At 36.4% G+C, this 72,089-nt stretch overlaps 2 protein-coding genes across 2 annotated transcripts; both read left to right on the top strand.

The window, feature by feature from the left end:
- Window positions 1-27,512: 27,512 nt before the first annotated feature.
- On the top strand, window positions 27,513-29,366 carry LOC110693713. Its single transcript, XM_021870889.1, has 4 exons — window positions 27,513-27,813; window positions 27,922-28,482; window positions 28,603-28,672; window positions 29,033-29,366. The coding sequence occupies exons 1-4, from the start codon at window positions 27,513-27,515 to the stop codon at window positions 29,364-29,366; spliced, it is 1,266 nt and encodes a 421-aa protein (XP_021726581.1).
- A 66-nt stretch (window positions 29,367-29,432) lies between these two features.
- Window positions 29,433-29,861, top strand: LOC110693723. Its single transcript, XM_021870899.1, has one exon. It carries the CDS (start codon window positions 29,433-29,435, stop codon window positions 29,859-29,861), a length of 429 nt encoding a protein of 142 aa, XP_021726591.1.
- The last annotated feature ends 42,228 nt before the right edge of the window (window positions 29,862-72,089 follow it).

The following is a 72,089-nucleotide window of genomic DNA, read 5'->3' on the forward strand; positions in this document are numbered from 1 at the left end:
AGCGCCTGGCGACAGCTCTGTCGTTTGGCGCTACATTACACAGTGCGACGCCAGTCCTGTCGTTTTGCCGACAGTTCGGATTATTGGTCGAGTCATCACCTAGTGTCTAATTAATTAGTTTACTAATTAATTCGGTTAAATTTCGCTGTCAATAACACTTTCTTAAGTCATTAATTGAGTCTAGTCACATAGTCTAGCCACATAGTCATGACACGAGTCTTAACATGTCACTTACACTCACTAGTCTTAGCACACACTTTGAGTATATGTCACCATGACCATGTCTTAGGTTCATGCATGAGTCGCCTTTTTCCGTCATTTAAGTTGGGGGTGCATTCCGTTCCTAATTCTTCATATCCCTCCATTTACATCATTTTTCTTCACATTCTATTACAATCTTTCTTCACTTCCTCCATCCATTGCATGTTGAATAAAGTTTGAGCCAAATAATTAACAATAAATATCACCAAATTCCTTTTCCACAGTATTTGGTCGAGGAGAGAAGGGCGATTAATCAAGGACAACCTCTTTATTCAAGTTTCACTTATTGATAAACCAATTCGTCAAAAGAGGAAGACTAAAAAGATACTGGCAAGTCAAGAAGAGGTCAATGAACTTAGGAATCAATTGAATGATGTAACTGAGGTGTTAAAGGATTTAACCCTCAAAATTGACGACCTTGTGAAGCAACAACAAATGAACCTCATGCAAGAAAGCTTGAGAAAGCTATCTAGTGACTATAAGTTTCAGGGCATGAATTCACAAGGGGTTTCGCTGGACAAGGAACTTCTTTCGCATAAGTTCAACGCCACTGACATCCCAAAATTCAAGGCAACAGATAACCCTTACTTCCATCTAAGATCTTTCGAAACTATAATGAGCATTAAGGGTATCGATAAGAAGGTTTTCCCCTCTCTGTTCCCACTATCTCTCGAAATAGTTTGTCAACAATGGTTCTTTTCTCTTGAGAAAGAAAAAACCTCTTCTTGGGAGTCGATAACAAACGCTTTCATAGATAGATATAAGTGCAACATCCAAGACGAAACAAACCACAGACGACTTGAGATGTTAAAACAAAAAGGAAACAAAGGGTTCACGTCTTTCTTCAATAAATGGAGGGAAACTTCCGCTAATATGGTCAAGGCTCCTACCGAAAAAGAATCTGTGAGGATGTTTATTAAGAATCTCCAAGGGAAGTATTCAAGGAACTTAAAATACCAACACAATTTAAATACTTTCAAGGCTGTCTATAATATAGGCATTGACATTGAAGATGACCTGATAGATAATAGTGCGAGAGGAAAGAAGAACGACCATCCTTCTTCTTCCTCTCCCATTAATGAGGTGCATTCCACGAACACCTCTAAACCACAAATCCAAAGATCAAAAAGGGTGTTCACTCCACTTAATATGAGTTATGAAACAGCTTTCGAGAAGTTACACCACAAAGGACTAATCATGCCCATAGGGCCCATCAAAGATCCAGTTCCAGAAGCCAGGCCACCTAATTGGGACCCTAATAAGCACAACAAATATCACCAAGGAAAGGGTCAGGACACTGAGGAGTGTTGGAAACTCAAATAAGCTATTCAAGATCATATCGATCACAATGAAACTTCCGAGATTCTAGCCATCGAAGATGACCAAGCATCCTTTGATCCATCACTTCTTATCACACCTGTAGGAGAGCCCATGATCGAGACAACTTATATGACCTCTCTCGATGAAGTGGCTATGATTGGGGAGGATGAAAGTGTTTTCTTAGATAATACCAGGGAAGTCTCGTCAAGTCTTAAAGAGGACATTCGAAAACTGCAAGATGTCATTGCCATGCTCTTGAATGTGGTAGAAGGATTAGCAAATCGGGTAATGGCCATCGAACAAAATTCTAGCCAAGGGTTTAATGAAGAACTCAATGCTCCTAAGCCACGGGCAAATCGGACCATTGAAGAATACACACCAATAGGAACAACTTACAATGAAGCTTTTGACTGTCTTCATGATCAAGGTCATATTCACTCCGTTGGCCCCACTCAAGACCCTCCATCTGAAAAACGTTTTCCCAGTTGGGATCCAAATTCCTATTGTCGATACCATAAAGGTCGCGGTCACACTACCAAAAAGTGTCTCGCCCTCAAGGATCGTGTTCAACACTTCATTGATTCAAATCTCCTTCATGTTCCTCCGCGCGACAAGAAGGCCAAGATTAGTAACAAAAAAAACAGTGGCTGTAAAGGAAAGAAGAACGATTATCCTTCTTCTTCCGAAAACACCTACTCTAGTAACAGTGTTGGTACTTTCGACCTTACTAAGATCTTAGCCATGGATAATCGAGGATTTAGAAAGCAACTAAGAAATGATTTCACCCCTATTGGAATTAGCTATGATGATGCTTTCGATCGACTCCATGCAAAGGGACTCATTACTCCTATTGGACCCATTCAAGATCCCCCATTTGAGAAGAGATTGCCTAGTTGGAACCCAAATATACGCTGCAAGTACCATCAAGGTAGGGGTCATACTACTGAGAGCTGTTGGAATCTAAAGGAAGTAATCCAATATTTGATCGACAATAACGGGCTTTCAATACCTCCAGTTGGCAAGAACACCAAATGATGATAAGCCAAGGGACAAGAGGCGAGCTTCAACGACAAGATTTCATGACCTCCTTTTCTATTTCTTTTTCATTTTTTCCTTTCCCCAATAAGTCTAGCATAGGCACCTTACTTTTCCCTTAGATTAATTTTGTAGGATCATTATTTCTTTTCCTTTAATAAAAATGAGCATTTATTTTCTTGCATATGATCATTTCATTACATTAAAAAAATAAAGAAAATAAAAAATCATTGTCAAGCTAAGCACAAGGTATACCAATGATTTGAGGCACCCCTTGTAGCCACATCATATCGCCTTTCACCTTTCTAATTTACAATCCTTTCTTCATAAACCACTTTGAGCCTCGTCTAACGATAGACCTTTCATTTTTGAACATACATCTACCTAACTTTGGGATGGGGTGGTGTGCAACTTATGCAATTTTCAATATCATAAAAAGCTTGAGTGATTTCAAAAGATCAAAATAAAAAAAAAAGAAATAGAAAATAATAAAAGTGTTCAAATGGGTAAGTGTTCCAATGTCATTGACATAAACATGTCTTTGATATGAACACGTCTCAGATTGCGTCTATTATCGAGTGCTCGGTACCGTGCCTGAGAAACATGAATGCCAAGTCAGTGATAGACCGCATGGTCGGGATTGCCCACACTTATAAAAATAAAATAGATGCTGAAGCAAAAAAAAAAAAAAAAAAAAAAATTAAATAAAAAAAAAGAGTAGAAACTCAAGCATAAAAATATAAAGATTCAAAAGCGAGGTTGCACACCTTGGGGGCTTATCTATGGTCTTGAGCCTTTATCCCCTTCTTCTATAACCTTTAGCCTAACCACGTTACGACCCTTAAAAAGACCTTTTTGAGGTATACATACTTGTGCGAGGTTCGGCTAGAGCTACGTTCGGCCTGATTCCTAACGGATATGTAGGCAACCTCACATCGAGGTGCGGCCGTAATAAACACGCATCATATTCACATTCACACACTTACACCATGATCATATCAAGGGATTCCCTATGCTTAACCCTATTCAATTAGAGCTAGACTTGGGGGCTTGATCCCTACATCATTAGCTTACCTAGCCTAAGAGTCACCACCATTTGACTCTTTTAAAAAAAATAATATCTTTCCACACACTTAGCCCTTACGGCCTAACTTTAGTATCATTTTAACACACCTCACAGATACATGACCAAATATACCTTCCCTTAGGAACCCTTTGTAATGGAATCTTAACACAACGTTGAAGCATGCCTTGTCGTATCAACATCACTCATCAATCATAATTGTCATTGCATCACGAAGTATGAAGTGCTTAGCCTCCATGCCTAAGTTACCCAAATAATTTCATCATTGAGTCAACCATTGAGATAGCCTAGGATGAGTAAATCCTTGCACCTTGAGAGATGGTATCAAACAATATTTGACTAAGTTCATTCAACATGCATTTGAAAACTTCGATTCCTTTTCGCATCTTTCTTTTTCGAGAGAACGTCGGTACCCTCCACAAAAATGACGGAAATTTTTGTTTTTCTGCATTTTGAGTCATGTACATACCGAGTTTCATGAGTCAACACTACGTACACACGGGTCACGAGTCACATGTGTCAAAAACACTTTGAGTCGAGTCAACCTCGAGTCAATCACAGTGAGTCAAGTTTATACCTTGAGTTGTGTCGATTCAATAAGTCAAGCGATGCTAAACCTTAGGTCAACCCTAAAATATTTAAAGAGATTGGCAAAGATCTATAGTCAAAAATAAATACAGGTGCAGCAGAACAGGGAAACCCCTACTCCAGCGTCAGACGAAAATATTTAGCGTCTGGCAATAGCTTTCAGCGCCTGGTGCTAGATCCCAGCGTCTGGCGACAAAGTCAATTCTTGGGGCCGAAGAAATTTCAGCAGCGACAGAGCTCGAAGCCTCTCAGAAAGGTGATTTCGACCTCATACGACAATTTCGAGTTCCTTGGTACACCAGTTTGATTACAATCACAATAAGTGGTCGACCTGATGAAAGATCGTCTCACTTAGCTTAAAGCGCCTAAAAATTGGCTCATCACGGAAACACCGACATACTGGTTTTAGCGGAAGCAAAGTTCAGGCGAGCTTTAGAGATCGACAAACTTTGGTCTTCGGAAATTTTTCTTCAGAATATTATCGAAACAAACGCTTAAGTACCAAAGCTCTATTGTTCAGACACGCGTGAACATCTCCATCAAAGCTCTTTGCTCCAGAGACGCGTGGGCATATCAACAAAGCTCTTTTGTTCAGAGAAGCGTGGACATTTCATCAAAGCTCTTTGCTCCAGAGACGCGTGGGCATATCATTCAAGCTCCTTTGTTTAGTGACGCGTGGACATTTCATTCAAGCTCTATTGTCCAGAGACGCGTGGGCATATCAATCAAGCTCTTTTGTTCAGAGACGCGTGGACAATCCTTTTCAAGCTCTTTTGTTCAGAGACGCGTGGACATGTCCTACAAGCAGTCTTCTATATTGGAAGCAGTTACAGGTGTAGCAATTTTCAAGCGGGATGGCATTCTCTAGCTTGCAGGAGGTCATCAAAACGAATCGGTTACTTTTAGAGATGTGTGCTCGACGGTGCAAGATACACGTTTATTAACTCTTTTATCTATTTAACTAATGCTAGTTTTGTAGGTGTCGGCGTTACCAGAATGATTTAGGATCGCAGATTGTTCTGAATCATTCTCTGTCCCTATCGATACTTTGACTTTTCTTTTCAAAACATGCGTTTCTCCAAACTCAGTCAAAGTGGGGGCTTCTGTAGACACCCATTTGTGTCTCCCCAAAACCAAACCCGGTGATGAGAACCTTTCACGTCCAATAATAATCGAATGAAGTGAAAGTGTGGAAAGTCTAGTGTTGCGGATAGTTTTAATTTGTTTTCTCTTCTCTCTGTTTTTGAAAATTTTTAAGAAAATAGCCAATCAAGTTTAGTTTGTCCATGATATGGGTCCAATAGTAGTGTAGTTGGATGGGGCTTAACAAGAGCTTTCGAACGATATATTATAAGCCCAATTCTTATGAAGATTGAGGAAGTTATGGCTAATTTACTGAACTGGGTCCGTTTTGAGCCTTATATGCGGCCCAATGATCTAGGGGAGGGCCTAATATGATTTATCATTCCTAATGCAATTAGGAATGGTTTTAGTCTTCTAGATTCTTCTAGAAGGTTCTTTTCATTCATAATTTAATTAGCATTGATAAATTGACTTTTGTTGACTTTTCAGAGTTTAAATTAAAATCAAAGAGCGTTTTTGAGGGAAATACGATTTTATCCTCCTAAACGGCAATTTTTATCTGATTTTAAGAAAACACATCATTTTCTGAAATCAGCGCCAAACGCCAGCTGTAGCGCCTGGCGCTATGCTTGGCGTCTAGCGCTAACATTGGCGCCTAGCGCCAACAGCCAGCGTTGGCGTTGATTCAGTTTTTGTTGCGCCAGACTCAGTTTTGATATTTTATCTTTTTTGGCTGATTTTTCTATAAATAACGTCGTAAAAACTTCGTTTTAATTCCTCAGTTTTCACCTACAACTAGTTTTCATCTACAATCGCCAATTCTCTCTGTTTTCAATTCACCAACTCTCATCAAGATTCTCTTGATTATTCTCTCTCTCTCTCTTTTCTAAACTAGCCTTTTCTCAACTACAAAATTCCGCATTCGCAAGATTTAGATACACCTAGCCATATTCGAAGTTGTCTTCGCCCTATACGTGAAAGGTTTAATTTCTGAGGGTTTGGTCCCAAATCTCTCATTCAATTATTTAATTTAATTGTTTTGTTTATTATTTTCCTTGAAGTTACTAACGTGTGTATTTTGTTATTAGAAAGAGGTACGAGGCATCCAAGTAAGTGCTTTAATTGTTTAATTGTTATTATGATTCCTAGTATCACGTTAGGATGTTTTTCTTAATTTGATGTTTAGGGTGACAATAATAAATTCCTAGTATCATGTTTAGGGTAAAGAATATAATGTCAATTATGATTCCTATGATGCCTTTTATTATGATTCCTAATGTCATGTTAGGGCTATATATTTGATTTTTAATACTTAGTGATATGTTAGGGTTTGTTATTAATCTTGTTAGTATCATGCCTAGGATCTTGCTATTATTATGCTTTAACATGATTATTTTAATTATAATTTGTTATTATGATTTGGAAAATTTTTAAATTACCACCCAAAAATGTAACCATTTTCGAACTAACCACCCGTTTAATTTTTTATTTTAAATTACCACCCCTTAAATTAAATAAATGCTCATATTACCACCCATTTAAAAAATCTGGTGGATTTTCTGTCTGTGGACCTAAATCTAACGTTTATTTGACCCTTTTGACTGATTTTTTCCCCCGATTTTTCTCTTTAAAAACGCTCTCTTAACTTCAATTCACATTTTTCTCTTTGAAATTTGTTAGAATTTGGTGAAGGAAATGTGAATTAAAGTTTAGAGAGCATTTTTAAAGTCAAAAATCGGGGAAAAAATCAGGCAAAAGGGTCAAACTTAGTGTTAGGTGGAGCCTACAGACAGAAAATCCACCGGATTTTTTAAATGGGTGGTAATATGAGCATTTATTTAATTTAAGGGGTGGTAATTTAAAATAAAAAATTAAATGGGTGGTTAGTTCGAAAATAGGTACATTTTTTGGTGGTAATTTAAAAATTAATCTTATGATTTTGATTATTATGATTATTATTATGTTGCTTGATTTTTATTGTTATTGCTTGATCACGCCTTTTATGCATGTTTAAAGGGAATTTGTACTTGTAATCACGATTAATAATATAATTAATAATCTTGTTTAGGGTTAATATGATTATAATTCAAGTGATCGCCAATAATAGATTTATTTGTGCATTAATATTCAACCAACATAGATAAACAGGTTTAGGGTTAAACCTATTGATTCCATGTCAGTCAGAAAGCGCACATGAATATGACCAGAATAAAGTAGAGGCCTATTATTTGGGAAGATTCAATCCCTTTTAGGTTGGATTTGTACCTTCATCCCCTTACCCTGATTTGGTTCAAGACCTTATGGAGTTGACGATCTCTTGGATCTTTAAGGGGTGTAACCTTCACCCTGTGAACGGTTTACAAGTTCCTAAAACTTGTTGGCGACTCTTTTGCTCTATCTTCTTCCCTTTTGGACGCCACCAAACTTTAGTGTATGATCACAGTGGGGTTCAAGCTGGGGATTAACGCTTGAAATATTCCCTACACAGAACGTTCTGAATCATTCTCTGTCCCCATTGATACTTTGACTTTTGTTTTCGAAACTTGCATTTTTCCAAACTCAGTCAAAGTTGGGGCTTCTATAGACAACCATTTGTGTCTCCACAAAACCAAACCCAGTGATGAGTACCTTTCACGTCGAGTCATAATCGAATGAAGTGAAAGTGTGGAAACTCTAGTGTTGCGGATAGTTTATATTTCTTTTCTTTCTCTCTGTTTTTGAAAACCTATTTTTAGAAAAATGGCCAATACAGTTTGGTTTGGTCCATGGAAAGGGTCCAATAATGTTGTAGTTTTATGGGTTTTGAAAAGAGCTTTCGAACGATATATTATAAGCCCAATTCTGATGAATAATGATGAAGTTATGGACAAATTACTGAACTAGGCCTGATTTGATATTTATATGCGGCCCAATGATCTAGAGGAGGGCCTAATAATGATTTATCATTCCTAATGCAATTAGGATTGATTATAGTTTTCTAAATTCTTCTAGAAGATTCTTTTCATTCCTAATTTAATAAGCATTAATAAATTGACATTCGTTAGTGACATTCTAGGTTAGTATCATGCCTAGGAACTTGATATTATTATGCTTTAACATGATTATGATTATCCAGATTATGATTATTATGATTATTATTATGTTGCTTGAAATATATTTATTGTTATTGCTTGATCATGCCTTTTATGCATGTTTAAAGGGATCTGGTACTTGTAATCATGCTTAATAAGATAATTAATTATCTTGTTTAGGGTTAATTTGATTATAATTCAAGTGATCGCCAATAATAGTTTTATTTGTGCATAATATTCAACCAACATAGATTAAACAGGTTTTGGGTTAAACCTATTGATTGCATGTTAGTCAGAAAACGCACATTAATACGATCACAATAAAGTAGAGGCCTATTATTAGGGAAAATCCAATATGTTTTATATTGGATTTGTATCTTCATCCCCGAACTTCCAGTCATGGTTCCAGACCTATTGGAGTTAACGATCTCCTGGATCGTTAAGGGGTGTAACCTTCACCTTGTTAACTGTTTACAAGTTCCTAAAACTTGTTGGCGACTCTTTGGCTCTAGCTTCTTTCCATATGGACGCCACCGTACATTAGTGTATGATCACAGTGGGGTTCAAGTTTGGGGTAATGCTTGAAATATTCCCTACAGACGTCAATACATGACAACGAATTTCCTGATAAAGACTTGATGGTCACAGAAGATGATAGTTTGACTTTATACTTCGACAAACCCTCAAACCAAAATGGATGTGGCGTTGGAGTGCTATTAGTATCGCCTAAAGAAGTGCATGTTCTAATCTCCATAAAGTTAGATTTTGACGTTACCAACAACGTTGTTGAATACGAAGCATGCGTGGTAAGCCTCAAAATAGCTTTGGCATTGGGAGTGAAAAAATTGCGAATATTCGGAGACTCTTCTTTAATCATATGGAAAGTATGAAGTGAAAGTCTAGCCCCTTACCAAACTTATATGGAGACTCTCACAAACCAATTAGAAAAGGTAGAATACACAAATATACCTAGAGAGGAAAACTAATTTGTTGATGCCTTGGAAAGACTATCCTCAATGGTTAGGATTCCTACAGAAATTGAGAAAATGCCTTTAACCATAGAAAAAAGGCATAATCTGGATAACATTCAAGCCATAGAAGAGGATGAAGTGGTCCAAGATGAAGAAGAAGAAGAACCATGGTATACAAATATACTCAACTATGTCACCAAAGGAGAATATCCTCTTCATGCTGACAAAAGAGCAAAACAAGCATTAAGACTCTTGGCTTCCCAATGTTTGCTCATAAACGAGTTACACAAAAGGGTACCTAAGGGTCGAGCTAGTGATAGCAATATTAAGTGGATATCCGCTAACCCGCTCCACCCGCTTAAAATAAATGGACAAAAACCCGAATTAAATGGATGAGAAGCGGGTGACGGATGAAGCGGATGATGGATCGGATCGGATGTGGATGATATTTTTTTCACCCGCTAACCATCCACCCATCCGTTTAACATATATTAAATTTTTAATCAAAGATTTTTATTAATAAAATATAGAATGTGCAAGAAAATTACTTGTCTTTTTTTTGTTGCAAATTAATTTTTCAAACAATATGTTGTTATTGTTTCTTTTTTACTAATAAATTAAAAAAATTATTATATAAATAACCAAAAATTAAAGTTTATCTGAGTTTTTTTTTTTTTATTTTAGTACTCATCCATTTATCATCCGCTCCACCCATTTCATCCGCGTATGATGGACGAACGGATATGGATGATGGGTGAAGCGGATGACGGATGGATGTGGATGGAGCAATTAGGATAATGGATGGATGCGGGTGAAGCTCCACCCGATCCAAATCCGATCCATTGCCATCTGTAGGTCGAGCTCTCTTATGTGTAGAGAAAAAGGAAGCCCAAAGAGTTATGAGAATAGTCCACGAAGGCGTTTGTGGAACTCATGTAAATGGTAAAATGCTAGTCCAAAAGATAATGCGAGAAGGATATTATTAGACTACCATGAATAGGGACTGTCATCAATAAGTAAAAAGATGCCCTAAATGCCAAAAATACGCTAACTTGAAACATGTTCCTCCATCTCTACTCTACACCTACACTTCACCATGGCCATTTTCAACATGGGGAATTGATATTATTGGTAAAATTACCCCTCATGGGACAAGAGGTCATGAATACATTTTAGTAGAAATTGATTACTTCACGAAGTAGGTCGAAGCGAAGTCATATGCTAAACTCACTGCAAAACATGTAGCTATGTTTATCAAAAGGAACATTATTTGTCGTTATGGATTCCCACATGAGATGATAAGTGACAATGGAACTCACTTTCTAGTAGAATGCGAAGAATTGCTACATAAAGATGGTATTCAACTTCATCACTCTTCTCCTTATAGACCTCAAGAAAATGGAGCAGTTGAGGCAGCTAACAAAAACTTAAATACTATTATCGAGAAAATGACAGAAAATTATAAGGATTAGCCTGACAAAATCCATTTCGCACTTTGGGGTTATCGTACGTCAATTCGTACATCAACAGGAAATACGCCATTCTTCTTAGTCTATGGAATGGATGTCGTACAACCTGTAGAGCTAGAGATACCTTCTCTACGCATTGCATTGGAAAGTAAACTCGATGAAGTCGAATGGACTAGGGCAAGATATGTCGATGAGAAACGACTAGAAGATCTACATCATACTAAATGCTATCAAACCCATATGTCTATACACTTTAATAAGAAGGTCAAGATAAGAAACGTCAAAGTGGGAGACTTGGTTTTAAAAGAATTAAGGAAAAATGCTTTGGATCCAAGAGGCAAATTTAGGCCTGATTGGTCCGGACCATATATCGTCAAAACCATCCTGTCAAGAGGTGCAACAAAATTAACTGATATGGATGGCAATGAATTTTCAAACATAAAGAACCTTGACCAACTTAAAAAGTACTACCCATAATTACTTGAGTAGGACACTCAAGAGAGCTACGTTTGTCCTGATTCCTTCGGAATGGATACGTAAACAACCCTTTATAGGGTGCTGCCACTTAATTTTTCGCAAACCTCGCAACCCAGCATCAACAAAAAGTCGACGAAACTTAAGCGCAACAGAAAAAATTTTATCGCCAGACGACAGATTGCAGCGCAAGGCGACAAAACTTGTGGCCTGGTGATAGAAAACAGCGTCTGGAGATAGACTTAAATTCACGGTGCCGATTTTCTACGAACTTCTGGGCAAATTTCAGTGTATTTTGGAAAACGTTCGACTTTCGTACTCGAGAAATTTTCAAGAAAATAATTGAAGTTGTTTTCATTTCTTTAATAAACTAAATGTACTGTTAATTTAATTAAAAAGCTGAAATTGCATTAATAAAATAAAGTAAAAATTACATTGTTGATGGAATTTAAATAAAAGGCTTCATAAAATAAATTGGCTTCCTTTTCTTTCTTTTCTCTTTTTCAATTTTTGTCTGTGTCTTCTTCATCATCCATAACTTTAGATAGTAGCCATCAATTGGAGGACCTACATTCAATTTTAGAGTAAATGGTTTCTCCCTTAGCAAGGACACCATGTTTCTTTTCTATCCTAACATTCTTTTTCTGAAGTGTTAGCCTTTCTTTTCTCTTTGTCCTTAATACTGTCTTTCTTCTTAGGCATCATAGGTGTTTTGATTTCAACATTTTCACCTAAGTGTTCCTTAACAGGAACTACCTTGTCACCTAGACAGTTCTTCACATTGGTTCTACTCTGATCTTTCTGCTTGTCCCTTATAGGCTTATTAAGAAGCCAATTCTTCACATTATTGGGCAAGGAAGGAGGAACCTTTTGGGTAATCACTTCCCATAAAGGCCTAGCACTCCAATATGTGTCAAAATTTTGTACTTCTTGTGAAACAGGGAATTCATAGGGACAACGGAGATCCACAGAAGGAATTGTTTGAAGCAGACCATACTGCCTTTTTACCCTGCAGGAATAATAAAAAGTCATCTTGGTTAAGCTTGGAAGACGACAGAAGGGTTTTTTGTTGACACCAACCATCTTCTCAATTTTCCACCATCGGACGACCCACTTAATAGCAAAGTTACAAGAGGAAAATATTTTGCTCCACTCATGGCGACCCATTTTAGAAAAATGCTTCTATCGCATTACAAAACAATTTGGAGTGTATTTTTCAATATTGTCAGGAGGACTAATTAATTCTAGTCTCTCCATTAGCCACATCTGCAAAACATTCAATGCAAATAATTAGAATATACTATACAATATGTTTTTGATTTCTGTAATTAAAAATATTATTTTTCTACCCGTAATAAAATTGGCCTGGAGAGCCTCGAAAAGGTGCTTTTAGATTTTTCATTAATTCATCTAGATTAAGCATAGTCTCTCCAACAATTAACGTCATTGGATTCCTTCCATATTCAATTTGTTCCAAGACAGAAATTTTAATAGCTTGACCTTCATTATTTCTACCACTAGTGAGAAAATATTGGTTAAGCATGCAAAAGAGAAAAGCCCTTCTTCTATAAACATGAAAAGACTCAGAATACGGTCTATCAAAGTAGTGGCTTGCAAATTCTTTTAGATTAAATACGCTACCATCTACAATATTTGTTAGATCCCTGTCTTTCAAATTAAAGAAGCGCTCAAAATCTTTATAATAATACTCATTCACTCTAGGAATTACCGCAAGATCTAATAAAAGAAAGCCTAGGATGGCACCAAATTCTTCCAGTAAAGGGCTAATTTTATCACAGCCTAGTCAAAAGCAATGTGTGTCTGTATGAATAAAATCTATGTCAAGATCCACCCCCTTTAATCCGTAAATACCTCCCATGTGAAAAAGTCGAGTTCTTTTCTCTCTTTAGTAGTTAAAGACCGATACCATTCACGAGTGAATGATGAGCATCATTTATGGCGCTCAAAAGAATAAGATTTAGGTCCTATTTCTATTTTTTCTTTCTTTATTTTCCTATAATTTTCTTAGTTTTTCTTGTTTTTCCATTTTAATAACTCATTTTTAGTTTTGATTAGTTTTTATCAGTTTTTCATGATTTTAGTCCTTAATTCATAGATTTAGTTTTATTTCTTTTAATTTTTTTTTCATTTATTTCCATTTTATTTTTTTATTTTATTTGTCTTCTATTTCTCCCTCATGTGCGGTTGTTCGTGTAGGTGATTTCTCGGGACAAGACTCGATTCAAATTGTCATATTCGGAGTTTCGATATTCAAGCTTGATGTTTCGAAGTCTTAAGTTCAAAATCAATTCAGTGTTGCAATGATAACAAGCCAACAAGTCTCACCCCATCTCGCATCACCCTTTCGCTGCCAACATATCCTTCACCCCACTATTCTTATCCTTCACCACACCAAGCTTCCCTGCTCCTCAAGACAATAGCAGCACCAAGTAGCAGCTCACCACTCACACACCTCCTTTCAACTCTAACAACACACAGCAGCAACAACCCCAACAATAGCTCCAATTTCACACTCCCATCACCACGCATCTGCCTCCCACATCAAGTAGCAGTTCCTTCGCCTTCACCACCTAACAACTGCTATCAAAACCACCGACCTGCCACTCTCTAATTCTGCCACAGTCAGCCGCAATACCCACCGATTTCATCAATATCGCAACTCCTTTGTTTCCCCGATTCATCAACAGCAAAGCCACCTTTTACCTCCGCAAGCATCAGCCACCGCAACTCTCTATTCCGCTACAACCGCAACCAATTGCACCTCCTTCCCCTATTCCCGTAACAGCCACCTGTCCGCAATATCATCTCCAATCGGTAGCCACCCTTCTCCACCGCACTAAAAAAGCTCCGACTCAATGAAGCGCCACTACAATCGAAGCCCACCTTAAGCTTCCACCAATCGAACTCAATCAAGCCCCAATTCAATTGGGATTCCCCGAGGGCGCGGGTGTGAGAGGAGCGGACGCGGGGCTCGATGCACCAAATTTGCCAATTTGTGACAGTAAGCAGCCGCAAATGTGCCGCGGCCTCTTAGTGGGCGTGGCGGCTCTAGAGAGGGCACGGCCTAGACCACCGCGGGCGCGGTCTTCTGGGTGTGAAAAAAAACCCATATCACGAGCTTCTCACGTGATAATTAATAATATTGAGCGGTCAAGATTATTTGCTTAAAATTGCTAATGGTGCTGATTTGATGATGGAAGATTTGCGGGTGATGATGGTGGTGTGATGAAGTTCAGAGCAGCCACGAAAGGAGAAGAAGGAGATTAGAGGGTCTGACTTTATTTTTGGGGGATTCTTTCTTTTATTTATTTTATTTCCTTTTCCTTTTAATTTATTTCTCTTTTCTTAATTTATTTTTCCTTTCTTATTTTTATTTTCCTTTTCTTAGTTTATTTATTTTATTTTCCTTCTTTTATTATATTTCTTAGCTTAGTTTAAAAACCCATTTTTGGGGGATAATTAGAATCCATCTATTATTCTATTTTAAGAATTAGCTTAGATTAGGAGGTTCTCTCTCTAGATTAGGAGTAGATTTAGAGAGAGAAAATGAAGGATTTCAATGGTTATTGAGAGATTGAAGATACAAGTGTGACAATTGTGTTCAAGATCTTCTCTATTATCAATGAGCATTCTTAACTCTATCTCACCTTATTGCTTTATTCAATTTCTTGTTTGTTTGAATTTATTTTGATGTTTGATGCTTGTTTAGTGTAATTGTTCTTGATATTTTGTGAATTCTAGATTTCTTTAGTTGATTAGATGATGATGTTAGAGTAGTTTTTGGCTACGAATTGGGTGAAACTTGTATGATTGATTAATTGTGATTAATTTGGGAGTTGTGTTGATTGATTGTCGAGATTAACGTGATTAATGAACGTTTGTATGTGTGTAATTCGATTAGGCCTCGAGAATTATGCTAGGTTGCATTATAATTGCTAATGACATGAACAATTGATTTAGTAATTGCAATTATTGAGTGGTTTTGATTGTGATTCTCTTAGTTTGTTATTCATAGTGAACCCTAGCTTAACAATTAGGAGATAGCTCTTTGATTCCAATTGATTGCTCTGATCATTAGTCTTCACAACCTTTGATTGACTTGATCTTTCCAAGTTGTTGCGATTGACATGATTACTTGTTGATCCTCATTCCAAGTGTTTTATTTCCTTGGTTACTTGTTTTGTTAGTTGTTAGTATTCTCTCTTACCTTCGTCTTTGACCAAGCTTAGGCGTATAATTGAAAGTGCTTGAACATTTCTGTTCCTTTGGGTTCGACCCTTGACTTGCCTCTATACTCGTATTAGGGTTTGTTAAGTGTTTATAAATTTAATTTGACCGAGGAAAGATTACATAACGACCTAGTTTTCCATTCGTCAGTAAAATCGCTAAAAATTTTAGTGACTAAAGACATGATTATTTGTTAAGAGGCTAACAATATAATTAATGACTAATCTATTCGAATTATACAGAAAATCGTAAGATTAAAGGGCTATTGATGCGCAAAACTGATGTAGTTTAACTCTTGAAAGGATTCGGAGGCAACGCACTGCAGCGCCAGACGACAAATCTATCGCCTGGCGGCAGAAGCAGCGCCTAGAGACAGCATGAAGCCCGTGGCGACAAATGACGCTGCAATGCAAGCTCAGCGTGCTATGCAAACAACGTTTTTCTGACTATAATTCAAATTCGTACAATGACTTTACAATTTTATCCTTTTGTTCCATCACCTTATATACAAAATTCAATATATTTTTTCCTTTTTTAGATTTTTTTCGAGCTTAATTAAATTTAGGCTCATTTTTAGTCCGATTTATTTTTAATTTTTTCTTTTTGGGGGAGAAAGTCGGATGCCCTCCATTAATAATAAAAATAACGGAAATTTTTTGCGCAAAATTAATCACAAATTTTTTTGCATACACACATATGCACATACAATGAAAAATAAAATGCAAAGATAATAGTAGTCATAATAGATAATAGTTCGTATGTACAAATATGTCTAATAAACGAGTCATATAATACAGTCGGCAAAGTCCTACGAAAGTCAAAATAAAAATGAAACATAGGTACAACTACGGTGCTGGAGGGCGCAGATGATGAGAAATTTTCATCATATCGAAGAACATTGCAGACCGAGGAGTATGCTCCTCACCAGCTCCAGACTCGCCAGGAATGGGGAACCTCAACTCAGGGCAAGTCCACCAAGGCTCATCCTGGTGCTAAATCATTAAAGGCTGAGGTTGCGAAGGCTGCTGCGACGTCGAGCCAAACTCAAAAGTCCCACCACCAACTAGAGGAGCCAATGTCGCCATCCCTTGCCCATCGGCCAAGTCTGTGCACCATTAGTAGAAGAACCCGATCCCTCCACTTCCTCGGTTCGAGCAGCGTCAGATCGGCAACCTCGACCACCAGAAATAATGTGGTGACGCCTCGAGCCAGTCCTTGACGGCTCCTTCCTTGCCTCGGGTCTCGTCTGAGTACGTGAAGGAATAGGCTGTCGCTGCAAAAATTAAATAAAGTCAGATGCAAAGAAAACAGGAAGATAACCAATACAAAAGAGGAAAAAAGATACCTCCATAGCAACGTCGTCACGGCGACAGGAAGCTACGTTCCTCATCCTCCCCAACTGACTCCGAAAGGCGTCTATGCACCTCGCCATCGCTGTCACTACCTCGAGCAAGAACTCTAAAAAACAAAGTCATTAACCATACAAGACAAGTATAAATAAATAACAAGCAAATAACTCACCCGAATCTAGTGACGAGATATAGATCGCTCGGCGAAGCACTGATCCTCAGGAGCCGGAGGAATAATCTCCTCGACGGGGTCGTATGTCCCCTAATAGCTGATGGACATCCGAGGAGGAACGAACTCAGCTGGCCAAGCCTAGCAAAAAGAAAATCTAAGTGATTAAGGTCTAATTGGGGGATACCTAGCAAAGAACTAAAAGATAAAAAGAATACCGCCGCCTCCTCGGATAAAATAGGGGCCGGAGCTAGTAGTGGCAGAAAGTCCTCCTCGTAGATTCGCCCTGAGCTAGCACGAGATCGCTGAGGGGTACCAGCAGGCAACCTCTCCGCCAAGTTTATTAGCATCGCATCATGGAACATGTGTCGAGGAGGAGGTGCAGGGACGACGAAAATCTCCGAAGAGTGTTGAATAGCCACTCTCTCACCGAGGTGCACCACCGCCTCATACGTCGCCTGAAAGTAACGACGCTAGATAGTGTACTATGCGGCCAGCGCAGGAATAGCTAGATCGGCCCATGGCCAATACACTACATCAGGCACCTGCAAAATATATCTCTAAGGAAAAATTCTATTAAAAGGCAATACAAAGACGACAACTATTCAAAACAACATACCGTGAGGATCAACTCTCGGACATGGGCAGTAGTCACCTGATCACCAATGCGACCTCCCGAACAGGCGCCAATAGGGAGCTCGCGAGGAGATGGTCTCGCCGACGCTAGCGACGGAAAGTACTCGTAGGTCCAAATCTACAAAGACAAAAGAAAATTAGCGAATGATAGTAAGAATCTAGAGCTATCTTTTAAAAACAGATGAAGTATACCTCTACGATTCTCCAAAAGATGGAGAGTGTGATATTTCCTGTGAAAGCTATGTGATGACAAGAGCCTCGCAAGTCCCACAATAAATCAGCATAGGCCAAGGTGGCTCAGTCATAGGTCTCGACCAGCTGGAGGTCGCGGAGAGCAGGAAGGTAGTAGAGAATCACCCGGCTACCTTTGTTAGGAGAGAAATTTCTTAACATCATGATAAGAACAAAGATGCGCACCCGCTGCTCACTGGTGGTCGCATTATCCTCGAAAGCCATTGCTAGTGTAGACTGGCGGATACACCAAGCGCTAAGTCGTAACGGCTTAACCTCGGCACGGGCCCGAACAGTAATCAGACCCAATAGCACCTCGACTATCGAAGAACGGACAGAAATTGTACAGTCAAATGGCAATGCAGTCGAGCAGAACTCTAGTCCCGAGATAAGACTAAAGTCGGTAGGGGTGACAGTCATCTCGCTCTAGGGAAAGTGAAAGGTGTTGGTGGTGTCCCAGAAGAACTCCACCAAAGCTCGAACCACGTGGTGGCTCGCGTCAAAAGAGTATATGGCTTGAGCGGCCCGAAACATGGCAATCAACCCAGCAGACTCCCAAAGTCCTCCCGCTATCAATCTGCAACACACACGCTAAAAAATGTGGTGCTCGGGAGCTAAAAACAAGGTCCGCTCATCCCACTCAGAGAAGGGACCAAGAGAGGTGGATGGCTCCTAGCCTTCATCCACGAGCTCGTGCCATCGTCAAGTTTCTCTAGACCAGGAACCAGAACCGTGTTGTCTAGCCATACTACATTACGCACATTAACAAATTAAGGCTCTATAGTGTCTAAGGTTCGCCTAGCCGCATGATAATATGTTCGCAAAAAGTAGAGAAGTAACGTAGTACTAAAACAGAGCACGATTTCAATTAAAGCATATATAGTATTTTCTGAAAGGAATGGTGTCCTTTGAACAAGTGTACTATTCAGTTAGTGGGTTCAGAATTATTAGAAAGCTAATATATTAAGTAAGGTCAAATGATCGGAATTCCTAGATGGAGGTCGCTTCCGATCCGTAACATTAATGCATAATTAATATTACAGCTTAATCTTGACTGAACCCTTCAGATCACACCCTTAGCAATAAAACGAATCGACTTGATAAATTAAATCGGAAGAAATTAATTCGTCGCCCGAGTATTAAATATTTAGACGTCAGAAATTCGAGCTTACAGCGTCGGAAGTCGAGTCAAAAATAATAAATGACGAGACTCGCAAATAATAATAAATCGCCCAAATTTCCCAAAATACCCCTAGCATCGGAGTGCCCTGAGCATCCGAGTGCTAGGGCAATAATGTCCTAGCATAGGTGGCTAGCAAGCGCACCAAGCCGAGCCACGCATGGCCAGTTGGTGCGTGCTAGCGCACCACGGCTAGCAGCTTGCTAGCACCCGCAAGCAATGCATGCTAGCAGCATCTAGCAGCCGCAAGCATGCGTGCTAGTAGCAGCTAGCTGCCGCAAGCCGTGCGTGCTAGCAGCACCTAGCAGCGCACGCACGGGGCTGGGCTCTCGTCCGGGCTTTGGCTGTGGCTGGGCAATAGGGCCGTGTACTTGGGGAGCAAGTGGGAGCATATGGAAGCAAGTTGGGTGAGTGACATGTGGCACAAGGAGAGTATTGAGTGGGGAGCAAGTATGGTCCCTTACTCTCCATGTGGTCCTCACCACCCTTTACATATGATAGTGCCACTTGTAGATTTATTATTATTTTGCTTGTTTATTTTAATTTAGCATTAAATAAATTGTGGAATTTCATGACTCCCACATTAATGGGATAGAAATTCGCACTCTCCTTCTTGCATGTAAATGCCCATCTTGGGGTTTTGGGAAGAGTGCTTGAGTAGGAGTTCAATAGAGCATTGCATTAGCAAAAACTCTTAAACTCACATAATACTCGGGTTTGGCCGGACCTCCCTAACCTCGAGGTAAAGGACCTAAAAGTCTCTATTAGTTTTTGCGAGTGGACTTCCGTTTGAGGCTCGCGTATTTTCAGAGCTTAAAGCTTTGAAGTAAGAGCCCGACTTTGAGGGCGAAGCACGCTTTAAAGGTAAATTCCGACTTTATTGTTTTATGTTTATTTTTTATGCTTTATGGTTTTATTAATTGTGAGTGGTTCTCTGGGTCGGGGTTGTTTCCGCAGTAAGTTGGACTTACCAAACCCCAACATTTTCAAGCAATCAAACAATTTCTTTTAATACTATGAAAATTATTGTGACAAATTGTACAAGAATAGCTAGCAAAAACGCGAAGAACAAGCCATATCGTTCTCACCACCTCAAGGGGTTCAACAATGGTGAGTTGTTCATTTCTCCACCAAATTGAGTCAAACAAGTCTAAAAATATTCCCAAGGCAATATACAAACATAATCAAGCAATTTCATGGCATAAAATTCAGCAAACAAAGCAAATTAAGCAAAATGAATTTTGAATTTTTAAAAAATTCGTGAATAAACATGCAAAAATAAAAGAAAAATTCGAGTGATTTTAAAGAAAACTTACATAGATCAGCAAACTAGATGAACTAAGCTTTGATTTGCGAAACGTTTGAGCGAATTTGGTTGAGAAATGAGCGAGAACGAGTAATTTGAAGCAAGGAGCAATTCGCGAGCAAATAACAGCAGCAGCGGCAAAATGAAGAAGAAAGGGGATTTATTCAAAAATATCGAGTGCAGGAAATCTGTCGCTTGACGACAGAGTCTGTCATTTGGCGACAAGAAGAATTTGCGGCTACAACACCTTCCAGCAGTCGCTGGTGCGACGACAGAATGTGAGACCTTGTAAAATGGACCTCGTGCAGCAGTTTGGGTTCCTTGGTACGCCAGTTAGCCCCTCTAAGAAGCTTGACATGATTTAGTAATCGGCTCGATTACAATCACATTAAGTGATCGACCTGATAAATGATCATCTCACTTATCTTAAAGCGCCTAAACGTTGACTCATTGCAAAGGCACCGACATAATGGTTCAAAAACAGCAAAGGCACCGACATAATGGTTCATAAACAGTAGAAGCACCAACATAATAATTCACAAACAGCAAAGGCGCTGACGTACTGGCATAGCAGAAGAAAAGTTCAAGCGAGGGTTTGAAGGATCGACAAGCGTTGGTCTTCGGTGATATTATTCGGAGTATTATCTCAAAAAATGAGGATGACTTCAAGCGAAGATGTCTTTGGCAGTGTTCCCTACCTTGTGGAGGGTTGTCACAAACAAATGGAGGTGATTTCAAGCAAAGTTATCTTCGATTATGTTCCTTGGCTTGCGGAAGATGGTCACAAGGCGGTAGAAGATCGTTTCAAGCAAAGCAATCTTTGATAGGATTATCTAGCTTGACGAAGATCGTCAAAGCAATGGGATGGCATTCCCTAGCTTGTGAAAAGTTGTCACAAAAGAAAATACAACAAGTCGGTTACCAACAAAAACGTGTGCTCGACGGTGCAAGATACGCGTTTCTTAACTTTTTTATCTATTGAACTAAAACTAGTTTGCAGCTATCGGCGTTATAAGAACGATTTAGGATTGCAGATTGTTCTGAATCATTCTCCGTCCCTATGAATACTTTGACTATTGTTTTCAAAACTTGCGTTTCTCAAAACTCAGTCAAAGTGGGGGCTTCTGTAGACACCTATTTGTGTCTCCCCAAAACTAAACTCGGTGATGAATACCGTTGGCGTCAAATCATAATCGAATTAAGTAAAAGTGTGGAAAGTCTAATGTTGCGGTTAGTTTTTTTTTAAAAAATCTCTCTTTTTGTTTTCGAAAACCAACTCTATTTTATGAAAATAGCCAATTTAGTTTAGTTTGTTTCATAACAAGGGTCTAATAATGGTGTAGTTGGATTGGGCTCGAAAAGAGCTTTCTAGCAATATATTATAAGCCCAATTTCGATGAATATTGAGGAAGTTATGGTCAAAATACTAAACTGGGCCCAGTTTAATTTTTAAATGCAGACGAATGATCTAGAGGAGGGCCTATTATGAATTATCATTCCTAATGCAATTAGAATTGATTATAATCTTCTAGAAACTTATAGAAGGTTCTTTTGAATCCAAATGGGATTCGGATTGATAATTATGTTTTATGAGTTTTATTTGGAATAAAAGAAGTGTTTAAATTGAAATTACGATTTTTCCCTTTGTACGGAATTTTACGACTTGATTTTATCAAAAAGTAAATCCTGCGTGGAAAACTCTTCTCCATTGCCAAACGACAGGCTGTCGCCACGCGACAGGCCCTATTGTTGGCGATAGAGGCGTGTTTTATTCCTTTTCGAACTCTGATTCCTATTATCAATTCCAGACTATTTTATTATAAATAATGTCCTTAGACCTCTGTTTTCAAACATAAAAAATAACTACAAATTCTCTAATTCTCTTCTCTCTAAGCTAAAGCTTATTCTCTTTCTCTCTCTTTTCTAGCCTAGCCTTTTACAAACAAAATTCCTCATACATTAGCACTAGACACACCTAGCCAAGTTCGAAGTTACCTTCGCCCTAGACGTGAAAGGTTTGACATTTCTGAGGGTTTGGTCCGTAATCTCTATTTAATTATTTAATTTAATTTTTTATTTATATTTTTCTTGAAGTTACTAACGCATGTATTTTGTAATTAGAAAGAGGTAAGAGACATTCAAGTAAGTGCTTTAATTGTTTTAATTGATATTATGATACAGAAATCATGTTTAGGTTATTATTTTGATTCCTAGTATCATGTTAGGATGCTTTGCTTAGTATGATGTTTATGTTAAGAATAAGTTTCTTTTTCATATCAATTATGATTTCTATGACACTTCCTACTTTCTTTCTTAATATCATGTTAGTATCATGCTAGGTCTAAAGCTTTAATCTTTATTATTTAGTGACATGCTAGAATTTGTTATTAATCTTGTTAGTATCATGTCTAGGATCTTGGTATTATTATGCTTTAACATGATTATTTTTCTTGTTATTATTATTATTATTATTATTATTATTATTATTATCATTATTATTATTATTATTATTATTATTATTATTATAATTATTATTATTATATTATTATTATTATTACTATTCTTCTTCTTCTTCTTCTTCTTATTATTATTATTATTATTATTATTATTATTATAATTATAATTATAATTATAATAATAATTATTATTATTATGTTGCTTCATATATATTTACTGTTATTGCTAGATCACACCTTTTTTGCATGTTTAAAGGGAATTGGTACTTGTAATCACGCTTAATAAGATAATTAATAATCTTTTTAAGGGTTAATTTGATTATTATTCAAGTGATCGCCAATAATAGTTTTATTTGTGCATTAATATTCAACCAACATAGATTAAACAGGTTTAGAGTTAACCTATTGATTGCATGTTAGTCAGAAAGCGCACATGAATACGAGTAGAATAAAGTAGAGGCCTATTATTAGGGCGAGTTCTTTCTCTTTTAGATTGGATTTGGACCATCATCCCCAAACTTCCAGTCTTTGTTCCATACCTATTGGAGTTGACGATCTCCTGGATCATTAAGGGGTGTAACCTTCACCCTGTGAACGGTTTACAAGTTCCTAAAACTTGTTGGAGACTCTTTTGCTCTAGTTTCCTTCCCTTTGGACGCCACCGTACTTAAGTGTATGATCATAGTGTGCTTCAAGTTTGGGGTAATGCTTGAAATATTCCCTACAACATTACATTATGATTGTAATTGTGAAAGTTTTGAGTCAAGACATTTACTTGGCAACATATATTCAATATTTTGCGATATGATCGTGATAATGAGAATTTAAGCCATAACCTTAATAGACATCCAAGAGTTATGAAATTGTTTTACAAACAAACTCCAATAGAAAACCTTATGAAGTGTTTATAAAAGGAGCTATCAACCTATATAAGATATATTTTGATAATGGATGAAAATACCCAATCGTCTAACCATTTTTCAAGGGATATACTTTTAAGATGAGCTACAAAACTAAACAGAAGTACATATGTCAAATAAAAGTGTATCACAAGCTTCATATGTGATATGGATAAGAAAAGTTCTTATAAAGTCCTTATACAAAGTAAGGAATAATATGTATTTAATTGTTTAATACACGTTCAAGTTCTACACAGAGTACGGGGTACTACTACACAACTCATGCTTAGCATAAATTGTTTGTTGCTCAAGTAGCTGCCCTTATGGAAAACATGTCATTTCCAAAAGGTCAAGTGGGAGTAGTGTAAATCTTAAAAGAGTTCAAGAAAAGCAACAAACAAACATGGTTCAAGCCGTGGTTGGTTTACCCTATGCTAAATATGCCTTTTCAAAAGGTAAGTGGGAGTATAAGAATCTTGAAAAGTTTGAAAGCCTTGAAAGAGTTCAAGAAAAGTAAGTTTGAAAATCTTGAAGAAATTCGAGAAATAATCAAATAAAAGCAGCAATATGAGCATGATTCACCTCATGTTACAAATGACAACGCGTGGTCTCATTAAGTGTAATGAGTTTAATAACCACGTGTCGAAGGTATTTCATTCCAAGTGCACAACCTCTATCGTTGTTTCTCATTGATAACTAAACAAAGTTGTTGTCAAGATTAAGTTGTTGCATAAAAACCCACAATGATGACCAACATACGTAACACTTAGCCAAAGAATGATTTCATATTGACTAAGAGTTCTAAAATATTTATTTTGGAACATAATAATTATGCAAGTAATAAAGATGATTTGACAAGATATAACTCCAAGTGGTTTAAAAACCATGGAAATCTTATATAGATTCTATGTTTATAACTAAGTGTATGACACTTGATTAATTTTCCTAATAGGGTGAGACCCATTATAAGAAAAACTGACAAGAAAGAAAAATGTTTTCTAACCAAAACATATGAGACTTGTTAAAGGATTCAATAGATTCATGGTATGACTATGATTGTGATGAAACCTTTACATTAGTCATGCTGTAAAGATCTATTAAAGATATTTTAGTGATTTCTACTTTATGAGATTTGGTAGACGGACTTCAAAAACACTTTCTTTATATGGTTTATAAAAGAAGATTTGTATACAATACAATCAGAATAATTTTGAAAATCCAATAATCCTAACGATGTATAAGAGGTTCATTTATGGATCAAAGAAAACATAATGGAGTTAGCATTCTTAATTTTGTGAGTTAATCAAAATTGTTTGATGTTCTCATAAAATGAAGATTTTATGTATACAAGATGTTTAGTGGGAGCTATGAAGTCTTTTTGGTCTAGTAGAAAGAGAAATTATTAATTTCTTGAAGGGTTAAGTAATGGCAAATGCAATTTGTATGAAAAACCTTGAAGAGGAAGATGAGTGCAGTTAGGAGTCAAGATCTATTGAGATAGGTCTCTAAGGATGTTTGAGTTTGGTAAAGAAACTTAAATTGATAAAACTCTTATAAGATTCAACATTATATATTGAAAAGAGTTTCATTCTCATATAACATGGCACATTGCTTGAAAATTCATTGCTTTGAGAAAGGTTGATGAAATTAAGGTTTTAAATGATGATTTTTATGCATGCATTTTGCAAAGGATGCATCATGCATGCCATGGCCTATACTCATCTATTTGGTTCACATATTTTAAGAACAAGTGATGATAGATTTCAATCGAAATCCAACGTAACATTGGAATACAATTAGAAATTTCTAATTCGTAGTAAAAAGATGAAGGAAAGTTCCCAGTGGATGGAGATGAATATTTATTATTAAAATTTAGAATTTGCAAAATTCATATTTATGAGAATGTCTCATGAATCATTGATGAGTGTCATTTATGGCACTCATAGGGTAGTCTTTTAGGATGATTTCATCTCATTTTCATGCTTTCTTATCTTATTTTTGGTCCTTTTTCCTTTAGTTCCTTTCTTTCTTTGTGTTTTTCTTTCCTTTTATTTGGTCCTTTTTCCCTTTTATTCCTTTCCTTTGTTTGTTCTTGTAGGTACCTAGGAGTTGTCTTTGCAAGGGGATCAAGATGAAGTATATTGACTAAGCAAGGAGGAAGCAATCTCCTCGGAGAAGGCTTGGAGAGGCCTCAGCGAGGGCTTGGAGAGGCCTTGGAGAGGGCATCAAGTCCTGCCAGGTTACTGCGGGCGCGGGTCTTGAAGGCCGCGGGCGCGGGCTCGTTTGCACCAAATTAGCCAATTTTGACCAGGAACTCTCCGCGGTCTGGCCAAGGGCTCCCCGCGGGCGCGGGTAGATGGGAGAGACCGCTCCAGATTAGAGAGACTACGGCCCTCTCATCACCCTTTGGGGACAAGGGATTAGCCGCGCCCTTACCGCGGGCGCGGGCTAGAAGACCCGCGGGCGCGGGTATTGCCAAGATAGCCCGCGGAGTTTGTTATGGGTACTGTATCTATTCCCCGAGGGCGCAAGGTTTCTTAGAGAGGGCGCGGGGATTCCGTTTTCCTTCTTTACCTATAAATACACTTGTAATTCGTTTTTGAAAGCCAACTTTTAGATAATTTTCATTAGCTTAGTTTTAGAGAGAGAAGTTCTTGGTTTTGGATTTGTATTTCAACTTTGGATCAATTGTGCTTGGATTTGTTCATCTTCAATCATTAATATTAGTGAGAATCTCTTCTTTTAGTTCATCTCTTTACTTGTTTGTTTTAGTTTCATGTTTGATTGTTTGATTTACTTGGATTTGAATTTGATATTGTAGTTAATATTGTTTTTTCATGATTTTGAATTAGAATGATGATCAATGCTATTTCTAGTGATTTGTTCTTCAGTAACACCATGATTAGTGAGTGGATTAGTTGCTAGGGAGAAGGGGAAACATGCTTGATTGATAATTTTTGCTAGTTGATGATCATTGATTGATTGAATTTTTGCAATTAAATTGGTTAACATAGTTTTGCATGTGATTAATTAGATTAAGAGTGATCAACCTATAAGATTAATCTAGATTGCATTGCAAATCTTAATGAAATGAACCATCAATTTGAGAATTTCTTTTAACGATTGAGTTTGATTGTGAATTTTCTTGATTAGCCATTCATAGTGACCCCTAGATTGGCCTCTAAGAGATAGCTCTTGAATTCTATTTATTGCTACTATTGTTTGTCCTTTGCAACGATTGAATCAAGTGAATGAACTATCAATTAGCATGTTTATTGAACTTTCATGTGGAACTTATATCCCTAGTGTTTAGTTTCCTGAATTACTTGATTAGTCTAGCTTTGTTACCATAGTACCAACCATTTTCTAATTACAATCTTCAAAGTAGCTTGACTTAGGCTATAGTTAATACCGACTCACTCCTTTGGGTTCTACCCTGTACTTTTCTTATACTTGGATTAGGTTTGTTTAGGATTTTATAAATTTTGTTTGATTTTGGGATAGACAATTGATGACTCGTTTATTCCTCTATCAAAATGGCGCCGTTGCCGGGGAGTGATATTGGTGCTTAGCTTTAGTTGTTGAGTCTATTTCACTTTAATTGAAAAATACAAAATGATTTTGTTTAATTTCTTAAGGCTACATTTGTAGCCGTGCTACTAATATTTTCATTGATTTTTCCATGCATAGAGCTCGTGATCGATCCGTTGTGCCTTTTGACCCGGAAATTAAAAGGACTCTCTCAAAGAGAAGAATTGCTAGTCCGTCCTTGGAGTTTAGTTCCTCAAGCGAAGAAGAATTTGAAGAAGAACTAAGCATGGGAGAACAACCAAGAGTTGCTTGGAAAGAATTGGGAATTCCCGGTGCGTACAAGTTTGAGAGTGGAATTGCTCCACCTACAACACCGGCGAATGATTTTGAAATTAGGCCGGCTATGGTCGCTTTGATCGAGAGGAGACAATATAGCGGAGCTAAGAATGAGAGTTCGTTGAACCATCTCAAGGAGTTTGAAAAATATTGCAACACTATCAAAGTGAACTGAGATTCTCAAGAGTTCATCCGGCTAAAGTTATTTCCCTTTTCTCTCATAGGGCGGGCCTTGGAGTGGTTGGATAAGGAGGTAAAGCCAAACTCCCTAAGAACATGGGATGAAGTCACCAAGGAATTCTTGTCTCGATTCTACCCACAAAAGAAAACGGCGGAGGCTAGCGCTTTGATTCAAGGGTTCAAGCAAAGACCTAATGAAAGCCTTTACGAAGCATGGGAGAGGTATAAAGAGTACCAAAGGGAGTGTCCCCACCATGGAATTCAAACCTATCAAGTCATTAAAATTTTCTATGGTGGCCTAACTCTTCAAGGAAAATCATGCCTTGATAGGGGAGCCAGAGGTCCCATAATGAATAGGAAGGAAGAAGAAATGGTGGACATTATTGAGGATGTGGTGAAGTATTATAGAGATTGGCAAGATGGTGAGAGGGATTCAACTAGCAAGAGTGGCTCTTCGGTGTACTATATAGACCATCTAAATGCGATCAACAACTTATCCTCACAAATGACAAACTTGGGGAAAGAAATGACCGCAATCAAGGCCAAGTTGGAAAGCTCCTCTTCTTGTCAAGCTTCGAATCTTCCCTCCCAATTTAAGGGGAGAGGTACTCTCTCTAACTGTCAACCCCCTCCCTCCTAAAATAATATGCCTAGTGGTTTCTTGTTTTGTGATGCATGTGGATCTTATGATCATGACTCTTATAATTTCCCTCATGCTTCTCCAGAATGTGGTGATAATTTTGATAATAATGAGAGTGAGCATGTGAATTATGTGTCAAACAATAATGTGCAAAGGTTTGATAATCAAAGAGGTCAATGGAATAGGAATTACCAAAACCAAGTTAATTTTGACAATTATAATCAAGATGGTGGTTATAGGAATCAAGGGAACCACGGTTCTCGTGGTAACTATAACAATCAAGGTTATAGTAGTCAAAATCAAAACAAAAATTATGGTAATCAAAACCAAAGTTATGGAAATCATAACCAAGGTAGTGGAAACCATAATCAAGGTTATGCTCAAAATCAAAATAGGGGGTAATTGGAACAATCAAGGTAGGGACAATTTTCAAAATAATACTCAAAGTGGTCCCCACCCAGATTTGTTCCAAAGACTCAAGGTGAAAATTCCTATTCACAACCTTCTTCTTCTAGGACTAATTTAGAGGAAATAATTGAAAATCAAACCAAGTTGTTGAACACATACATGGCCGTTAGTGACAAGAAATTAAATGACATGATGGCCTATAACAAAATGCTCGAAAACCTAATTTCTCAACTTTCTAATGCTTTAAAAGACCAAGCAAGCCCTTCGTCTTTACCTTCCCAAGGCCTAAATCCCAAGAAACCCGTGAATGTTATTGTTACAAGGAGTGGTAAGGTTCTTGAGGAGAGATTACCTAGGAGGAGTGAAGACAAGGAGGTCCCCAAAGAAGCTTTGGTTGGGAATGAGGGAGATAGAGCATCTTTAGATGAGGTTGTGTTTTAGACACCAAGAGAGGTGAGAGTAGAGAAATAGATTGTGATACCCAAACTCCCTTATCCCCAAAAATTCATGAGACACAAATTGGATGAGCAATTTGGGAGATTTATTGATATGCTCAAAAAACTTCACCTTTCTCTACCTTTCACCGATGTGATTAACCAAATGCCTATCTATGCCAAATTCCTCAAAGACATTTTGAGTGGGAAAAGGACTTGTGATGTTGTGGAGACTATCAACTTGACTGAAAATTGTAGTGCGATCAACATGAACAAATTTCCACCCAAGTTGAAAGACCCCGGAAACTTCTCCATCCCTTGTGCTATTAACAAGATGCAAATTGATAATGCCCTATGTGACTTAGGATCTAGTGTAAGCCTAATTCCATATTCGGTTTATCAAAGACTTGATCTAGGGGAACTCTTACCTTCTAACATTACCTTGCAACTACTCGATAGGCCAATCAAGTTTCCAAAGGTAAAGTGGAATATGTTCCATTGAGGGTTGGGAAGTTTGTGTTTTCGGTGGATTTTGTTGTTCTAGAAATGGATGAAGATGCTACCATTCCTATCATTTTAGGTAGACCCTTTCTTGCTACCTCGGGTGCTATGATAGATGTCAAGTGTGCAAAGATTTCCCTCAAGGTAGGAGATGAGGTCATAGAATTCAATTTGAATGAAAGCATGAAATATCCAAGTTCTTCTCTTAAAAATTTCATGATGATTGACTCTCTTGCTCACCACTAACGATGCTCTTGAGAATGTTTTGTTAAACAAAGATAAGCTAGGTGCACCATGCAAGGAGATGGCATTGTGTGAGGAATTGCTTAATGGAAGCATGGAGGAAGTGGATGAACAATTGTTCTTGAAGATCTCAAGCCATGAAGCTTTGCAAGCGGCCGCAACAAAAGAAGGTAAAGGTGTGCGTATGGTAGAGCTCAAACCTCTACCATCACACCTTAGGTATGAATTCTTAGGCCCAAATTCCACTTACCCTGTAATTGTTAGTGCATCCTTGAGTGAAAGCCAAGCTCAAGTGTTATGTTTTGTCTTGAGAAAGTACCAAGGTGCTTTGGGCTATACTATTGATGATTAAGGGTATAAGCCCCGCTTTGTGTACAAACCACATAATGCTTGAGGAAGGAACTCTTCCTTCCATTGAACAACATAGAAAGCTACACCCTCAAATGGGAGAGGTGGTGAAAAAAGAGATCACCAAGCTCTTGGATGCGGGAATCATATTCCCCATCTCAAGCTCTAAGTGGGTCTCTCCCGTTCATGTCGTTCCTAAGAAGGGGTTTATGACCGTAGTCAAGAATGAGAGAGGTGAGCTCATTCCAACTAGGATGGTCACCAGTTAGAGGATGTGTATAGACTATAGACGTTTAAATACATCTACCAAAAAGGATCACTTTCCCGTTCCATTCATTGATTAAATGTTAGAGAGACTAACAAGGCACAAGTTCTATTGCTTCCTTGATGGCTATTCAAGATTTTTCCAAATCCCAATCCACCCTAAAGATCAAGAGAAGACAACATTTACATGCCCCTATGGAACCTTTTCTTATAGGAGAATGCCCTTTGGCCTTTGTAATGCCCCCGCAACTTTCCAAAGGTGCATGATGAGCATTTTTGGAGACATGTTGGAGGAAGAAATTGAGGTATTTATGGATGACTTCTCCGTAGGTGGGGTTTCATTTGAAGAATGCCTTGTGAATCTTGAGAAATGTTTGGCACGGTGTGTGAAGGTTAATCTTGTCTTGAATTTGGAGAAGTGCCACTTCATGATGGAGGAAGGAATAATGCTTGGACATAAGATCTCTCATAAAGGAATAGAGGTGGATAAGGCCAAGATCGAGGTTATTTAGAAGCTTCCACCTTAGCTGAATGTCAAGGGAGTGAGATCATTTTTGGGACATGAGGGCTTCTATAGAAGATTCATCAAGGATTTTTAAATCATTGCCAAGCCCCTTAATGATCTTCTTCAAAAATATGTTGAGTTTGTGTTTGATGGTAAATTCTTGGAGGCAATTAATAGATTGAAGAAGGCCCTAATCTCTACCCCCATTGTTCAAGCCCCAGATGGGGATTTACCCTTTGAATTGATGTGTGATGCTAGTGATTGGGTAATTGGAGGTGTTTTGGGACAACGTGTGGACAAGAAGCTTTATGTGATTTACTATATGTCCAAGACTCTAAATGGGGCCCAAAAGAATTACACAACAACAGAAAAAGAATTCTTGGCCATTGTTCACTCTTTTGAGAAATTCCGGTGTTATTTGTTGGGTTCCAAGACCATTGTCTTCACTGATCATGTGACTCTTAAGTATCTCTTTGCCAAGAAAGAGTCCAAGCCAAGGTTGATTCGTTGGGTGCTTGAATTACAAACTTTTGAAATAGAGATTAGGGATAAGAAGGGTGCAGAAAATGTTGTGGAGGACCAACTTTCTCGCCTTGAGGGTGATCAAATTCATGATGATGGTTTACCAATTGAAGATAGAATTCTTAATGATGTCTTGTATGCCATTAAGGTAAAGGAGCTCCCATGGTATGCCGACTTGGTGAATTTTCTATCATGTGGGGAGTTTCCACCTTCTTTCTCCAAGAACCTACGGAAGAAACTCAAGAGGGAGGCAAGACATTACTTGCGGGATGATCCCATCTTGTATAAACGAGGGGTTGATGGCTTGCTTAGGTGTTGTGTTCCGAATGAATAGGTGCCTTGTGTTCTAAAGATGTGCCATTCGGATCCTAGTGGTGGCCATATGGGTGTTTCCAAAACCGCCACTAAGGTTCTTCAATGTTGTTTGTGGTGGCCACATCTCTTCAAGGATTCATGGGGCTTTGTAAAGTAATGCGACAAATGTCAAAGAGTTGGGAATATCTCCAAGATGAATGAGATGCCTCAACAACCTATTCTTGAGTTGGAGGTGTTCGATGTATGGGGGATTGACTTCATGGGACCATTCCCATCTTCATATGGAAATCAATTCATACTTGTGGCTGTGGACTATGTTTCTAAGTGGGTTGAGGCCTTTGCTTCCCCAACAAATGACCACAAAGTTGTGTTAAAGTTGTTCAAAAAAATCATCTTCCCAAGGTTTGGTGTGCCTAAGGCTGTGATAAGCGATAACGGTTCTCATTTTGTTCACAATGGTTCCAAAAGATGTTGAGGAAACATAGAGTTCATCAACGGTTTGTCCTTCCATATCATCCTCAAACGAGTGGCCAAGTCAAGGTCTCTAATCGCCAAACAAAGCTTATTCTTGAGAAGACAGTTGCAAGGAATAGAAAGGATTGTTGGGACAAGTTAAATGATGCTCTTTGGGCCTATAAAATGGCTTTCAAGACACCTATTGGCATCACTCCATATCGCCTTGTCTATGGAAAATCATGCCATCTCCCGGTGGAGCTTGAACACCGTGCTTTGTGGGCAATCAAGAAGATAAACTTTGATTTAGAAAGTGCGGGGGAGAAAAGGTGGTTGGATCTTCATGAGCTAGAGGAGCTTAGACTTGATGCTTATGATTGTGCTAGTACCTACAAAGCTCGTTCCAAGGAAGCTCATGATAAGCTTATTGAGAAAAAAGAGTTTTGTGTTGGTGATAAAGTCCTCCTCTACAATTCAAGAATGAAGTTATTTTCCGGAAAGCTCATGTCAAGATGGAGTGGCCCTTTCTTGGTGAAAGATGTTTTTGCTAATGGTGGCGTGGAGATTTCTTCTTTGGACTCCTCATCTTCTTTCAAGATTAATGGTCATCGGCTCAAGAGATATTTTGATGGAGTGTTTGTTGGTCTTATTCATAAAATGATTCTTTTCAAGCTACCTTGAGTGGGGTGGTAAACGTCGAGTTAACGATGTTAAACAAAAGCGCTTACGGGAGGCAACCTGGATTCTCACCTCTACTCTCTTTTCTTTTCTTTCTTTTATTTTTCTTTGTTGATTTTTGCTCTTACCTTTCCTTTTGTTTTTGGTTTGTTTTTTAGGTTGCCTTCATTCATCATCTATGGACTTAATGTGTTTGATGAGTATGGCAAAAGGAGAATTTGGAGTGCAGGGGAGAGGGCACCTCGCAAGCTTGGAGAGGCCTCGGGTGCCCTTGCTTTAAAAAGAGGGTAATTGGATCAGGAACTCTCCGCGGACACGGGTGCCTTAGAGAGGGTGCGGGGAGAATCGGAGAGGGCGCGGCCTATTTTCACAAAAATGGATGAGCAACTCTCTGCGGTTGCCCCGCAGGCGGGGCAGTCCTAGAGAGGGCGCGGCCCCATTAAAGGTAAAAAAATCAAAATTTTCCAGAATAGACCCTCGGTTTCCCCGCGGTTGCCCCGCGGTCTCTCCGCGGGCACGGCAATGTCGAGAGAGGGCGCGGGCACCTAGGTTGTATAGTAACCCGACTTCACCCCTCTCTCTCTCTCTCTCTTCTCTCTTATTTTCCAATTCACCCTTATTTTTCCCCTTTCTCTCTCTTCCTCCTTTAAAACACTAACCCCCAATTCATCTTTCTCACACAAATTTACTCAAACTCACCCTAGTTTTCACTCAATTTTCCATCTCAATTTCCTTCATACTCCATTTTCATCAAGCATAATCTCATTTCTCGTGGTTTTTTCGGGAAACTCGAGTCCTAGACGGTTCTTGAGCTTACTTTGAGTCTTCAATCTTGGTATACTTCTAACCTTTTTTTTATTTTTGTCAATTTCAATTGATTATTACACATTGGTTTTGGTTTTCCATGATTAAGCATGACTATGATGTTTTTGGTAGTTTGTATAGTGATTTTGGAATTATTTTGAGTGGTTTGTGCCTATTTTTGTGTTGGATTGTTAATGTTGTTGGTTGTTGTTGGATTTTTGGTTGGTTTATTGCTTGTAACAGGTACTTTGTAGTTTGTAGTGGTTTTGGGTGGTATTGTTAAGGTGGTTTGATAAAATTGGTGGTAGTGTTGATTTTAGGTGATTGTGTGATTTCTTGTGTTGGGATTGAGACTATGGATTTGTTAAGGAAAGTTAAGAGTAGCAAGAAAAGTTCAAACCAATACCCCGGCCAATCCTCCCAAGGCCAATCTTCTCGTTGCCAACCTTCAAACACCGAACCTCCTCAAAACCAAACTACTCAAGATGATACCCCACCTACTCTCAAATTTCACAACCGGCCTAAAAATGTCCCTATCTATAACCAAATGAATTTTTGGAAATTTTGACCTACCCGCAACTATCTTCCCGATGATATGGTCAAATTAGGAGTCGATGCCAATCTTGACGTTTTACTCCGGAACCTCGGTTTGGATGAGTTTGTAAAGTCATCTCCGCGAACCTATTTGGAACCATGCATTGAGTTTTTCTGCATCTTTGAGTATAATAGGACGGGGGATACCAACTATATCATCTCTTTCCAATTATTCAATTCCAAGAATACCATGAACCTTGCCGAATTCAACAAAGCCCTTGGCTTCAACCCCAATACCGACATCTATGAGCCCTTGGTCTCCCTACTCAAGTCCGATTACAATGAGGTAGCATGGTGGAGAGCCATAGCTAAGAAGAAGGTGTTTAAATCTAAGGATTTACTTGCTAGTGAGATCATTCACCTAGCTCTTAGAATTCTTCATCGGGTTCTTGGCTATGCCGTGTTTAATAAGCAAGATCTTGGGAAGCTTTTGAGGGAGGAGATCTTAGTTCTCTTGATGGCTACAAGGCCGGATTTGGAGCCAAGGTTGAATTTTGGGTATATTTTCATGAATTGTTGTCAAGTAATCATAAATGGGAAGAAGACGTGTAAGATTCATTGTGGTGGTATGATTACTAGATTGGTGCATTATTTCAAGCAAGAACGTTTCTTTAGGTCTTGTACCCCGATTGGTTGGAGTGAAGACATGTATTTAGATTTGAAGCAACTTAACACTTTGCGCTTCATTACTAAAACTAAGAGAGACGGAGTTTATTCTTGGCTAGTGCGTAATGTGCACTGTTGTTTGCTTCTAAACCCGGCTGCCATCTCAATTACTCAAGAGGATAGGATTGTTTGGAGCATTCATATGGATAATGGGAGAGTTGAGGATGATATGGAGGAGGATGATGATGATAAAGACGATGATGATGTTGATGGAGACGATGGAGAAGGTGGAGATGATGATGATGAAGAAGAAGAAGAAGAAGAAGAAGAAGAAGAAGAAGAAGAAGAAGAACAACAACAACAACAACAACAATTTCAGCATGAACAACAACAACAACCGCAACAAAAGAAGACGAAGATGACAACAACATCTCCGTGAGATGGAGGCTATGCGTGAGCATATGGAGCGCATGCAATTGAGCATGCAAGGTATGTTTTCCAACCATCAAACTTTATCTTTTCAAACTAGCGCCCTATATGACGCTACTGTGCGTAGGGGGGGTCACTCCTCCGGTGAACTACCCATATGTGCCGCCCCAACAAGGGTCGGTGCCATCTTGGGGTGGTGACAACCTCCCCACGTACCCCTATTGCCCCAGGGTTACACGCCCCGATGAGCCAAGGCGTGACTTTCCACATGAGTCCGGTCATTATGACAACCGGGTTTCAGGGGTGAGTGATTATCGGGGTGACCCCGACTACTACTATGTTCACTCCACTCACCCCGAGCTCTATATGTAGCCCGAGCCATTTGACCAATTGTCCACATCCCAACTCCAATAGGTCTGGAACCATGACTGGTAGTTCGGGGATGAAGATACAAACCCAACCAAAAAGAGATTGAACCTGCCCTAATAATAAGCCTCTACTTTATTATGATCGTATTCATGTGCGCTTTCTAACTTACATGCAATCAATAGGATTAATCCTAAACCTGTTTATCTATGTTGGTTGAATATTAATGCACAAATAAATCTATAATTTGCGATCACTCGAATTATAATCAAATTAACCCTAAACAAGATTATTAAAAATCTTATTAAGCGTGATTACAAGTACCAATTCCCTTTAAACATGCATAAAAGGTGTGATCAAGCAATAACAATAAAATATCAAGCAACATAATAATAATCAAAATAATTATAATAATCATAATAATAATTATAAACATAATCATGTTAAAGCATAATAATAATAGCAAGATCCTAGGCATGATACTAACAAGATTAATAACAAACCCTAGCATGTCGCAAAACATTAAAAATCAAAGCTTTAACCCTAACATGATACTAACAATCATAAATATTAGGAAGAACATAAAAGGCATCATACTTTTTATCATTCTAGGCATTATATTCTTTACCCTAAACATGATACTAATAGTTTATTGTTGTCACCCTAAACATCAAATTAAGAAAAAAATCCTAACATGATACTAGGAATCATAATAACAATCTAAACATGATTTCTACATCATAACATCAATTAAACAATTAAAGCACTTAGTTGGATGCCTAGTACCTCTCTCTAATAACTAAATACACACGTTAGTAACTTTAAGGAAAATAATAATAAAACAATTAAATTAAATAAATGAAATAAAGAATTGGGACCAACCCTCAAAAATCAAAACCTTTCACTTCTAGGGCGAAGGCAACTTCGAATTTGGCTAGGTGTGTCTAGTGCTAATGTATGTGGAATTTTGTTTGTAAAAGGCTAGGCTAGAAAGAGAGAGAGAATCAAGAAATTCTTGATGAGAGTTGATGATATTGGATGAGAGTTGATAAAAAGAGAGAATTAGTAAATGAAAATGGAGTTTTGATAAGGCTATTTATAGAGAAAATCAGCCAAAAAGATAGAAAATCGAAACAGAGTTCAGACGTGCAAAAACGAGGTTGGCACCAAACACTGACATTAGAGCCAGGCGCTAATGCTGGCGTTTGGCGCTGACTAAATTATTGACGCATTTTATAAAATCTGATAGAAATTGACCTTTATAGACACCCATTTGTGTCTCCCCAAAACCAAACCCAGTGATGAGTGCCTTTCACGTCGAATCATAATCGAATGAAGTGAAAGTGTGGAAATTTTAGTGCTGCGGATAGTTTTAATTTTTTTCTCTTCTCTCTGTTTTTGAAAACCTATTTTGAGAAAGCAGCCAATTTAGTTTGGTTAGTCCATGATATGGCTCCAATAATAGTGTAGTTGGATGAGGCTTGAAAAGAGCTTTCCAACGATATATTATAAGCCCAATTCCGATGACTATTGAGGATGTTATGGCCAAATTATTGAACTGGGCCTGGTTTGAGCCTTTTATGCGGCCCAATGATCTAGGGGAGGGCCTAATATAGATTAATCATTCCTAATGCAATTAGAAATGGTTTTAGTCTTCGAGATTCTTCTAGAAGGTTCTTTCATTCCTAATTCAATTAGCATTGATAAATTGACTTTTTGTTAACTTTTTAGAGTTTTATTTAGAATCAAAGAACATTTTTGAGGAAAATACGATTTTATCCTCCCGTACGACAATTTTTATCTGATTTTAAGAAAACGCGTGAATTTCTGAGTCAGCGCCAAATGCCAGCTGTAGCGCCTGACACTACGCTTGGCGCTAGCCTTAGCGTCTGGCGCTAAGGTCAGCGTTTGGCGCTAACTTGGTTTTTTGCGTCAGGACTCTGTTTTTGATATTTTATCTTTTTGGCTGATTTTCTCTATAAATAAAGTGCTAATAACTCCGTTTTCATTAACCAATTCTCTCTATTAACCAACTCTCATCAAGATTTTCTTGATTACTCTCTTTCTCTCTCTTTTCTAAACTAGCCTTCTCTCAAATATAAAAATTCCGCATTCATTAGATCTAGACACACCTAGCCAAATTCGAAGTTGTCTTCGCCTTAGACGTGAAAGGTTTTAATTTCTGAGGGTTTGGTCCCAAATCTCTCTTTCAATTATTTAATTTAATTGTTTATTATTTTCCTTGAAGTTACTAACGCGTGTATTTTGTTATTAGAAAGAGATACGAAGCATTTAAGTACGTGCTTTAATTGATTTATTGATATTATGATATAAAAATCATGTTTAGATTGTTATTTTGATTCCTAGTATCATGTTAGGATGTTTTATGATTCCAAGTATCATGTTTAGGGTAAAGAATATAATATCAATTATGATTTCCGTGATGCTTCCTATTTTCTTTCCTAATATTCATGTTAGTATCATGTTAGGGCTAAAGCTTTGATCTTTAATGTTTAGTGACATGGTAAGGTTTGTTATTAATCTTGTTAGTATCATGCCTAGGATCTTGCTATTATTATGCTTTAACATGATTATTATGATTATTTTCAATTATAATTGTTGTTATTATGATTATGTTGCTTGATGCTTATTTATTTTTATTGCTTGATCACACCTTTTATGCATGTTTAAAGGGAATTTGGTACATGTAATCACGCTTAATAAGATAATTAATAATCTTGTTTAGGGTTAATTTGATTGTAATTCAAGTGATCGCCAATAATAGTTTTATTTGTGGATTAATATTCAACCAACATAGATAACTTAGGGTTAAACCTATTGATTGCATGTTAGTTAGAAAGTGGACATGAATACGATCTGAATAAAGTAGAGGCCTATTATTAGGGCAAGTTCAATCTCTTTTAGGTTGGATTTGTACTTTCATCCCCGAACCCTATTTAGTTTCAAGACCTTATGGAGTTGAAGATCTCTTGGATCGTTAAGGGGTGTAACCTTTACCCTATGAACGGTTTACAAGTTCCTAAAACTTGTTGGCGACTCTTTTGCTCTATCTTCTTTTCCTTTGGACGCCACCATACTTTAGTGTATGATCACAGTGGGGTCCAAGCTAGGGGTTAACTTTTGAAATATTTCCTACAACCGTACAGGGGGATAAAATTGTATTTTCCTCAAAAACATTCTTTTATTCTGATTAAAACTCTAAAAAGTCAACAAAAGTCAATTTATCAATGCTAATTGAATAAGGAATGAAAAGAATCTTTTAGTAGACTAAAACCATTTCTAATTGCATTAGGAATGATAAATCCATATTAGGCCCTCCTCTAGATCATTGGGCCGCATATAAGGCTCACACCAGGCCTAGTTTGGTAATTTGGCCATAACTTCCTCAATATTCATCGGAATTGGGCTTATAATATATCGTTGGAAAGCTCTTTTTAAGCCCTATCCAACTACACTACTATTGGACCCATATAATGGACCAAAAAAAATGTATTGTCTATTTTATTTAAATAGGTTTTCAAAAATAGAGAGAAGAGAAAAGAAATTAAAACTATCCGCAACACTAAACTTTCCACACTTTCACTTCATTCGATTATGATTCGACGTGAAAGGTACTCGTCACTGGGTTTGGTTTTAGTGAGACACAAATGGGTGTCTAGAGAAGCCCACTTTGACTGAGTTTGGAGAAACGCAAGTTTCGAAAACAAAAGTCAAAGTATCGATAGGGACGGAGAATGACTCAGAACGTTCTGCGATCCTAAATCATTCTTGTAACGCTGATACATGCAAACTACCATTTTTTAAACAGAAAAGAGAGTTAAGAAACGCGTATCTTGCACCGTCGAGCACACGTTTCTAAAGTTAACTGATTTGTTGTTGTATTGATGTTGTGACAACTTTCCACAATCTAGGGAACGGCATCTTGCGGTTTTGATGTTCACTCGTCACTGAACATTGGAGATTTTTTGATATGTCCACGCGTCTCTAAACAAAGAGCTTCTTTTTAATATGAACTTTTGAAGATGTGTCCACGCGTCTCTGAACAAAGAGCTTGATAATAGGATGCCCACGCGTCACTGAGCAAAAGAGCTTGAAAGAAATGTCCACACGTCTCTGAATAAAAGAGCTTTGAAAGAAATGTCCACACGTCTCTGAATAAAAGAGCTTTGAAAGAAATGTCCACGCGTCTCTAAACAAAAGAGATTCTTTTTTAGGATTGTTCATGTGTCTCTGAATAATAGAGCTTTGAAAGGATATGTCCACACGTCTCTGAACAAAAGAGCTTTGATGATATGTTCACGCATCTCTGAAAAAAGAGCTTGAATGCTTGAATATTTGTTGCGATCATATTCCAAAGAAAAATTTCCGAAGACCGACGCTTGTCAACCTTTAAATCTCGCTTGAACTTTGCTTCCGCTATGCCAGTACGTCGGCGCTGTTGATGCTTGTGAACCATTATGTCGGTGTCTCTGCTGTTTATGAACCAGTATGTCGGTGTCTCTGCGATGAGCCAATGCTTAGGCGCCTTAAGCTAAGTGAGACAATCTTTCGTCAGGTCCATCACTCATTATGATTGTAATTAAGCCGACTACATAATCATGTAAAATTTCTTATAGGGGCTAGCTGGTGTACCAAGAACCCAAAATTGTTGAAAGAGGTTGAAATAGCCGTCTTAAGTGGTTGAGCGTTCTGTCGCCGCTGAAAAGTTGCTGGCGCCACGATTTGGCTCTGTCGCCAGACGCTGAGATTTAGCGCCAGGCGCTAAAATATGTTGCCATATGCTAGATGTTTTCGTCTGGGCGCTGAAGTAGGGTCTTCCCTATTCTGTTACACCTGTATTTATCTTTGACTATAGTACTTTTCCTATCTCTTTAATTATTTTAGGGTTGACCTAAGGTTTAAACTCGACTTGCTATGATTGACTCAAGGTTGACTCGAATCGAAGTGAAGTGACACGTGTGACTTATGACCCGTGTGTGCTTTGTAATGTGATCGTGCGACTTAAAAATTTAAAAAAGCAAAAATTTTCCGTCATTTTTGTGGAGGGTACCGACTTTCTCCCAAAAAGGAAAGACGCGAAAAAAGAAAGAAGCGAAGTTTTTTAAGGTGCATGTTGAATGAGATTAGTCAAATGTTGTTTGATACTATCTCTCAAGGTGCAAGGATTAATCCATCCTAGGCTATCTCAATGATTGACTCAATGATGAAAGTATTTGGGTAACATAGGCATGGAGGCTAAGCACTTCATACTCCGTGATGCAATGATGATTGATGTTGATATGACAAGGCATGCTTCAGCGTTGTAATAAGATTTCATGACAAAGGGTTCCCTACGGGAAGTATATTTGGTCATGTATCTGTCCAGTGTGTGAAAGTGACACTAAGTTTAGGCCGCAAAGGCTAAGTGTGTGGAGAAAATATTATTTTTAGAAGATTCAAATAATGGTGACTCTCAGGCTAGGTATGCTACTGATGTAAGGATCAAGCTCCCAAGTCTAGCTCTAAATGAATAGGGATGAGCACAGGGGATCCCTTGATATGATCATGGTGTGAGTGTGTGAATGTGAATATGAATGCATTTTTATTACGGTCGCACCTCGATGTGAGGTTGCCTACGTATCCGTTAGGAATCAGGCCGAACGTAGTTCTATCCGAACCTCGCACAAGTGTGTGTACATCAAAAAAGGTCTTTTTAAGGGTTGTAACGTGGATAGGCTAAAGGTTAAAGAGGAAGGGGATAAAAGGCTCAAGACCCTAGATAAGCCTCCAAGGTGTGCAACTTTGCCTTTGGAATATTTGTATATTTATTCTTGAGGTTTCTCACTTTTTTTGCTTTATTTATTTTTTCTCTCTTCTTTTTTTTGCTTTAATAAGAGTGGGCAATCCTAATCATGCGGTCTATCGCTCACTTGGAATTCATGTTCCTCAAGCACGGTACCAAGCACTCGATAAGAGACGCAATCTGAGACGTATTCATATCAAAGACATGTTCATGTCAAAGACATTGGAACACTTTCCCTTTTGTACACTTTTATTTATTTATTTTATTTATTTTGATCTTTTGAAGTCGCTCAAGCTTTTTAAATTGCATAAGTTGCTCACCATCTCATCCCAAGGTTAGGTAGATATGGGTTGAAAAATGAAAGGTCTATCGTTAGACGAGGCTCAAAGTGGTTTATCAAGAAAGGATTGTATATTTGAAGGGTGAAAGGCAATATGATGTGGCTACAAGGAGTGCCTCAAATCATTGGTATACCTTGTGCTTAGTTCGACAATGATTTAATTATTTTTATTATTTTTTTAATAATGCAATACAATGCAATGATCATATGCAATAAAATAAATACTCATTTTATTAGAAGGAAAAAGAAATAATCTACAAAATTAATCTAAGGGAAAATAAAGGTACCTATTCTAGACTTATTGGGGAGAGGAAAAAATGAAAAAGGAATAGAAAAAAGAGGTCATGAAACCTTGTCGTTGCAGCTCGCCTCTTGCCTTGTGTTTGTCATCACTTGGTATTTTTGCCGACTTGAGGTATTGGAAGCCCGTTATTGTCGATCAAATATTGGATTTCTTCCTTTATCTTCCAACAGCTCTCAGTAGTATGACCCCTACCTTGATGGTACTTGCAGCGTGCATTTGGGTTCCAACTAGGCAATCTCTTCTCAAGCGGGGGATCTTGAATAGGTCCAATAGGAGTAATGAGTCCCTTTGCATGGAGTCGATCGAAAGCATCATCATAGCTAATTCCAATAGGGGTGAAATCCTTTCTTAGTTTCTTTCTAAATCCTCAATTATCCATGGCTAAGATTACATTAAGGTCGAAAGTACCAACACTGTTACTAGAGTAGGTGTTTTTGGAAGAAGAAGGATAGTAGTTCTTCTTTCCTTTACAACCACTGTTACTATCGTTACTAATCTTGGCCTTCTTGTCGCGCAGAGGAACATGAAGGAGATTTGAATCAATGAGGTCTTGAACACCATCCTTAAGGGCGAGACACATTTCGGTAGTATGGCCACGGCCATTATGGTATCGGCAATAAGATTTTGGATCCTTATTGGGATACCGTATTTAGGAGGAGGGTCTTGTCTGGGACCAATGGGGTGAATGAGACCTTGATTGTGAAGACAATCAAAAGCTTCATTGTAAGTCATTCCTATTGGTGTGTATTCTTCAATGGTCCGTTTTTCTCGTGGCTTAGGAGCATTGAGTTCTTCATTAAATCCTTGGCGAAAATTTTGTTCGATAACCATCACCCGATTTTCTAGTCCTTCTACCACATTCAAGAGAATGGAAACGACATCTTGCAGTTTCCGAACGTCCTCTTTTAGACTTGACGAGTCTTCCCTGGTATTATCTAAGACAAGACTTTCATCCTCCTCGATCATGGCCACTTCATCAAGAGAGGTTATATAAGATGTCTCGATTATGGGCTCACCTACAAGTGTGATAAGAAGTGATGGATTGAAGGATGTTTGATCTTCTTCGATGGCTAGAATCTCGGAAGTTTCATTATTGTTGATCAGATCTTGAATAGCTTCTTTGAGTTTCCAACATTCCTTAGTATCGTGACCCTTTCCTTAGTGATATTTGCAGTGCTTATTAGGATCCCATATGGGTGGCCTAGCTTCAGAAACTGGATCTTTGATAGGCCCTATGGGCATGTGTGGGGAATAAATTCAAGCGATAATCCCTAGCTTGAACCCCACTGTGATCATACACTAAAGTACGGTGGCGTCCAAAGGGAAAAAGATAGAGCAAAAGAGTCGCCAACAAGTTTTAGGAACTTGTAAACCGTTCACAGGGTGAAGGTTACACCCCTTAACGATCCAAGAGATCGTCAACTCCATAAGGTCTAGAACCAAATAAGGGTTCTGGGATGAAGGTACAAATTCAACCTAAAAGAGATTGAACCTGCCCTAATAATAGGCCTCTACTTTATTCTGGTCGTATTCATGTGCGCTTTCTGACTAACATACAATCAATAGGATTAAACCTAAACCTGTTTAATCTATGTTGGTTGAATATAATGCACAAATAAACCTATTATTGGCGATCACTTGAATTATAATCACAATTAACCCTAAAAAAGATTATTAATTATATTATTAAGCGTGATTACAAGTACCAATTCCCTTCAAACATGCAATAAAAGGTGTGATCAAGCAATAACAATAAATATCAAGCAACATAATAAATAATCAATAATCATGAATAATATTTATAATAATATAATAATCATCATCAAGATAATAATAATAATATTCAAAATCATCATAACAATCATAATCATGATCATGTTCATGTTAATATTAAAGCAGAATAATAATAATATTAATAATAATAATAATAATATAATAATAATAATAATAATAATAATAATAATAATAATAATAATAATAATAATAATAATAATAATAATAATAATAATAATAATAATAATAATAATAATAATAATAATAAAAATAATAATAATAATAATAATAATAATAATAATAATAATAATAATAATAATAATAATAATAATAATAGCAAGGTCCTAGGCATGATACTAACAAGATTAATAACAAACCCTAGCATGTCACTAAGCAATAAAAAAAAAAATCTTTAACCCTAACATGATACTAACAATCATAAATATTAGGAAGAACATAGGAAGCATCGTAAAAATTATACTTAATATTAAAATTACCCTAGACATGATACTAGGAATTCATAACAATAATACAAACTTGATTTCTACATCATAATATCAATCAAAACCATTAAAGCATTTACTTTGATGCATCGTACCTCTTTCTAATAACAAAATACACACGTTAGTAACTTCAAGGAAAATAATAATCAAATAATTAAATTAAATAATTGAAAGAGAGATTTGGGACAAAACCCTCAGAAATTAAACCTTTCACGTCTAGGGCGAAGGCAACTTCGAATATGGCTAGGTGTATCTAAGTCTTGCGAATGCGGAATTTTGTATTTGAGAAAAGGCTAGTTTAGAAAAAGAGAGAGAGAGTGAGAGAATAATCAAGAAAATCTTGATGAGAGTTGGTGAATAATTAAGAGAGAATGAGAGAATTAATGATTGCGAATGAAAACTGATTGTAGGTGAATCAAAACGGAATTTTTAATATGTTATTTATAGAGAAAATCAGCCAAAAAGATAAAATATCAAAACAGAGCATGCCAAAACAGAGTTGGCGCACGCAAAACAGAGCTGGCGCCAACACCAGCTTATTGACGCCAGGCGCCAATGGCTAGCACCAGTCGGCAATGGGTGGCGCCAGGCCTGGTTCCAAAAATTCACACGTTTTTGTTTTTATCATATCTTTTGATCCAGAAGTCCAAATAAGGAATATAATATGTCGTTGTAAAGCTCTTAAAGTCTACTTTCTAAACCAATAAAAATCAGATTAAAATATTTTGTAGATAAAAAGATATGGCTAAAATATTGGAAGGGTGTCAGTTTTGGATAAAGTTTCATGTCTCATTCATATCTTTTTCGTTAATACTCGGATTTAATATTATAATATATCATTGGAAATATAATTTCAAGATCTATCCAACCAAATAAAATTTGGATAAATATTATGAGTCACGAAAATAAAATCTGAATATATTCCACTTCGTACAAAACAAGGATTCTTAAAAGGAGTATATTCAATTTCAAACTCTTTAAAACATAATTATCAATCCTAACTCCATTAGGATTTAAAAGAACCTTCTAGAGTATTCTAAAAGACTATAATCAATCCTAATATCTTTAAGAATGATAATAAATAATAGGCCCTCCTCTAGATCATTGGGCCGCATATAAAAACCAAATCGGGCCCAGTTTAATATTTTGGCCATAACTTCCTCGATATTCATCGAAATTGGGCTTATAATATATCGTTGAAAAGGTCTTTTCAAACCCCATCCAACTACACATTATTGGATCCTTATCATGGACCAACCAAACTGGATTGACTATTTTCCTAAAATAAGTTTTCAAAAACAGAGAGAAGAGAAAAGAATTAAAACTATCCGCAATACTAGACTTTCCACACTTTCGCTTCATTCGATTATGATTCGACGCGAAAGGTACTCATCACTGGATTTGGTTTTGGGGAAACACAAATGGGTGTCTACAACATGACTATTCTTTTGTAGTGTAGCTTCTCGAAAGCTTTTTCATAACTCATACCAAGTGGATTGAACACTCTTTTTGACCTTTTGGGATTCATGATTTAGAGGCGTTCGTAGCATGAAATTCATTAATGGGAGAGGAAGAAGAAGGATGGTCGTTCTTCTTTCCTCTTGCACTATTATCTTTCAGAAGGTCATCTTCAATGTTAATGCCTATATTATACACAGCCTTGAAAGTATTCAAGTTGTGTTGGTATTTTAAGTGCTTTGAATAATTCCCTTGGAGATTTTTGATAAACATCCTCACGGATTCTTTTTCAGTAGGAACCTTGACCATATTAGCAGAAGTTTCCCTCCATTTGTTGAAGAAAGAAGTGAACCCTTCGTTTTCTTTTTGTTTTAACATCTCAAGTTGTTTGTGGTCTGTTTCGTCTTGAATGTTGCACTTATATCTATCTATGAAAGCGTTTGTTATCGACTCCAAGAAGAGGTTTTCTCTTTGTCAAGGGAAAAGAACAATTGTTGACAAACGGTCTCAAGAGATAAAGAAAATAAAGAATAAAAGACTTTCTTATCAATCCCCTTAATGTTCATTATAGTTTCAAAAGCTCTTAAATGAAAGTAAGGGTTATCTGTTGCCTTGAATTTCGGGATGTCGTTGGCATTAAACTTATGCCGAAGAAGTTGTTTGTCCAGAGAGACCCTTTGTGAACTAATGCCCTGAAATTTATTGTCACCAGATAGCTTGCTCAAGCTTTCTTGCATAAGATTCATTTGTTTTTGCTTCACACGGTCATTAATTTTGAGGGTTAAAGCCTTTAACGCCTCGGTCATGTCAGTGAATTCACTCCTAAGTTCATTAACTTCCTCTTGAGTTGCCATTATCTTTTTAGATTTCCTCTTTTGACGAATCGGTTTATCGAAAAGTAAGACTTGAATAAAGAGGTTGTCCTTGATTAATCGCCTTTCTCTCCTCGACCAAGTACTGTGGAAAAGGAATTTGGGGTTATTCATTGTTAATTACTTGACTCAAACACTATTCAACATGCAATGGATGGAGGAAGTGAAGAAAGATGATGTAGATGGAGGGATATGAAGAAATTAGGAATAGAATGTACCCCTAACTCAAATGACGGAAAACCGACTCATGCATGAACCTAAGACATGGTCATGGTGTGAAAGAGTATGTACAAAGTGTGTGCTAAGACTAGTGAGTGTAGGCGACATGTTAAGACTCGTGTCATAATCATGTGGCTATAATATGTGACTAGACTCAATCAATAACTTAACAAGGTATAATTAACAGTAAAAATTAACCGAATTAATTAGAATACTGTTTAATTAGACACAAGGTGATGACTCGAGCAGTAAACCGAACACTCGCCAAAACGACACGACTGGCGCCGCACTGTATAGTTTAGCGCCAGACGACAGAGCTGTCGCCAGGCGCTATACTCCACATAGTGGCGCTGCAGTCCAAACCTCGACGCCAGTGCTAGAACGTTGATCTGGAACTGCTTTCGGTATTATTACTCTACAGGGTATGCCTAAAGTCGTACTAAGTCAACTCTAATTAGATTATTAGACTCTAATTACCAAAATTAATTAATTAATTAATTAAGAAAAGTATTTTTAGCCATTAAGCAGTTTATTTTGTCTTAACACAAGTCCAACAAACGGTTAGGAAAAAAAACACATAGAGAATGCACAACCAAAAATGCATAATTAGTCAAGTAGGCACAACATGATGCAATGCGTTTGCAACCTAACCATGGCACTAGTTCTCTAAAGTTCGGGATATGGGTTAGTCAAAGAGGGTCCATGGTTAATTTTCCGGATGCACTGCGCGGAATCCTAACCGTGAAGGGTTGGCGCGAGTGGATGGGACACCGCAAGTTTTGAAAAACTTGCTTCCATGGTTTGGTGAATTCAACATTCTCGGATGTACCCTTTGTTGCTCATAACGTTCAATTAGTAGATGGAGCATGAATTCCCATGGAGTTATGTCCATATGTAGAACACATATGGGTTTTAGAAAAATGAGAAAAACTCAATCAGGAAGTAGGATCGAGCAAATAGTGTTAAAAAGTAGTCGAAATTAGAATGCATATTTCTGGCTCGGTATTGGAAGAACTTGGCGCCAGCAAATAGAGGCTGGCGCCAGCTTTTGGCTTTAGCGCCTGGCGACAAAGACTGTCGTCTGACACTAAATACAAAATACTGGCGCTAATCTTTGTTCACTGACGCTAGTTCCTACATGCCTCAGCAGCTTTCTATGCTCGATAAAATTTTCCAGTTTCGCGCAGTGTTATTTCGACCCTAGTTGTAAAAATCCTATGTTTTAACTCATTACGGATGGTATTTCCAATGAGACCTTTTTTATGCATATGACAATAATGTTAATCAAAATTACGCACATGAAATACTTAGAACTTTTCGAGTCTCATCCACTCATTCTAAATCATTGTCAAATTAAATTTCAGGAATTAAAATAGAAATCCTCCCCAATGGAGTCGCCAAAAACTTTAGGGAATATTTCAAGCATTACCCCTAGCTTGAACCCTACTGTTATCATACACTAAAATATGGTGGCGTCCAAAGGGAAAGAACATAGAATAAAAGAGACACCAATAAGTTTTAGGAACTTGTAAATATTTCACAGGGTGAAGGTTACACCCCTTAACGATCCAGGAGATCGTCAACTCCAATAGGTCTGGAACCATGACTGGTAGTTCCGGCATGAAGGTACAAATCCAACCTAAAAGAGATTGAACCTGCCCTTATAATAGGCCTCTACTTTATTCTGATCGTATTCATGTGCGCTTTCTGACTAACATGCAATCAATAGGATTAACCCTAAACTTGTTTATCAATATTGGTTGAATATTCATGCACAAGGCGATCACTTGAACTATAATCAAATTAACCCTAAACAAGATTATTAAATATCTTATTAAGCGTGATTACAAGTACTAATTCCCTTTAAACATGCATAAAAGGTGTGATCAAGCAATACCAATAAAATATCAAGAAAAATAATAATAATCAAAATAATTATAATAATCATAAAGATAATTATAAACATAATCATGTTAATGCATAAGAATAATACCAAGATCCTAGGCATGATACTAACAAGATTAATAACAAACTCTAGCATGTCGCAAAGCATTAAAAATCAAAGCTTTAACCCTATCATGATACTAACAATCATAAATATTAGGAAGAACATAAAAGGCATCATAATTTTAATCATTCTTGACATTATATTCTTTACCCTAAACATAATACTAAGAATTTGTTGTTGTCACCCTAAACATCAAATTAAGAAAAACTTCCTAACATGATACTAGGAATCATAATAACAATCTAAACATGATTTCTACATCATAACATCAATTAAACAATTAAATCATTTACTTGGATGCCTAGTACCTCTTTCTAATAACAAAATACACACGTTAGTAACTTCAAGAAAAATAATAATAAAACAATTAAATTTAAATAAATGAAATAAAGAATTGGGACCAAACCCTTAGAAATACAAAAATTTCACGTCTAGGGCGAAGGCAACTTCGAATTTGGCTAGGTGTGTCTAATGCTAATTTATGAGGAATTTTGTTTGTAAACGGCTAGGCTAGAGAGAGAGAGAGAATCAAGAAATTCTTGATGAGAGTTGATGAAAAGAGAGAATTGGTAAATGAAAACGGAGTATTGAGAAGGCTATTTATAGAGAAAATCAGCCAAAAAGATAGAAAATCAAAACAGAGTTTTGACGCGCAAAAACGAGGTTGGCGCCAGACGCTGACATTAGCGCCAGGTGCTAACGCTAGCGCCAGGTGCCAAGCTTAGCGTCAAGCGCTAATTCTGGCGTTTAGTGCTGACTAAATTATTGACGCGTTTTCTAAAAGCAGATAGAAATTGACCGTACAGGAGGCTAAAACCGTATTTTCCTCAAAAACATTCTTTTATTCTGATTAAAACTTTGAAAAGTCAACAAAAAGTCAATTTATCAATGCTAATTGAATTAGGAATGAAAAAAAAATCTTCTAAAAGACTAAAACCATTCCTAATTGCATTAGGAATGATAAATCCATATTAGGCCCTCCTCTAGATCATTGGGACGCATATAAGGCTCAAACCAGGCCCAGTTTAGTAATTTGGCCATAACTTCTTCAATATTCATCAGAATTGGGCTTATAATATATCGTTGGAGAGCTCTTTTCAAGCCCTATATAACTACACTAATATTGGACCCAAATAATGGATCAACAAAACTGGATTGGCTGTTTTCTTAAAATAGGTTTTCAAAAACAGAGAGAAGAGAAAAGAAATTAAAACTATCCGCAACACTAAACTTTCCACACTTTCACTTTATTCGATTATGATTCGACGTGAAAGGTACTCATCACTGGGTTTGGTTTTGGGGAGACACAAATGGGTTTCTACAACAGTCCTTTTCTTTTTCTCGCCATGCTCGTTGCTTATGCTTTGGTCTTCGAAGCTTTTTAAAGGAGGTCGTTCTTGCTCCTTGGTTATTGTAGCATAGCTTGGATGCTTGGTGAGACCTTTCTTGTTTTGTCTTTTTTCTTTACTTTTATTCTTTTACTTTTCTTAGTTTCTTAGATTAGGATTAATTTCAGGGGAGTGGAACGGTTCGAGGATGTATGTTTATAACACCTAGTGTGTTTGGGGTCTTTGGCAATGTAGCCATTTGACCGCTTGTATATCGATTGGGAAATACGTTTTATGATTGCATCTTTGTCCTTTTATTTGTTCTCCTACTTTTCCTTTATCTTTGTTTTCCATCTTTTCTTTTCTTTTCTTTTCTTTTCTTTTTGTTCTTGTTATTGTACATAGCTTTTTGAGGCTTTATTTTTCACTCTTTCTATTTTGACTTGGAATTGTAAACAATGGACTCTTGCTTTTGAGTAGTAATCTTACTAGGTGGTCATGGTATGCACGGTTTGAGAATATGTTTGGTTGATTCTAGGATAAAGCATGCTAAGGTAGTTTTCTAGAACTAGGGGGATCATGAAACTGGATTCTACTTGTTTGTGGCATGTTGGTAGTTGCTCCCTATCTTCGATTTGACAACTTTAGTTAGTTTTTGCTACAACCATGTGAGATTCATACTATTTCAAGCTTGCAACATTTTCTTGCATGAGTGGCGTGGATCCTTGACTTTCGCAAACCTAATCTTGAATCTTAACGTATGATTCCTAAGACCGAGTCTGAACCACCTAGGAAGGACAAAGGCATCTTTTCGGGAGGTATTTTTCCTTTTTCTAGGATAGTGTACTTCTTTTTACTTTTGGGTTTAGGGATACATTTGCCTACTTGCTAGCCCTTTGAGCCTTTTTCCCTTCTTTTCAAGCCACATCTTTAGATCTTAAGCCTTTTGTTTCATTTTCGTTTTCATCTTTGGATTTTTGTGAAGCAAATGGTCATATTTAAATTTGGTGATTGTGGTATATAAGTTTGGTTATTGGTTCAAAATGATAGCAAGATTGTGTTTTGTGTATATTTTGTGAATATTGGCAAGTGAATAAATGAAAAAGTTGTCCAAAGAAAAAGAAGGCAAGGACAAAGCAAGTGCAAAGTTGAAAAAGCTGTCCAAAGTTAAAAGAGGCGAGGACAAACCACTAATAAAGAAAAACAAAAAAATAAAAAAAAAAGTAAAAAACGTGAAAAGGTGAAAAATACAATAATATTTTGATGTGAGTGTTCTCCCTTTTTTATCATTGCGGACAATGCTCCATTTAAGCTTCGGGGGATGCGTTCTCACACTTTTTGTGTATATGTTTAAGATCTTAGATTTGAATAAGCTTGGGGTGTTGGTATTTTTGTTTGGTGATCGCTTAGTTATGGTGTAAAGAAATGCGCAATCTTTACTTCACAATTTAGGTTAACCACCAAATTTTAAATTTAGCCTACCTAAACCCTTTTTGCCTTACGTTACAACCGTCGGGAAGACCTTTTGACCTAGGGGTTGAATCATGGGTTATATCCTAAAGAAAAGGGATGCGAAGTCAAGATGTCGAGTAGCAAAAAAAAAAAATTGATCTTTTTCCGGTTCTTTCGCGGAATCGATGAGACGCTCACAAAGGGGAGATATAAGATTAGTAGGGGGAACGCGGTAAGATCATTTGGGATGAAAGTGGAGTGTGACAACTAGTTCCTATGCTTAGCATATTTATGTTTCTATCAACCTTAGGTATCTTATAACGTGCATACCTTGATTAACTTTAGAAAGGTTGTTATTCATTTGAATTATAGTCACTTTGTAAAGTCCATTTCACAAAGATTTTTGAAATCATTGTTTTTTTAAAATTTGCTCTTTATTCTTGTATTTTGCCTCATTTTTGCTTCTTTTGTTTTTTTTAATAAGAGTTATAGGTTGTCTCTAGGAAACATTTAGGAGAGCATTACTCGTCCTCTAGAGCGATCTAGGGGTTTTAATGGCTTGTCTTTTGTTGCTAAAATTGACCTCGATTCCTACGAAAGTGAGTTAGTGTATATTCTCACCTCCTTCTTTTTTCTTTTTATTTTGAATAAGCCCTTCTTTTTCCTTTTTAGCCTTTGTTTTTCCCGGGACGAGCAAAAGTCTAGCTTAGGGGAATTTGATGAGTGTCATTTATGGAACTCATAGGGTATTCTTTTAGGATGATTTCATCTCATTTTCATGCTTTCTTATCTTATTGTTGGTCCTTTTTCCTTTAGTTCCTTTCTTTCTTTCTTTGTGTTTTTCGAGTTTTCTTCGTGTTTTCCTTTTATTTGATCTTTTTTCCCTTTTATTCCTTTCCTTTGTTTGTTCTTGTAGGTACCTAGAAGTTGTCCTTGCAAGGGGATCAAGATGAGCTATATTGACTAAGCAAGGAGGAAGCAATCTGCTCGGAGAGGGCTCAGAGAGTGCTTGGAGAGGCCTTGGAGAGGGCATCAAGTCCTGCAAGGTTGCCGCGGGCGAGGGTATTGAAGGCCATGATTAGTGAGTTACACCATGATTAGTGAGTAGATTAGTTGCTATGGAGAAGGGGAAGCATGCTTGATTGATAATTTGTGCTATTTGATGATCATTGATTGATTGAATTGTTGCAATTAAATTAGTTAACATAGTTTTTCATGTGATTAATTAGATTAGGAGTGATCAACCTATAAGATTAATCTTGATTGCATTGTAATTCTTAATGACATGAACCATCAATTTGAGAATTGCTTTAATTGATTGAGTTTGATTGTGAATTTTCTTGATTAGCCATTAATAGTGACCCCTAGCTTGGCCTCTAGAAGATAGCTCTTGAATTCTCTTGATTTCTACTTTTTTTTGTCCTTTGCAATGCTTGAATTAAGTGAATGAACTATCAATTAGAATGTTTATTGAACTTGCATGTGGAACCTATATCCCTAGTGTGTAGTTTCTTGAATTACTTGATTAGTCTAGCTTTGTTACCATAGTACCAACCATTTTCTCATTACAATCTTTGAAGTAGCATGACTTAGGCTATAGTTCATACTGACTCACTCCTTTGGGTTCGACCCTATACTTTCCTTATACTTGTATTAGGTTTGTTTAGGATTTTATAAATTGTTTTTGATTTTGGGATAGACAATTGACGACTCGTTTATTCCTCTATCAATTATACTGACTAAACCCCTTCCATAACCAAGGTATGATAGTGTAAGGAGGGTGATCCCATCGTAAGGGGGTCCTTCCTTAGATGCCCATGTCCATTAAAAAGCCTAGGACTTCACACTTGTTAGAGTGTATTAGGATTTAAATTCCTGACTGTTTGGGAGACCTTGAATTAGAAATGATACTCTCAGCACGCTTTATTGTAAGAATCAAGTAGGAGTCACCAATGAGTTTTAGGAAAACTCATAAACCTCGTTCATGCCTTTCTTCCATGTGGAGTTCATGGAATAATTAGCATGAATCATAAGTTTACCCATGCCCAAATTGGTCTACATAAATCGAAAATGAGTTCGGAAGCGAGGGTACTAAAATGACGTTCGTTTTAGGGAGGAATCGCTATTCTAGCTCTAGTACGACCTCTACTAGCTCTTCCTTTTTCACAATTTCATTACCAAACAATATATGCAACGTGATATCTAAACACTAAGTTAGTTGATTTTATTTACAAGCATTAATCACGTAGGAATTACATTACAAAAGTCGTTATTCTTTGTTTAATCAATATTCGTGAAAAGAACAAAATAAACCATATTCGCCTTGTCTTAAGTGATAAAACAACAATTAATTATCAAATTCTATTCCTGATTAACAAAAGAATACTATGTGAATTAATTAATTAAAATTTTGTTTAAAGTGATCAAACAACATTATTTATTCAATTCAAGTTATTTAAACAATAAAGGAAAAGTGATTTTTCTAAGTGCTCAGGAAACTAACCGTTCTTCTTTTATGTTAAATCTCCGTTTAATGTGTTTATGGACTTTATTTCTTCTTCATACCTTCAAGATATTCAGTGGATGGATTAGAGATGAAGAGTAGTTGGAAAGAAAGAGGGAAAAGTAGTATGATAGTAAGAAAAGTAGAGAGATTAGGGTTTTAAGAATAATAGGGTTTTAATTCTGATTTTTTCCGGTCCCCTTAATGCTGAACGAAAACCCCTATTTATAGGTGTAGGGATCTAGGTTTAGGATTTTAGAGTCGCGCCGTCAGGTGGCTCGCGCAACTCTCTCAGTCGCACTGGGTGCAGCGCGCATCTCAATGAGTCGCGCGCGAAACGCGTGCGCAACGGATTCAGTTGCGCTGGTTTGCAGTTTGCCTTATTCGAAAACGCGTTTTTAAAACTTCCATAACTTTTGATTGCAGAGTTAGATTAAGTCTTGTGGAGATTTCATTGGAAAGCTCTGAATGACTACCTTCCAATGTCGTTGGAATTAGGTTAAAATATGTTATGGATCAAAAGTTATGGTCGTTGGAGTTTAAGGGTGTCGGTTTTAGGGCCCGATTTAGCTCAAAATTGGGCTTATAATATACCGTTGGAAAGCTCTTTGAAAGGGCTATCCATTTGGATAGGCATTTCATGGGAATTTGATAGTTGGCTCATCTGTTTTTCTCGATTTTTCAAAAATGTAGGTTCCATTGGATCCAATCATTGCATTTGACGCATTTTGGTCCGTTATTAATCAAGTTTAAACATGTACGAACACATTTTAGGCCTAATTAGTAATCTGAAAAGGCTCTAAGATAACTTGGTCTCAAATATGGGTTTTAACTTACTTCATAATGCTTTACGTAGTCTATAAACACTTAAAATTTTATCTAACATGAAGAACGAATTTTTGTAATATCATCGCACCCTTTCGGGACAAGAGACCAAAAGTAGGTGTCTAAAGTTATCCCCCACTTTGATCGAGTCCAGAATATACTATGTTCAAAGCAGTCAAGGAAATAAATCCGAGACTCATTCTGTGATGTTCCCTAAGAATAGAGAATCTTTTAGAAATATTAAGGATGTCGAAACGATCCTTGGTTCTCTAAGTATGTGAAACAAGTAGCTATTTAGGCTAGAAAAAAGTTTTTCCTAGTCTTAACGCACTAAAGAATATAGATTGATCCTTTGCAATTGTAGAATGCTTTTACAAGTAAAGGTGTTATGGGTGATTTCAAGTCATGAGAAGATATCGGTCTTAAAAAGATAAAAGGGGATGATTTCCTCTCAATCGTGTCATCGTTGGTCTAAAGTCCCTCGATATGTCATTGAAACTTTAGCCTGACTTTAACAAAGTAAAAAAAGATGAAAAGGGGTTTTTGGTATTCAAGCCGAAATGGTCCGGTATTCGAGCCGGATGTCGACAAGATAGAAATACATGTCTTAGGACTGGAAGCATATCCAAATCCAGTGAGAGGGAAGAAAGTCAGCAACTCTCTTAGCAGTTTTGTCCACAAGATGAGTACACGTGTCTCAGGCTGGGGGCACGTGAATACATAGGCGCGACATCGTCTCGTTGCTTCTTTATACAGGGGGTGGTCGGACACCCTAAGTGTCCGGTAAGTTGGTAAGCGCACTAACTACCATATTTGCTTCCATTCAAGAAGTGCCAGTTCTTGATGGTTCAGCGCGCCTATCAACTCGTGACCTAACGCCTACAGTAATTCTCTACCTTTCAGTTCCGAGAGGTAGATCTTGCAAAGCTTGGGCTAGAGTGAAATTTTACGCAACACCTACGCCGTACAATTTTGCGCCGTACGATACGCCATTTGAATTTTTACGCTGCACGAAAACGCCTTCCTTTTTGCTTCGGACATAAAAAGAAGAAAACCTGGACATTTGTAATGTCAGTACAGTAAAATGACAAACCTGTCTATGGGTGCTTTTACGTAAAGCACCACCATAGAACATCTTAAGGCACTCTTACAAAGAACGTTCAAAATGTATGCTCGGGGAAGGCACAAAAGCACGGTGTGCATGCAATATGATGTAAAAAACTAACAACGAAGGAAATAAACTACATAATGCAAAGAAATTTAAAAGATTTTGATAATTTGTGCGCCATTACGTCTAATAACAAGCAAAAACCGTTGAAAGAATGATCAAACGGATCAAAATATAGATACTGGTTATTTTAGTGACAAATATCCGCGCGCAACTCAGTGGGTCGCGCTGGCCAGGCGTGCGCATCGTTCTGAGCTGCGCTGGTCTGTCACTCGCAACTAATTCAGTTGCGCGCGACATTTAAGTCAGCAAAAAGAGGATCGTTGAGCGCGATTATTCATTTCGTTTTCTCTCTCCTTCCTTCGCGATTTTCGCTTCTTTCTCTTTCTAAAGAGCTCCGATTTTCTTGTGTTTCAAAGCTAAAGGAGGTAGATCTTTTACTTTATTCATATTTGCTATAATTTGTTCATTCTTGGATGAATTTGGGCGATTTTTGAACCGTTAAACCACAAATTTTTAATTTGGGGGTTTTTTATTCGACTTGTTTTCATGAATCTGTTTGTTTGTCATAAGTTAGTAAGCGCACTAACTACCATATATATATATATATATATATATATATATATATATATATATATATATATATATATATATATATATATACTTTTTCGTTCTAATTTTGACTTTGTGCTTGAACTTTATTGCTCGCATAGACTATACATGTTATTTTTAATGTAAATTAAAGTGTTTAGAACAACAATTATGCATTAGAATTATCAATGAAATTTTGAACTTTTATAATAGCATGAATTTGTTCTTGCGACTCATGTTTATTATATAATTTTTTCATGCGTAAGTTGCAAAATTGGTTTTATCAATGACAAAAATAACCGATGGTTATTATTATTCACTTATAAAACTGTGATCTCAAGATTTGCACAAAACTAGTTGGTGTAGGAAATTCTTGTAGAGTAGTTTGGCTGTACTTCGGGCTTTTAAGCCCCCATTTTATATTATCAAATATTGCAGCCCCTAATGTTGGGTGACTTCGATGACTTGTTTGCTTTTAATAATTAGACCCTTTCATGTTGCTTGAAATGGTTCTAGAAATCCCGTGTTTCATCTTATTATGATAACAACTAGGATCTTGGAAACGATTAAACTAGTGTGTTTAAATCGTTCTTTGACCTTTTCATTTTTAACAAAGAAATTTTCTAAGTCTAGTAATATTGGTCATTCATTAGAACAAGTAAGTGGAAAAAAGAAATGTTTTTCAAAAAAGTTTCATCTATTCTTGCTAATTTTGACTTCTTTCTTTTGAGGTTAAATTTTGTCACTGTTTTGAAGCTAAAAAAAAGTAGATGTTATCCTCCTTGCGAAATTCCAATTTGAAATGACGACTCCTTAATTTAGAATTTAGGAGTCTTTGTTTACATTCTAACTCATGAAATTGTTTGTCTTATATTAATAATGTGTCTTAATACAATTTTGATGATGAATGATTGAGTACTAAAATTTCGTATGAGCAAGTGTGATTTTGTTTCTTTTGCTCTATACTAGTCATACTCTCTAATCTCTAGAGTAAATTGAAGTATTGAAACAACAATTATGCACTAAGATTAGTTGTTGAAGTTGAACTTGAAAATGGCTCGAGTATGTAACCTGTTTAATGGCTAAGTTCAGTTGCAAACTTAGTTTTCAAAAGAAACAACACGATTATTATATCATTTTGATACATTTGAAAATTGTAAGGCTCAAGATCTATGTAAACCATTTGTAGTTTAGGTGATTCTCGAAAGTAGCTCGAATGACATGAATATCTCATTTTTTTTGTTGATATTGGAGCCCCCATGAATATCTCGAAAGTCTTGGAGCCCCCAATTGGGGGTAAATTCTAATGACTTGCTATTGTTTAGGCCATTCATATGATATTGAGATGGACATGTGTATATGTCCTATTTTTGTTTTTAAAATATTTAGGACAATGATATGGCTTTCACATTTTAGTTAAAGTTATTTTCAAGAAAGCAAGTTAGTTTTTTGCTTGTTTAGAGACCAAAAACAATTGTGTTTAAGGTTTAGTAATCTTACCTAATGTCTAAACGTTTGTAAAGATCATTGCGAGGATTTTGTTCTTCAAAGTTGATTTAGAACATCAAATATTTTCTTTGTTCTTGTCAATATTTGATTTTGGTCTTGTAGGTGGTTCGTTTACCATCCCTTAGCCAATATTTGCAGGAGAACTAAGTGAGAACAATTTCGAGTCAAAAAGAAGTCGAATCTTAATTCATTCCTTTTGGAAACATTTATGTATATACGTGAACTATCCAAACAGTTATTGAGAATCTAAAAAATTTATTTATTTGAGAAAAAAAAGTTTTAGAAAGGAAATTTTGAATACTATTTTTATTAAAACATGTTGTTTCGAACTAGAATTCAAAATTTGAAAAGGGTCCAATGAAAGTTTGTTTTGAAAAGCAACTTTTTCTAGTAGGCAAAATACATACATAATCATATTATTTTCAAAACTAGACCCAAAATGGAAAGAAAAGTCTAGCTCGTAATTGAGTGTGACTTTTTTGTCCAACATTGATGAAGGTAAGTTGAATTTGCTACTTATTTCAACAAAAGTATGAAAATGTGCGCAAACTTTTGTATATCAAATTTAATCATCTCTCACTTTTTAGTGTTTGTCATCATTGTCATACTTTGATAATTGAAAGTGAAGTCCTTTCAATTAAAAAGTGTCGTGGTTTGAAAATGAATATTTACCAAACTTAGGTTTATAAAATCATTTGAATCACTTTTCAAAATATGGTCTTATTTCAAAATGAAAGTTGAGGTGAGACCTATATTTTTATAGCCCCCAAGTGTAACCTTAGGTGGCTTTGGCAATTCATGTATACACATGCTAGGGGATGTTTCTCATGTTTATTTGAAGCCCCAAGGTTTTTATTTTTAATTTGTGGAATATTGCATATATTTATCATGAATTTTTTGATCAAGTATCATAATTAATTATCTTGGTCAAATAATAGGAAGTGGTATATTCTTCCTTTTGTTGTTTAAAGTTATTAAGACGGTTCGTAATAATCTTTGCATGACATTGATTTCGCAGCATAAATAGCGTGTTCAAATCTGTTAATAGAGAGAAGTGGGGATGTCCTGGCTTTTTAGCCCCTAGTTTAATGCAAAGAGCAAAAAAATTATACTATTTTTCGAGTATTTTAGTTGCCAAATAAGAGGGATCATCCCGACTTACCCCCTAAAAAAGAAATGAACAAAAAAGATGGATTTGTATAAAAAGGAAAGGGAATCCAACTTTCCTATAGAAGAATAAAGAAAAAGAATTAGACATGTTATCGAAAAGCAAGGATTATTGATTAAATATTCGAATCATCGTGATGACTTGGAAGTGAGGTATACGTGTGATAGCGATAACAATCATTTTTTCATGTAGTGATCATGTTCAATCAATGTTCCTCGCATAGAGAAGATGGAGATATCCCACGCAGGCGGACGTATAAGTGAGAAAACCAATTCTCAAGAGTATTAAAAGACATCTAGAGTTGACGTCGAGGTTGTCGTTATATCAAATCAATTTATTGTATTAACTCTTTTTCTTTCTAGGCAATGTATATAGAATTTGAATTACCTTGTTAATAAATATCCCTGTTATTAAAAGAAAATACGATGATTGTTGTTTTTTTTTAGTGATAGTCATCTCATTTTTCTTGGAAAAAGATATGGAAAACATCGAATTTAGCTTGATTCAATTGCTGTAGTAAATTGTTGTCAACAAGCCAATGGCTATCAAATCATCCAAATCATTTGATTTTTTTTATGATTGTATAATCAAAACTCAACACTTCATGCATTTTATATATAGGCATGACTACTCAATTGTAGGTCCATATGTGCGAAGGCCTAAGGTTGGCCATATTTTCATGGAATGATGATTTTGGTACATGGTTATGGTCTACCTCAAGGCGGGCCTTTCCAAGGTTGTAACTTGGCTAGGCTTAGGGTTGTTAAGAATGGATAGGCTCAAGTATACTCCCAAAATCCCTTACTTTTGGTGCTTCTTAAATTAAAACCTTCATGCTTTGTGTGGCAACGTCCTACATTAGGTGCCTTTTCCTTGTCCTCACTCTTTTTTTTTATTTCTCTCTTTTTTTTTCAACAAGTTTTGTTTTGGGTTTAGAACGATTTCTTTCTTTCTTTTTCATTGGATCTTTCCTTTTGGGTTTAGATTAAATTTGTGTCCCCCTCATATGTTTCGTTACCCTAATTTCCTATTTGTATCTCTTTGCACCATTCCCATCCAAAAGTTCGGAGTAATGTAGGTTGAATAACTAAGGCTAAGAAAATGGGAATATATTTATGGAGTGTCAAGTTGCCTCTTGTGTTGGTGAAATCATCATATCCTTTCTTTGTGGGCCAAAGATGGGCCTCTTTTTGTTCGATAAATCTAGTAAGCCAAAGCTTATTAAGATTCTTAAGGTGTTGAGTATGTATTTCTTTTGATATTGCCTGTTTGTATGTATACGCTTTATTTAATTCATGTCAATAACAATATAGAGACTGAAAAGAGAACAAGATAGACGTACTTGAAAATATAATTTTTATTCATTAATTAATGAGAGTACAAAATAAGTAGATTCGACAGCATGAATCTCTAAGTCTATCTTAAAAAAACAAAGGAAGGATACTAAACAAGACCTAGGGTATTACATCTTGAATGTTGGCAACTTTTTGAGATTACGTCTTCGAGCTTTGTCCGTTTCCGACGTAGGTGAAATCCTGTCTAAAAATCAAGTCTATCTATATGATTAATGGTTTCATTTATCAAGTCCCTTTCAATTAATGTTCCCACAGTATAGACTTTTTGAAATGTGTCTAAACCAAGGTATTGTAAATGGCACTTGTATGGTGAAGACATATTGTCTATGAACTTTGGGACAAGTTCATGATCCGGAGGTCTTTGTGGAATAAGAGCAACCTTTTATCGCCACCTGGAAAAAAAGTCAATGAAGCCTTCTTCTTCCCCTTGCTTAAGTAATTTGAGATCACACAAGGTAGTTGTGAGCTCAATGTTATCACCATATTGGGTTAAAAACGCTTTTACAACGTCACTCCAAGTTAAAGTTTTTTTTGCATCGAGGTTACAAAACCATAATCTAGCAGTTGGGTCCAATGAAAGAGGAAAAGTACATGCATATAGGCTTGGCTCAACCCCTTTCAATGCCATAATTCCAATAAAGTTATTAAGTGAGTTTTAGGATTGTCTGTAACCTTAATAGTTGGCAAATCCGTAGTCAAGAACTTTTCAGTTAGAGTCTTGCCACTAGGTTATGGTGCAAGCTCATAGTTGAAGTACTTATTCACCGAGTTAGCTCTAAGGAAAAGTTTCTCCAAGGCCTCTACTCTTTTGGCTCTTTCTTTTTCTTGCAGAATGTTTTCTCTTTTTTCAGCTTTTTATTTTAGCCTTTTTTGCTTTTTGATGAGCCTTCATTTGGGCCTTGTTCTTCTCGTAGGGCCTTTAGGTTTTGGAGTTCCTCTCTAAGTTTCTCCAATGCTGCTTTGTCACCCATGATTGGACTAGTATGCGAATGTGGAAGATGATCTAGTAATGTGTATCACGAGAAATTGAGCGCGTTCACTTAAACCTTTTCTTCCAATCATTCAAAACAAAAACCAAAGTCAAAATGATTGTTTTATTTCTTTTTTTTTAATCCTTGTAATAAGAATTCACTTTAAGAAAGTTTGTTGATGAAGAATGTCAAAAAGTTCACAAGCAATCATTGATGGAATGTCATAATTTGTGTTGACTTCAACAAGGTAATCATCTAAGGATTTTACTTTAAATCAAAAGTTTTCGAAAAAGGTAGAAGAGAAAGACAAGAAAGTTGGATTGAAAACGCTCATCAAATTTTCGGAATATTAATCAACCCGAACATACTCCTTACAATTAATCAACCCGAACATACTCCTTAAAATGATCAAATATACTATGGTATTTGTTGATCACTTAGATTGCAATAGAGATCTATATCATTTTTTTTAATTATGATTCTCATATTGCTCATCTTTAAAAGATAATATTTTATTATTTGCTTAAAAATAATGATGGCCTCCAAATGTAAAATCCAAGAAAAATTAAATCATTTTCTCGGTTTTATCATTTATTATCTTCTCTCTTTTTTTTAGAATAATATTTTTTTTTGTATCATTCTAATTTTTTTTTAAAGAACGACATTTCTTTTTTTTCGTTCAATTTCTCTTCTTTATTTTATTTTGAGGCAATCATCCCAAGTAAAGTTCTCAGGATTTTCTTTTTAAACCATAGAAGAGGTAAATAGATTATACTCTCAAATCAAAGTTTACGAATTACAACTAAAAAAAAAATGATGAACACGAAAATAGACACGTTTAAGAATAAACATATTGATGACGTCCTATTAAGAGATGCGAACGTCTAATGACGAACCTCATAAGAAGTAATGTTATTAGCTAGATTATAAAGTACGTAAACGAATTATCATAATCAAAAATAGTATCGCGCACAATTTTCCGTCTTGCGCTAATGTGGAAAGTGCAACTTCAAAAGTAGCATCTGCCACATGCTTTTTTTTTCTTTGTTTTTGTTTTTTTTTTTTTTTTTTTTTTTTTTTTTTTTTTTTTTTTTTTGCAAAAGCGCCAAAGGAACGATAAAAAAAAAAAATCAAATTTTTTTTGAAAAAAATGAAAACGACGATCAAAGTAAAGGTAACTAAGTTAGACAACGTTGTTAGACAAAGAGATATTTTTAGCACCTACTTAACGATTAACCTTGAAGCGGTAATAAAGTTTTCTACGTATGATATTGCTCGTAACGAGTCATAGCCAATGTTGAACAGTGGGCTCGCCCATGACATAGATTTGCGTGGAGATGCCGCGTGGAACTTCAGACCTTGCGCTTGGAGGGCGCGCGCAACTTTGACAGTTGCGAGTGCCACCTAGTAGGTTCGCCTTTTTTTTTTTTTTTTTTTTTTTGCGAAAACGCAAAAAGAACGATAAATTTTTTTTTTTAATTTTTGTCAACCATAATTTTTGCGATTTTTTTTTAATATATCTCTAGGTAACAAGTCGGAATTAGTTAGATTAGACACGAAGCACATATTCATGTAGTCACATAAGCACATAAAAGGAACCGTCAAAGCATATAATGCCATTCTAATAAGGTCAAGGGTGTCTAAGGGTACCATATCTTAAGACACGATGCACAAATGAATCACTCAACATGTTGACTCATGACATCGCCCTCTGAACATTTTGTTGACGATATGGGTGGGATGATTGTTATTGATTTCGGGACAGAAGCCTAGTTTTGGCAACCCCTAGTCAATGAGACAATCCCCAATGGTTAAATTGTGCTATGATTATGCATGATGCAATGTTGCTTATTCAGTTTTTACTTTTGTGAAAAAGGAAGATATTATGCGTTACAATCCAAGTTAGTTCTCGTTACAATCCATTGGCAACCTAGTGGGGAAACCTTGAACCATAACTACGAACTAATCTTGTAACCTCTAAGTCCCCAGTGAAGTCGCCATTATAAGGAGGGTGATCCCATCGTAAAGGGGTCCTTCCTTATATTCCTATGGCAATTTAAAAGCTTAGGACTTTAAACTTGTTAGGGTATATTAAGATTTGAATTCCTGACTGTTTTGGAGACCTTGAATTAGAAATGATACTGTAATCACATTTTTTTGTAAGAAACAAGTAGGAGTCGCCAGTGAGTTTAAGGAAAACTCATAAACCTCGTTCATGCCTTTCTTCCATGTGGAGAGCTAGTAGAGGCCCTTAAAGGAACGTTATTTTAGTACCCTCGCTCCCAAACTCATTTATTGTTTTGTGTAGACCAATTTGGGCATGGGTAAACTTATGATTCGTGCTAATTATTCCATGAATTCCACGTGGAAGAAAGGCATGAACGATATTTATGAGTTTTCCTAAAACTCATTGGTGACTCCTACTTGTTTCTTACAAAAAAGCGTGATGAAAGTATCATTTGTAATTCAAAATCTCCCAAATAGTCAGGAATTCAAATCCTACTACACCCTAACATGTGTAAAGTCCTAGGATTTTAAGTAGCCATGGGCATTTAAGGAGAGTAACCCTTACGATGGGATCACCCTCCTTACAGTGGCGACTCCACTAGGGACTTAGAGGTTACAAGATTAGTTCGTGGTTATGGTTCAAGGTTTCCAACACTAGGTTTCCTATGGATTGAAACGAGAACTAACTTGGATAATCTCTAGTTAGAGAGAGAGACTCGAACGCATAATATTATCCTTTTTCACAAAAGTAAAAATTAAACAAGCAACATTGCATCATGCATAATCGTCATAGCACAGTTGAACCATTAGGGATTGGCTCATTAACTAGGGGTTTCCAACACTAGGATTCTTCCCAAAATCAATAACAATCATCCCACCCATATCGTCAACAAAATGTTGAGAAGGCGATGTCATGAGTCAACACATTTTGTGATTGATTTGTGCATCGTTTATTAAGATATGGTACCTTTGGACACCCAAGGCTTGACCTTAGAATGACATTGTACGCTTTGACGGTTCCTTTTATGTGCTTATGTGACTACATGAATATGTGCTTCGTGTCTAATCTAACTAATTCCAACTTGTTACATAAAGATATAATAAAAAAAAATGGGAAATTCTAAATGGTAACACTAAACTTTTTAATTTTCACATTGGTAAATTGCAAAAATTCTTATTATTCTTGGTAAACTTTAATTTATTATAATTTTCAATGGTGAACTTAATGAAATAATTTAGTTAATATTAAACCATGGTTAACATCTTTTTAGTTTAAACCATTAACAACGGTTAGTTTTATTATTTTTTTAATAATTAACTTAAATTAAAAAATTAAAAAAAATAAAACACCCCACCCACCCCACCGAACCAGAAATACAACGTCTCCCTTTGCCAGCGCCACCCAAACCCCTCTCCTTTTCTGGCGTCGGCGACTAGCCGTTTCCCATCCCCCTTCGATTTCCACCACTCTTCCCTTGATACCACCTAGAACCTCACCTCCCCCACCCCTGAAAACCTCCCCCCACCCCAAAAACCCTCGGCGACTTCTCCTCTACCCCCGAAAACCCTGGCCACCCAGCCCACCACTCTTGAAAAACCATAATCGGCCTCCTACACCTTCACAAACCCTCGTTGACCTCTCTACCACCCCCAAAAACCCTATCCACCCAACCCACCACCCTCGAAAAACCCTAATCGACCCTTTCCCCACCCACAATTAGGATATTTCGAGGGTGGCAGCTGGGTGGCTGGGATTTTCGAGGGTGTGGGAGGTGGGTTTCGAGGAATAGGGGAGAGAGGGGTTTCATGGGGTGGGGTGGGTTTGGGGGATGGGGATGGGGATGGGCTTGGCGCAGGCACCAACGTGGGGGAGGGAGGGAGGCTGACCGACCTGATGGTGGGGGTGTGGGGAGGGTGGCTATTGGGGGAGGAGGTTTTTTTTTTTTTAATTAGTATATTTATATAGTATAATTAATTAAATATTTAATAATATATAAAATCTTAACCATAGTTAATTATTTATTAAAGAAGTCATCATTAATGTCATTAGTTATAATTATAAATAGTTTAGGTTTACCAAAGATAATAAATTTTTTAACAATTCACCACTAAGAAAACTAAAAATTATAGTGTTACTATTGAGAATTTCTAAAAAAAAATTCGCAAAAATTATGCTTCGACAAAAAAAAAAAAAAAAAAAAAAAAAAAAAACAAAATGTTAACGTTCTTTTTGCATTTCGCAAAAAAAAAAAAAAAAAAAAAAAAAAAAAAAAAAAAAAAAAAAAAAAATTCGAACCTAGAAGGTGGCACGCGGAACTGTCAAAGTTGCGCGCGCCCACCTAGCGCAAGTTCAGAAGTTGCGCGCGACACCTCCGCGCAACACTGAGTCTTGCGCGCACCCACTGTTCAACGTTGACTTTGGCTCGTTACGAGCAATATCATATGGAGAAAACGATACTACCGCTTCAAGGTTAATCGTTAAGTAGGTGCTAAAAATATCTCTTTGGCTAACAACGTTGTCTAACTTTTACTGTAATCGTTTTTTTTTTGAAAAATCCAAAAACATGTTTTTTTATCGTTCTTTTTTGCATTTCACAAAATAAAATGTTTTTATTGTCCTTTTTTGCGTTTTTGCAAAAAAAAAAAATTCAAAAAATATTTTTATTGCTCTTATTGCGTTTTCGCCAAAAAAAATGTTTCTTATCGTTCTTTTTGCGTTTTCGCAAAAAATATAAAAAACAAAAAAAAAAAGAGAAGAAGAAGAAAAAAAAAACGCATGTGGCAGATGTTACTCTTGAAGTTGCACTTTCCACCTTAGCATAAGACGGAAAATTGCATGCGATACTATTTTTGATTATGATGATTCGTTTACATACTTTATAATAAAGCTAATGACATCACTTCTTATGAGGTTCGTCATTAGAAGTTTGCATCTCTTAATAGGACGTCATCAATATGTTTATTCATATACGTGCTTATTTTCGTGTTCATCATTTTTTTGTTGTAATTGGTCAACCTTGATTTAAGAGTATAATTTATTTACCTGTTCTATGGTTTAAAAAGAAAATCCCGAGAACTTTACTTGGGATGATTGCCCACACAAAACAAAACGAGGGAGAGAAATAGAACGAAAAAAAAAAAAGAAATGTCGTTCTTAAAAATAATAAAAAAAGAGAGTATGATACAAAAAAAATATTATTCTCAGAAAAAATAATATAAACAGAGATGATAATGAATGATAAAACCAAGAAAATGATTTAATTATTTATTGGTTTTACATTCGGAAGCCATCATTCTTTTTAAGCAAATAGTAAAATATTATCCTTTAAATATGAGCAATATGAGAATCATAATTGGAAAGAAAAATTATATAGATCTCTATTGCAATCTAAGTGATCAACAAACACCATAGTATATTTGATCATTTTAAGGAGTATGTTCGTGTTGATTAATATTCCTGAAATTTCATGAGTATTTTCAATCCAACTTTCTTGACTTTCTCTTCTACCTTAATATTACTTTGTTGAAGTCAACACAAATCATGACATTCCATTAATGATTGTTCGTGAATTTTTTGACATTCTTCATCAACAAACTTGCTTAAAGTGAATTTGTATTACAAGGATTTAAAAAAAAAAGAAATAAAACAATCATTTTTGACTTTGGTTCATTGTTTGAATGCTTGGCAGAAAAGGTTTAAGTGAACGCGCTCAATTTCTCGTGACACACATTACTAGATCATCTTCCACATTCGCATACTAGTCTAATCATGGGTGACAAAGCAGCATTGGAGAAACTTAGAAAGGAACTCCAAAACCTAAATGCCTACGAGAAGTAGAAGCCCAAATGAAGGCTCATAAAAAGTAGAAAAGGCTAAAATAAAAGTAGAAAAAGAAGAAGAAGACACTCTGCAAGAAAAAGCAAGAGCCGAAAGAGTAGATGCCTTGGAGAAACTTGTCCTTCGAGCTAACTTGGGAATAAGTACTCCAATTATGAGCTTGCACACAACCTAGTGGCAAGACTCTCCCAGAAAATTTCTTGATTAAGGATTTCCCAACCTTTAAGGTTATAGACAATCCTAAGACTCGCTTAATGACATTTATTTGAATTATGGAATTGAAAGGGGTCGAGCCAAGCCTATATGAATGTACTTTTCCTCTTTCATTGGACCCAACAGCTAGATCATGGTCTTATAACCTCGATGCAAAACAAACTTCCACTTGGAGTGACGTTGTAAAAGCTTTTTTAACCCAAAATGGAGGTAACAACGAGCTCACAACTACCTTGGGCGATCTCGAATTGCTTAAGCAAGGTGAAGAAGCAGGCTTCATTGACTTCTTTTCTAGGTGGCGATCAAAGGTTGATCTTATTCCACAAAGATCTCCAGGTCATGAACTTGTCCCAAAGTTCATAGACAATATGTCTCCACCATACAAGTGTCATTTACAATACCTTGGTTTAGAAACATTTCAAAAAGTCTATACTGTGGGAATATTAATTGAATGGGACTTGATAAATGAAACCATGAATCATATAGATGGACTTGATTTTTAGAGAGGATTTTACCTACGTCGGAAACGGACAAAGCTCGAATACGCAATCTCAAGAAGTTGTCAACAATTCAAGATGTAGCACCCTAGATCTTGTTTTGTTTCTTTCCTTTGTTTTTTTAAATGACAGACTAAGAGATTCATGCTATCGAATCTACTTATTTTGTACTCTCATTAAGTAATGAATAAACAATATATTTTCAAGTACGTCTATCTTGTTCTCTTTTCAATCTCTTTATTGTTATTGACTTGAATTAAATAAAATATATACATACAACCAGGCAATATCAAAAGGCATACATACTCAACACTTTAAGAATCTTGATGAACTTTTGCTTACAATATGTATTGAATGAAATGAGGCCCATCTTAGGTCCACAAAGAAAGGATATGATGATTTCACCAACACAGGAGGCAACTTGAAACTCCATAAATATAATCCCATGTTCTTAACCTTAGAGAAAATCCATCTCTTTGGCAGCCCTTTTGAGCCTCGTCAATTGAGCCTTAGTTATTCAACCTACATTTTCCATACCTTGGGATGAGAATGGTGCAAAGATACAAATAGGAAATTGGCGGAACGAAACATAAGAGGGGGACACAAAGTTAGTCTAAACCCTATTGGAAAGATCAAATGCAAAAGAAAAAAGAAAAAAAAAATCGTTCTAAACCAAAACAAAACTTGTCAAAAAAAAAAGAAAAAAAAAGGAGAGATGACAAGGAAAAGGCACCTAATGTAGGAAGTTACCATACAAAGAAAAAATGTTTAAATTTGAGAAGCACCAAATGTAAGGGATTTTGGGAGTATACTTGAGCCTGTCCATTGTTCATAACCCCAGGCCTAGCCACGTTACGACCTTGGAAAAGCCCTCTTTGAGGTAGACCATAACCATATACCAAAATCATTATTCCATGAAAATATGGCCAATCTTAGGCCTTTGCACATATGGACCTACTATTAAGTAGTCATGCCCATATATAAAATGCATGAAGTGTTGAGTTATGATTATAAGATCATATAAAAAAACATTCAAATAGTTTGGATGATTTGATAGCCATTGGCTTGATTACATCATGTTAGTAAAGCAATCGAATCAAACAAAATTCGATGTTTTCCATATCATTTGCCAAAGAAAAATGAGATGACTATCACTTTAAAAAAAACACACAATCATCTTATTTTCTTTTAATAATAGGGCTATTTATTACCAAGGTAATTCATGTTCTATATACATTGCATAGAAAAAAAAGAGTTAACACAATAAATTGACTTGATATATCGACAGCCTTGATGTCAACTTTAGATTTCTTTTACAACTCTTGAGCATTGGTCTTCTCACTTATTATGAGCAATTAATATGTCCGCCTAAGTGGGATATCTCTATCTTCTCTTAGCGAGGAACATTGATTGAACATGATCGCTACATGAAACAATGATCTTCATCACTATTACACTTATTAACGTATACCTCACTGCCAAGTCATTACGATGATTCAAATATTAAGTCAATAATCCTTGTTTTCGAAAATATATCCAATTTTCTTTCTTTATGTGCTTCTATGGGAAAGTTTGATTCCCCTTCCTTTATTATACAAATTCGTCTTTTTGTTTATTTCTTTTTTAAGGGGTATGTCGGGATGATCCATCCCATTTGGCAACAAAAATACTAAAAAAATAAGTATAATTTTTCGCTCTTTGTATCAAACTAAAGGGAAAAAAGCCAGGACATCCCCACTTCTCTCTATTTACAAATTTGAACACGCTATTTATGCTACAAAATTAATGCCATGAAAAGTTTATTACGAACCATCTTAATAAGTTTAAATGACAAAGAGAAGAATACCACTTCATATTATTTGACCAAGATAATTAATTATGTTACTTGATCAAACAATTATGATAAACACATGCAATATTCCACAAATTAAAAACACAAGTCTTGGGGCTTTAATAAACATTAGAAACATCCCCTAGTATATGTATACATGAATTCAAAAGCAACCTAAAGTCTACACTTGGGGGCTTCAAAAAAAAATATAGGTCTCACATTAACTTTCTTTTAAAAATGAGACCATATTTTAGAAAGTGATTCGAATGATTTTAAAAATTATTCTAACAACTCACATAACCTAGGTTTGATAAATATTCATTTTCAAACTACGACACTTTTTAATTGGAAGAACTTCACTTTCAATTATCAAAATATGACAATGATGACAAACACTAAAAAGGGAGAGATGACAAAATTGGATAAACAAATTAAAGTTTGCTCACATTTTCATATCTTTGTTGAAATAAGTTGAAAATTACAACTTACCTTCATCAATCTTGGACAAAAAAGTCGCAAAAAAATTACGAGCTAGACTTTTCTTTTCATTTTGGGTCCAGTTTAGAAAATAATATGATTATGTATTTTGCGTACTATAAAAAGTTGCTTTTCAAAACGAACATTCATTGGACCCTTTTAAAATTTTGAATTCTAGTTCGAAACAACATGCTTCTAATAAAAATAGTATTCAAAATTTCCTTTCTGAAACTTTGTTTTCTCAAATAATTAAATTTTCAGATTCTCAATAACCGTTTGGATAATACATGTATATACATAAATATTTTCAAAAGGAATGAATTAAGATTCGACATCTTTTTTACTCGAACTTGTTCTCGCTTAGTTCTCCCGCGAGTATTGTCTAAGGGATGGTAAACGAACCACCTATAAGACCAAAATCAAAGATTGATAACAATAAAGAAAATATTTGATGTACTAAATCAACTTTGAGAATAAAATCAACGCAATGATCTTTACAAACGTCTTCACATTAGGTAAGATTAACAAACCTTGAACACAATTATTTTTGGTTTGTAAACAAGCAATGAACTAACTTGCTTTCTTGAACATGACTTTAACTAAAATGCAAAAGCCATGTCATTATACTAAATAGGATAGATACATAGGTCCATCCCAAAATCATGGTTATATGGATGGCCTAAACAATAGCAAGTCATTAGAACTACCCCAAAATGGGGGCTCCAAGACTTGTGAAATAGCAAGAATGCGCATAACCCGACACATGGGGGCTCTAATATCAACAAAAAAACAAAATGAGATATTCATTCCATTCGAGCTACTTTCAAGAATCGCCTAAACTACAAAGGGTTTACGTAGATCTAGAGCCTTACAATTTTCAAACGTATCATAATGATTTAATAATCACATTGTTCCTTTGAAAATTAAGTTTGCAACTAAAACTTGGCCATTAAACATGTTACATACTCAAGCCATTTTCAAGTTCAACTTCGGAAACTTATCTTAGTATATAATTGTGTTTCAATACTTCAATTTACACTAGAGATTAGAGAGTATGACCTGTATAGAGCAAAAGAAACAAAATCATGA

The sequence above is a fragment of the Chenopodium quinoa genome, unplaced genomic scaffold (assembly GCF_001683475.1).
Source record: "Chenopodium quinoa cultivar QQ74 unplaced genomic scaffold, ASM168347v1, whole genome shotgun sequence".
Lineage (NCBI taxonomy): Eukaryota > Viridiplantae > Streptophyta > Magnoliopsida > Caryophyllales > Amaranthaceae > Chenopodium > Chenopodium quinoa.

Coding starts and splice junctions, on each gene's coding strand:
- LOC110693713 (XM_021870889.1), top strand. CDS start 27,513: ATGCATAGAGCTCGTGATCGATCCGTTGTGCCTTTTGACCCGGAAATT. Junction 27,814..27,921: donor TAGCGGAGCTAAGAATGAGA/GTTCGTTGAACC, acceptor TTTCTCTCATAG/GGCGGGCCTTGGAGTGGTTG. Junction 28,483..28,602: donor CTCCCAATTTAAGGGGAGAG/GTACTCTCTCTA, acceptor ATGCTTCTCCAG/AATGTGGTGATAATTTTGAT.
- LOC110693723 (XM_021870899.1), top strand. CDS start 29,433: ATGAGACACAAATTGGATGAGCAATTTGGGAGATTTATTGATATGCTC.